This window comes from Magnolia sinica, chromosome 12 (assembly GCF_029962835.1).
Source record: "Magnolia sinica isolate HGM2019 chromosome 12, MsV1, whole genome shotgun sequence".
Taxonomy (NCBI): Eukaryota; Viridiplantae; Streptophyta; class Magnoliopsida; order Magnoliales; family Magnoliaceae; genus Magnolia; species Magnolia sinica.
This window is the reverse complement of record NC_080584.1, coordinates 74208378-74269325: the sequence shown is the minus strand read 5'-3', so window position 1 is coordinate 74269325 and position 60948 is coordinate 74208378. Positions and strand designations below refer to the sequence as shown.

Below are 60948 nucleotides of genomic sequence, written 5' to 3'. Positions count from 1 at the left end.
AAATTGTAAATTGTAAATTATATATATATATATATATATATATATATATATATATATATATATATATATATATATGTATGTATGTATGTATGTATGTATGTATGTATGTATGTATGTATGTATTAGAAAAGAAAACTAGATTTTGTATTTTGAAAAGAAAAATTAAAAAGTTATATAACAAGATTTCAATAAAAAAATGATATTTTGAAAAAGAAAATTTTAAAAATTAAATGAAATTGTGAAAAAATTGACAAATTGTAAAAGAATATATTTTTTAAAAAAAAAAGAAAACTAGATTTTGTATTTTGACAACAAAAATTTAAAAGTTATATAACAAAAGTGAGATTAAAAAATGATATTTTGAAAAAAAAAAATAAGAAATTAAACAAAATTGTGAAAAAATTGAAAAAATGTAAAAAAATATATATTTTAAAAAAGAAAACTAGATTTTGTATTTTGACAAGAAAAATCGAAAAAAAAAAAAAGAGATATATAACAAATTGAATGGATGTGGCCTACAATACACAAGGTGGGATTAAAAACATATAAACATGAAAGAAAAAAGAAAAAGAAAAAGAAGAAGTGTTAACTCAAGGTTAAAAAAAAAAATATACACGTTGAAGAAAGAGGAGTGCAAATCAAAGTTCCTCAATACCTTGGTAAAAAAGAAAATGGTTTAAATTCAACGGTAATATCAGATGGTTGAGATTATCCAATCATTGTGTATTCAAATAAGTGTTCTACCCAACAGAATAGATGTGCCCTTCAACACAAGTGCAGACCAAAGGAGAGGGTTAAGATCCAGCGACACAAGTGAAGCATATAGATGTTTAAAAAGAATAGTACAAGTCAATGTTCCTTAGGATAGTTAAAAAGAAAATGGTCCAAATGAATCCAGCGGCAATTTCAGACAGTTAAGATCATCCAATCAGTGTGACCTTTGGAGAGGGTACAGGTATGCCAGGTGTTGCCAACATTAAGAATTGGTACCAAATGCATACATTAGTATAGACCATTCTCATGTTATCATTTTTCGGCTATTAACTCGTCTCCAAAGCAATGAGATGTAAACTTGCATAGCTTAGATATAATTTAAGCTGCTTGTTAATTAAAAAGGAACTGGAATATAGTTAATTAAGCCAAATGGAATCTCAAAAAAGAAAAAAAAAAAGATGACCGACATCCATCTAATCGTACTAAGTCCACCAATCAGGTGGCAGAGATTGTTCCATGAAAGGCATTTCCAGCTCTCCACTCATCTATAGTCGGCCCCTACATATTAGCTCTAAGGACTCAAAAACAGTAAAACACAACACATAAGTCTCACTAGAAACCTTAGAACTTGCAGAAACACAAGACATTGACACAGACAGAATTTTTCCCAAATGGAATCAAATTAATATCAGAGGTTAGTTTCCAAACACCACTAGTAGAATCGAACAATCTTTAATAAGAAAACAAAATCAAGCCCTACAACCCCTAAAATTCAACATACAGCCTCATCAAAACAGCAAAATCCAAAGGTGAAAAAATCACCATAAGAGCGATTTCATGACCCACCTGAGATTATTGAGTTCTTATGATTCGAAATCACATCCTAAATATATGATGGAAAAATATATGGACGATATCGATATACATAAAATATATCAAGGTGGGCCATACACAGTTAGAGTAACACCCATGAAGGAGTTATCTAAATAGTGAAATGGTACTATAAGGTTACCTCTTGGGAACTTCCCATGTGAGGTTAATCTGTGTGCGCCCCACCATGATGTATGTAGAACATCAACACCATACATTTGATGTATCCCATTTAAGTCCAAAAATCAGTCGTATACAAAAATTAGGTGAGCCATAGCATCTAAAACTACGTGAAGACATCCCTAAAACATATAAAAGCATTCAATTGGTGGGGCCCACATGAGTTTTGGATGTGTGTGAAACTTGGGCTGACTCCTCATCCAAGTAAGACACACGTATATAATGAATGGGCTGGATCTATGAACCACATCTAGGTGGGCCCAATAAATGATTATGAATGTTTTAATGGGAGGGTAACCCTCTCAACTATAGTATGTGGTGTGGCCCACCCAAGTCATGGATTGACTTTATTTTTAAACTCGTGGCCACCATGGAATGGTGCATCTAACTGACAAGGCAAATCCAAAGTTCAAGTGGACCCACCATAGAAAAGAGTGAGATAGTGACACCCACTATTGAAACCTTCTTAGGGCCCGCCGCGGTGTTTATTTGAGATCCAACCTGTTTATAAGTTAATACAGACATGGACGCAGTTGAAAATTGGTCTGACCCCTCATCCAAGTGGGACACACATAATGAGTGGGTTGGATATGTGAATCACATTTAGGCAGGCCCAATATATGATTATAAATGTTATAAGGAAACCCCTCCATTATATTATGTGGTGTGGCCTACATTTAGACTAATGTTTGTGTTTTCCCTTCAATCATATTTTTTTTTTATATTATGAACATGTTGGATGACAAATAAACATTACTGTGGGCCAAGGAAGGTATCAACGATGGAAGTCATTATTCCACACCGTTTTGGGTGGCATGGTCCACTTGAATTATGGATTTACCGAAAATTTGGGATCAACCCACACCATTCATCTATTTTTCAATATCATTTTATAGAATTATCCAAAATATGAATCATATCCAAAGATTAAATGGACCACACCACAAATAAGGGGAACGAATTGGCTCCTCCCCTACATCATCCAATGGCTTGCGGTTGGTGCTGTGTGGGCCCAACCATGATGTATTTTTACAAATACATGGATGAAGGGAAAAACTAAAATATCAACTTGATCCAAAACTTTAGTGGCCTCCCAAAATTTTTCAATGGTAGACGTTTAGTTTATATTATTTCCTATAATGTGGTCTACTTCAGATTTTTATAGGCCTCAATTTTGAGCTTATGTAATAAAATTATATGTTAAAATGGATGGATGGAGTGGATAAAATGAATAAATCATGGTGGGCCTCACAGGATTTACTTAGTACGCTTGGAACAGATTGACTGTTCGCCCAACACCCACCAATGGCTGGTGGTCGGTGCTCTGTGGCCCCACCATGATGTATGTGTTTCATCCATGCCGTCCATATATTTTTTCCGATAATTTTACATTATGAGACCAAAAATGAGATATATCCAAATCTCAAGTGGACCACATTATAGGAAACAATGTTGAATGAGCGTCGACCATTAAAAACATTTTGGTAGCCATAAAAGTTTTGGATCAAGCTGATTTTTGTTTTTTTCTCTTCATCTGATCTTGTATGACCAAATCAACAGATTGGATGTCAAATAAACAGTACAGTGGGCCTTTGGAGGAATTTAATGGTGGATATCCAATCACTATTGTTCTCATGTGGTGTAAACCACCTGAGATTTATATCCCTCTAAATTTTGGCATAAACCTCTAAAATGATCTTTAAAAATGGATGAACGGAATGGATGAAACACATGCATCATGGTAGGGCCCACGGAGCACCGACCAGCGGCCAGCCCAAACTTGGGCGCGCGCTCAAAACAGACCGCGCGCGCCCACTTTCAGTCGGCACCCCACTTCCCTCTCTCTCTCTCTCTCTCTCTCTCTCTCTCACCGCCGCCCTCCCTCGGCGGGGCTCTCTCTCTCTCTCTCTCCCTCACCACCCTCTCTCACTCTCGCGCATCCTCTCTCTCTCTCTCTCTCTCTCTCTCTCTCTCTCGGTCCTCTCTTCACCGCGCCGTCTCTCTGTTTCTGTCTCTCTCGGTGCTCTCTCTCACGCATCCACACGAGGTATCTCTCTCTCTCTCTCACTCTCTCTCTCTCTCTCAATCTCAATACCGATTGAAACGATTTGGGGATTTGGGGATTTGGGGATTTAGGGATTTGGGAATTTAGGGATTTAGGGATTTGGGGATTTAGGGATTTAGGGATTTGGGGATTTAGGGATTTAGGGATTAAGGTGGGCCCTACTGAGTTTACTCAGTACAATAAGAGCGTACTGAGTAACTCAGTATGCAATCCGATTTCCTCTGCAGCATCACCATGATCTATGGCCCCACCATGATGTATATATTTTATCCATGCCATTCATCTATTTTTACAGATCATTTTAGGGCTTTATCTCACTCAGAAAGCCTTTTGGAGGACATGTGTGAGATGGCCATGCATGCTTATGAGAGTATCAAAGTTTCTCTTTTGCAGGCCTGTTCCACGAAAGGGGTTTGATACTCTGGCAGAGTTTAGTGAATGATACACATGTACACAAACATCTTTCAAGTAGCAGATTTTTTCTGAAATTAAAAATTCTTAGAACTCTGTTGATGTGGCCACTGGCTTTAAGATGGAATGTAAAGATCAGAGATTTGGACATCAGCAGTATTTATGCATTGAATTAGTCGTAATCTTTGATGTAATATTGACGTGTGGATTGGTATTAGTTCATAATATAGATGCCAGACAGGCAAAGCTTGTTCTACACTGACAGCTGCAAATATTTAAACTTATCTAATGTGTTTTGTGATGTGTTCTTATGCAAAACCAAAAGAAAATGTCATCTAGAAAGTTTCAGATATGTATTGATCAGGTAAAATATTTATCTTCCTTTAGAGAGATTGTGATACTTTAGCTGATTGGAAATGAAATTTCATGAAACATGATGAAGCAATTACATCATAAGAATTCCAAAGTGCTGTATTTCATTTAAAATAAAATATAATAATTCGTTGTGGTTAGGAATATATAAGGTGTGTTTAGATGCATTATTGAACTGAATTGCAGCTATTAGTCTAATAGAGTGGAAATTAGACAAGTTGTGATTTCCTCAGCAACTGTTTGGGCCCCAAATTGTGGTTATGTTGCTTCCAAGTTGGACTTGAATAAAAAATAACTACCAATTTTGTGGGTTGCTTCCTCATCATGAATTCTAGAAAATGTCGATTACTTTTGCCCATTCCTATAGATTAATAAAGTGAAATTTCACAATTAACTTTGTGCATGATTTTTGTGTTTTAACCCATCATAGAGGTAACCCATTGATTGGACAATTGGAGTCAATGGGGATGTTGATTGGATGGTATACGGGGCTTCATACCAAATCTTAGTATATTGCTGATGAACAGGATCATTTCTATTTCCTACACATTTACACTTTGATTTTCAAATAGCCGATGAGTTAGAAAGGCCCATTGCTTGGTGATCTAGACTGTTGAGATGGGTTTTCATCGTGGATGGACCATGCTTCCAAAATTTTCCCTACCAAAGATCCTACCTCTTAAAAGTTTCTACTCCTTTTCCTATTTGCTTTGAATTGTGTTGGAACTAAGAGATTCTTTAGATACATCTATTTAACCTTATTTTCATATGTTCTATTTGACTGCAGGAGATGATATCCAAGCCTGAAATTGGACAATCACAAAGGTTTTATGCATGAAACAAAGCTAATTTTTCCCTTCCTATGTTGCTTTACTATTGATTCCAAGTAGCTTTTTCTTTCTTCTTTATTTAGTTTTTATAATAATTTGTATTTTTTAAAAAGGTTTCTGGGATATCAAGCTGATAAATATGGGTGGACCAGCATGATTTTTTTGAGGTTCTATATTTTTCTTAGCTCCCTATTGATCTAGCATATACGGAAACATGGCCACTTTGATTGCAGTAATTTCAGCCTAAGGAGTATTATGTGGGTTTTTTCTATTATATGTAACAGAATCTCATTTGAGTGCTTTTGCATTTATCAGTGTGGGCTGTTTTCAATTGTTTTGGGATGAAAAACCAATGAAATTTGGGATGTTCCTAAGCAGTTTGATGCATATTGGTTGAAAAATGAAGTGTTGTGCAGATTTATTATAATTTTTTGTGGTTTAGATGATGGAATCTTGTGTGGGTGCTTTTGCATTTATCAATTCTTAAAATTTGTGGGATTACTTGATGTGAATCAATGGGAGTTTTTGATGATTAGTAGTTGCTTTTGGGTGTTCTTGGACTGAAACCAATGAAATTTGGGGCACTTTCAAGTTATTTGGACTTGGCATAATTAATGGAGTGTTGTACACATCATTTATGTTACATGTAAGCGAAGCTCATGTGGGTACTTTTGCATTTGGTAGTTTTTGAAGTTTATGTGATCATGTTATATTAATTGATGGGAATTTAGGATGATGGGTACTTGTTTCCGGAATTTTTTCTTTTTTGGGACCAAAATAAAGGGAACTTGGGATGTTCTCAAGCAATTTGATGCATATGTATTGACCCAGATGTTCTTCATACTTGGATTATCTAAAAAATGGAGTGGTCATGTAGATACTCTTTTGTTTATTAGTTTTTGAAGTTTGTGTTTATTTGATGAAAATCAATGGGAGTTGAGGATGCCGGGTACTTGTTTTCAGGTGTTTTGATTGGAACTAAGGTAATTAGAGACTTTTTCTAGTTATCTGATGCACATTGATTGATTTTAATATTTTTCAGATTTTAATGATTGTATTTATATGCATGTGGTGTCCTCAGGTCTTACATGAACTAATTTATATGCATGTGGTGTCCGCGAATCTTACATGAACTAATACGACGCCCCAACTAGATTATGTGGAGCAAGAAAGAAGTTAGTTTTCTTCCCTTTACCATTGTTCTTTGATTGTTAATCCATGCAACGATTATTTTTTTATGCAAAGTTCTTGGCACTTGCTATTTTTCTTAGAATTTATTAGTTTAATAACCTAGCTATGTAAACTATTAGACTTTGTTTCATAAGCATAAATATGAATCACCTTCTTTCTTCTTTTTGCTAGGTGGCATCAAATCTAGATGTCGTAACAGATGTGTATGATTTCCTCCATTTGCTAAGCACCATTTCTAATGAAAAAGAAGTAAGCAATGAATGTCTAGGTGCAGATGTTGATGAAAAAGAAGTAAGCAATGAAGCAGGCCGTTCAATCTGATCAATCTACTCCCTGGGGAGGTTGGAAATCAAATGATGTGTACAACAATTCAGGTATGGTTTGCACCAATTCAAGAGACTGTACATTAAAGGGTACAATTAGCCTAGCATACAAGTTGAGACATTTCCATGTATCCTGATAGTTGCTTTGTTTCTTCAGGATACATTCCGTGGAAGGGTGTGTGAGTGTCCGTTGGTTCAGGAAGTGGAGTTTAAGGGAGATGTTTATAGCAGTTGTCAAGGTAAACCTCTCTCTCGCTCTCTAGGGTATATCCTATCTCTGTATCTCACACACACTTTCTTATAAAAGAAAGTGAGTTTTTAGGTTGTAGAAGGGTGTCCTATTTCATGGGATTGCTACTTACTAGTTTTACTTCTTTTCCATTACTCTTACCACTATGTTATATGCAGGTACCTATGGTCTCCTATACATTTGTTGTATATGATTACTTGGAACTGAATGTGCAAGCCTTCATTGCTAGCTATAGTTGCTAGATCCATCTATATGATGGATGAATGGAATGGTTTATTTGAATGTAAAATTGTCATGATATGTTCGTGTGATGTCTGGACAGTCTCTGTAGGTATTTCACACCCTTTTATCATACTTATCTGCAAAATGCACTTATCCACAATGCCTTCAAATTGATTTTGATATATTCTTTGGTGACATCAAGATCTTATATATATGGCTTTTATCATTTATGCAAAACACGCTTATATATAGTGTTTTCAAATTGATTTTAAAACCCAGCATTGTTTCAAGAAGAACCTTCATTTTGTTTCATGAATAGAGGATGGACAAGTGATGAGCTTTTTTGTTGTATTAGAAAGAAAATTTGTTAGGAGATGTCTGAGTGAGGCACATGGCATAATTGTGAGTCCATCTCCCCATATGTCTCATTGGTTATATATGAAAAGATCATCAACTATCTACCCTGTTTCAATCTAGAAAAAAAGCAGTATTTGGTCTAGCTGGATGTATCTGACTAATAAATTGAACCTTACTGATAAATTGGAAATTTTTTATTTAGTAAATATTTTCTTGATTTTTTCTTATTCCTTATATTGTTTCCCAGTTATATTTGTGTTGGTTTCAGAGTACAGGTAGCAATAGAAAGTGTTGGTCGATTGTAGCTTATAGACAAAGGGATGAGTAACCAACAATACGAATATGGGAGGCCTTCTCCAGGTATCCAGATGCTTTTAGATATAATTATGTTGTTTTTAAATGTATTAGCTCGAAATTGATGGAGTAAACCCGGATGTGCGTTGGAGCTATCCGGATGTTGAGCGGGGGTCCCTAGAAGGTGGGAACCGCTGTTATGACCATGATGAAGCTGTCCATTTCCTATGGACAGCATTGGAGTGGCTTGGCCATTTGGACAGGCCATGTTTATGTATTTAATACAAATTGATCGAGCAGACCCGGATGTGCGTCGGAGCTATCCGGATGTTGAGCGGGGGTCCCTAGAAGGTGGGAACCGCTGTTATGACCATGATGAAGCTGTCCATTTCCTATGGACAGCATTGGAGTGGCCTGACCATTTGGACAGGCCATGTTTATATATTAACTCGAAATTGATGGAGCAGACCCGGATGTGCGTCGGAGCTATCCGGAAGAGCGGGGTTCCCTGGAAAGAGGGAACCGCTATTATGACCATGATGAAGCTGTCCATTTTTTATAGACAGCATTGGAAGGGCCTGGCAATTTATGTCGGATGGCCGTGTTTATATCTGTATTTGCAGGGACCATACCCTTAACCTAAACCAAAACCTATGACCTAAAACCTTAACCTATAACCTAAACCTCAACCTTAACCTAAACCTAAACTTAAACCTAAACCTATAACCTAAACTCAAATCCCTAAACCTTAACCTATAACCTAACCCGATCCCAAACCTGAACCCGATTTCCTAAACCTAAACCATGACCCATTCTCAAATCCAAAAACCTATAACCTAAACCTAAACCAAAACCAAAACTTATAACCTAAACCCGAACTCAAAACTTATAACATATAACCTATAACATAAATCAAAACCTAAACCTAAAACCTAAAACCTAAACCTATAACCTATAACCTAAATCAAAACCACATTTCCCTAAACCTTAACCTAAACCTATAACCTATAACCTAAATCAAAACCAAACCTAAACCTAAACCTAAACCTAAAACCTAATGTATTCTCAAATCCCTAAACCTAAACCTACACCTAATCCTAATCTAAACTACCTAACCTAAACCTAAACCTAAACTTGATAACCCAAACCTAAACCCGATCTTGAACCGAAACCCGATTTCCTAAACCTAAGCCTTAACCTATTCTCAATTCTCTAAACCTATAGCTTATAACCTAAACCGAAACTAGAACCTATACCTAAACCTAAACCTAAACCTAAACCTATAACCTATAACCTAAACATAAACCTAAAACCTAAATGTATTCTCAAATCCTTAAACCTAAATCTAAACCTGAACCTAAACCTTAACCTAGACCTATAACCTATAGCCTTAACCTATAGCCTGTAACCTATAGCCTTAACCTAAACCTAAAACCTAAATGTATTCTCAAATCCCTAAACCTAAACCTACACCTAATCTTAATCTCAACTCCCTCACCTAAACCTAAACCTAAACTTGAAAACCAAAACCTGAACCCGATCCCGAACCCGAACCCGATTTCCTAAACCTAAACCTTAACCTATTCTCAATTCCCTAAACCAATTGCTTATAACCTAAACCGAAAGCTAAACTTATACCTTAACCTAAACCTATAACCTATAACCTAAATCAAAATCACCTTTCCCTAAACCTTAACCTAAACCTATAACCTATAACCTAAATCAAAACCAAAACCAAACTTAAACCTAAACCTATAACCTATAGCCTAAACCTAAACCTAAAACCTAATGTATTCTCAAATCCCTAAACCTAAACCTACACCTAATCCTAATCTAAACTCCCTAACCTAAACCTAAACCTAAACTTGATAACCCAAACCTAAACCCGATCCCGAACCCGAACCCGATTTCCTAAACCTAAACCTTAACCTATTATCAATTCCCTAAACCTATTGCTTATAACCTAAACCAAAAGCTAAACTTATACCTTAACCTAAACCTATAACCTATAACCTAAATCAAAACCACCTTTACCTAAACCTTAACCTAAACCTATAATATATAACCTAAATCAAAACCAAAACCAAACCTAAACCTAAACCTATAACCTATAACCTAAACCTAAACTTAAAACCTAATGTATTCTCAAATCCCTAAACCTAAACCTACACCTAATCTCCCTAACCTAAACCTAAACCTAAACTTGATAACCCAAACCTAAACCCGATCCTGAACCCAAACCCGATTTCCTAAACCTAAACCTTAACCTATTCTCAATTCCCTAAACCTATTGCTTATAACCTAAACCGAAACCAAAACCTATACCTTAACCTAAACCTAAACCTAAACCTATAACCTATAACCTAAACATAAACCTAAAACCTAAATGTATTCTCAAATCCTTAAACCTAAATCTAAACCTTAACCTAAACCTTAACCTAAACCTATAACCTACAGCCTTAACCTAAACCTGTAACCTATAGCCTTAACCTAAACCTAAAACCTAAATGTATTCTCAAATCCCTAAACCTGAACCTACACCTAATCCTAATCTCAACTCCCTAACCTAAACCTAAACTTGAAAACCCAAACCTAAACCTAATCCTGAACCCGAACCCGATTTCTTAAACCTAAACCTCAACATATTCTCAATTCCCTAAACCTTAACCCATAACCTAACCTAAACCTAAATCTATAACCTAAACCTAAACCTATAACCTAAGTGTATTTTCAAATCCTTAAACCTAAACCTACACCTAATCTTAATCTCAACTCCTTAACCTAAACCTAAACCCGATCCCGAACGGGATACCGATTTCCTAAACCTAAACATTAACCTATTCTCAATTCCCTAAACCTATATCTTATAACCTAAACCTAAACCTAAACCATAACCATAACCTAAACCTAAACTTATAACCTATAACCTTAACCTAAACCTAAACTTAAACCTGTAACCTATAACCTAAACCTAAACCTAAAACCTAAATGTATTCTCAAATCCCTAAACCTAAACCTACACATATTCCTAATCTTAACTCCCTAACCTAAACCTAAACCTAAACTTGAAAACCCAAACCTAAACCCGATCCCGAACCTGAACCCGATTTCCTAAACCTAAACCTTAACCTATTCTCAATTCCCTAAACCTATAGCTTATAACCTAAACCGAAACCTAAACCTATACCTAAACCTAAACTTAAACCTAAACTTGAAAACTCAAACCTAAACCCGATCCCGAACCCAAACCTGACTTTCTAAACCTAAACATTAATGTATTCTCAAATCCCTAAACCTAAACCTACACCTAATCCTAATCTCAACTCCCTAACCTAAACCTAAACCTGAACTTCAAAATCCAAACCTAAACCCGATCCCAAACCCGAACCCGATTTCCTAAACCTAAACCTTAACCTATTCTCAATTCCCTAAACTAATTGCTTATAACCTATACCTTAACCTAAACCTAAACCTAAACTTATAACCTATAACCTAAACCTAAACCTAAAACCTAAATGTATTCTCAAATCCCTAAACCTAAACCTACACCTAATCCTAATCTTAACTTCCTAACCTAAACCTAAACCTAAACTTGAAAACTCAAACCTAAACCCGATCCCAAACCCGAACCCGATTTCCTAAACCTAAACCTTAACCTATTCTGAATTCCCTAAACCTATAGCTTATAACCTAAACTTAAACCTAAACCTTAACCTAAACCTATAACCTATAGCATAAACCTAAACCTAAACCTAAACCTAAACCTAAACCTAAAACCTAAATGTATTCTCAAATCCTTAAACCTTAACCTAAACCTATAACCTAAATATAAACCTAAAACCTAAATGTATTCTCAAATCCCTAAACCTAAACATACACTTAATCCTAATCTCAACTCCCTAACCTAAACCTAAACCTAAACTTCAAAACCAAAACCTAAACCCGATCCCGAACCCGAACCCGATTTCCTAAACCTAAACCTTAACTTATTCTCAATTCCCTAAACCTATAGCTTATAACCTAAACTTAAATCTTAACCTAAACCTTAACCTAAACTTATAACCTATAGCATAAACCTAAACCTAAACCTAAACCTGTAACCTATAACCTAAACCTAAACCTAAAACCTAAATGTATTCTCAAATACTTAAACCTAAACCTAAACCTTAACCTAAACCTATAGCCTATAGCCTTAACCTAAACATGTAACCTATAACCTAAACCTAAACCTAAAACCTAAATATATTCTCAAATCCCTAAACCTAAACCTATACCTAATCCTAATCTCAACTCCCTAACCTAAACCTAAACCTAAACTTGAAAATCCAAACCTAAACCCGATCCCGAACCCGAACCCTATTTCCTAAACCTAAACCTTAACCTATTCTCAATTCCCTAAACCTATTGCTTATAACCTAAACCGAAACCTAAACCTATACCTAAACCTAAACCTGTAACCTATAACCTAAACATAAACCTAAAACCTAAATATATTCTCAAATCCCTAAACTTAAACCTACACCTAATCCTAATCTAAACTCTCTAACCTAAACCTAAACCTAAACTTGATAACCCAAACCTAAACCCGATCCCGAACTCGAACCCGATTTCCTAAACCTAAACCTTAACCTATTCTCAATTCCCTAAACCTATTGCTTATAACCTAAACCGAAACCTAAACCTATACCTAAACCTAAACATATAACCTATAACCTAAATATAAACCTAAAACCTAAATGTATTCTTAAATCCCTAAACCCAAACCTACACCTAATCCTAATCTCAACTCTCTAACCTAAACCTAAACCTAAACTTGAAAACTCAAACCTAAACCCGATCCCGAACCCAAACCCAAACCCGACTTCCTAAACCTAAACATTAATGTATTCTCAAATCCTTAAACCTAAACCTATACCTAATCCTAATCTCAACTCCCTAACCTAAACCTAAACCTGAACTTCAAAATCCAAACCTAAACCCGATCCCAAACCCGAACCCGATTTCCTAAACCTAAACCTTAACCTATTCTCAATTCCCTAAACTTATTGCTTATAACCTAAACCGAAACCTAAACCTATACCTTAACCTAAACCTAAACCTAAACTTATAACCTATAACCTATAACCTAAACGTAAACCTAAAACCTAAATGTATTCTCAAATCCCTAAACCTAAACCTACACCTAATCCTAACCTTAACTTCCTAACCTAAACCTAAACCTAAACTTGAAAACTCAAACCTAAACCCGATCCCGATTTCCTAAACCTAAACCTTAACTTATTCTCAATTCCCTAAACCTATAGCTTATAACCTAAACTTAAACCTAAACCTTAACCTAAACCTATAACCTATAGCATAAACCTAAACCTAAACCTGTAACCTATAACTTAAACCTAAACCCAAAACCTAAATGTATTCTCAAATCCTTAAACCTAAATCTAAACCTTAACCTAAAACTTAACCTAAACCTATAACCTATAGCCTTAACCTAAACCTGTAACCTGTAACCTATAACCTAAATATAAACCTAAAACCTAAATGTATTCTCAAATTCCTAAACCTAAACCTACACCTAATCCTAATCTCAACTCTCTAACCTAAACCTAAACCTAAACTTCAAAACCAAAACCTAAACCCGATCCCGAACCCGAACCGGATTTCCTAAACCTAAACCTTAACCTATTCTCAATTCCCTAAACCTATAGCTTATAACCTAAACCTAAACCTAAACCTAAACCTGTAACCTATAACCTAAACATAAACTTAAAACCTAAATGTAATCTCAAATCCTTGAACCTAAACCTAAACCTATAACCTATAGCCTTAACCTAAACCTATAACCTATAACCTAAACATAAACCTAAAACCTAAATATATTCTCAAATCCCTAAACCTAAACCTACACCTAATCCTAATCTAAACTCCCTAACCTAAACCTAAACCTAAACTTGATAACCCAAACCTAAACCCGAACCCGATTTCCTAAACCTAAACTTTAACCTATTCTCAATTCCCTAAACCTTTATCTTGTAACCTAAACCTAAGCCTAAAGCTATACCTAAACCTGTAACCTATAACTTAAACCTAAACCTAAAACCTATTGCTTATAGGCTAAACCTAAACCTAAACCTAAACCTTAACCTAAACCTAAATGTATTATCAATTCCCTAAACCTAAACCTACACCTAATCCTAATCTCAACTCCCTAATCCAAACCTAAACCCGATCCCGAACCCGAACCCAATATCCTAAACCTAAGCCTTAACCTATAACCTAACATAAACCTAAACCTATTACCTGCACTTATAACCTAAACCTATAACTTAAACATAAGCCTAAAACCTAAACCTAAACCTAAAATCGAAATGTATTTTCAAATCCTTGAATCTAAACCTAACCCTAATCCTAATCTCAACTCCCTGACCTAAACTTAAACCTAAACTTGATAACCCAAACCTAAACCCGATCCCGAACTCGGACCCGATTTCCTAAACCTAAACCTTAACCTATTTTCAATTCCCTAAAGCTATAACCTATATATTATAACTTATAACTAAAACCTAAACCTTAACCTAAACTTATAACCTAAGCCTAAACCTTAACCTAAACCTAAACCAAAACCTATAACCTAAACCTTAACCTATAACCTATAACCTATAACCTAAACTTATAACCTATAACCTAAAACCTAATCCTAAACCTAAACCTAAAACCTAACACCTAAAACCTAAAACCTAAAACCTTAACCTAAACCTAAAACCTAACACCTAAAACCTAAAACCTAAACCTAAATCTATTTTAATGATCAGTTTTATTTTTAGAAAGTGCGCACTTTTTTGGAAGAAGTTTATGCAATTCTTCATGATTCTGAATTATAATGTTTTGTTGGTTTAAATTTTTTTTTCAGGTGAGACACAAAAAGAAAATTGTTGCTGATTTTTTTTCTTTTTTTATTTATGATGTTAAACTTAGATGTATTTATATGTGGATGAATTTAATGTGGATAAGATTGCTTGTGTTTGGATGGATGTAGTTTATGTTTGGATGAATGTAGTTTATGTTGGATTTACGTAGTTTGGGTTTAGTTGGATGTAGTTTATGTTGGATGAATGTAGTTTATGTTGGATTTACGTAGTTTAGGTTTAATGGATGTGAATGTGAATATGATGAAATATATTATATAACAGGTGTATATCAGGAAGAATATGATGATTTAACAGGTGTATATTGAGCCTCTTATAAGGGACGGTTCATGACAGTCCTTTTTAAGGACGGTCCATGACCGTCCTTTGAAGGCCCATAAGAGACGGTCCATGACAGTCCTTTTTAAGGACGGTCTGTGGCCGTCCTTTAAAGGCCTATAAGAGACGGACCATGACAGTCCTTTTTAAGGACGGTCCATGACCGTCCTTTTAAAGGACGGTCTATGGCCGTCCTTTGAAGGCTCATCAGAGACGGTCTACGACAGTCTTTTTTAAGGACGGTCCATAACCGTCCTTTTAAAGGACGGTCGATGGCCGTCCTTTAAAGGCTCATAAGAGACTGTCCAAGACCGTCCTTTTTAAGGACGGTTTACGACCGTCCTTTTTTAAGATGGTCCATGACCGTCTTTTTTTCCGTCAATAAAAATGACGGTTTTCGACCGTCCTTTAAGTAATACGACACGTCAAAATTTGACGGCCCTTGCGACGGTCCATGACCGTCCTTTTTGGTCATTTGAGACGGTTTTGGACCGTCCTTTTTTCACAGTTTTGGCGTAGTGAGAGAAATACCTCAACCAAGCTTCAGAGAGAGAGAGAGAGAGGAGAGAGAGTGAGAGATAGATTGTGAGAGAGAGAGAGAGTGAAAGAGCGAGAGAGAGATCGTGAGAGAGAGAGAGAGCGACCACCCGTGCTTTATCAGCCCCTCCACTCCATACATATGTTTTTAAATATACTTATTAGCTACACCAAAAGCAAAAATTACAATTCAACATCCATGATCAACCACACAAAGTGAAATAATATGTTCACCGTTCATTTTGTCCAAGCTCCTTTACCGACGATGCAATTCGTTGATAAAACTTCCTTCACCGACGATATTGTATAACGTCAGCAAAAATAGCCTCTCTGTCATCAGAAAGGACAGAAAGGGATCTTTTGCCAATGAACCAAATAGTTGATCGGGAACAAATACATTTACTGACGAAATAATTGTCGGGAAAATAGTTGGTCATGGCGGAAATCTTTTGCCGATGACATAATTTCGTCGGGGAAAGTTACTTTACCGACAATATTGTGTAACGTCGGTAAAAATAGCCTCTCTGTCATCGCAAAGGAGACCAAGGGACCTTTTGCCAACGAACTATTTGGTTTGTCAGGAAAAATTAAATATACTGACGAAATAATCGTCAGGAAATATTATACATCATTGTTTTCCCCAACGATATAGAATATCGTCGGGGAAAGTTTCCAGGCCATCGTTGTAAGTGGTGGTAGGAACAAAGTTTGTCATGGAGGGAATCTTTTGCCGACAAAATATAATTTCATCGGGGAAAGTCATATGTATCGACGAAAACAAATTCGTCAGAAATAAGTTCGTCGGTATAAGGCCAATTTCTTGTAGCACTACAACAATTCAGTCTTTTCGCGACAAGTCAACTCGTCGCTAAAAACTTTTAGTGACGAGTGTTGCTCGTCGCCACGTTTGTTGCAGATACGACGTTACTATTTCTATTTAGCGATGAAAATGATAATCCATCGCCAATAACTCAACTATTTGCGACAACTTAATAACTTGTCACAAAATGCAGTTAATTAGCAACGAGTTGACACGTTGCCATTGCATATCGTAAAACGTCGTTAAATATGAGACTCGTCGCAAATAAAGACGTGTTGCAACAAGTCCTTGTCATTGCTAACAAACCCAAATTTGATATAGTTTTTTTACGGCGAGTGTTGCTTGTCGCCAATTTTGTTGCAAATAATAATTATTTGCGACGACTTAATACATCGTCGCTAAATAAAGCTTATTTGCGATGAGTTTACACGTCGCCATTGCATATTGAAAAACGTCACTAAAAATGAGACTCGTCGCAAATAAAGACATGTTACGACGAGTCCTCGTCGTCGCTAACAAACCCAAATTTGTCACAAAAAGTTTTTTGCAGCGAGTGTTGCTTGTCGCCAATTTTGTTGCAAATAATAATTATTTGCGACGACTTAATACATCATCACTAAATAAAACTTATTTGTGACAAGTTTACACATTGCCATTTTATATCATAAAACGTCGCTAAATATGAGACTCGTCGCGAATAAAGACGCGTTGCAATGAGTCTTCGTCGTCGCTAACAAATCCAAATTTGTCACAAAAAGTTTTTTGCAGCTAGTGTTGTTTGTCTCCAATTTTGTTGCAAATAATAATTATTTGCGACGACTTAATACAGCGTCGCTAAATAAAGCTTATTTGTGATGAGTTTACACGTCGCTATTGCATATCGTAAAACGTTGCTATATATGAAAGTCGTTACGAATAAAGACGTTTTACGACAAGTTTTCATCATCGCTAATAACCCACTACCAAAAAACAAGGCAACGCCGACGGTTAAAAACCATCGGCAATGACCTTCCCCGACGGCTTATAGCCATCACAAGGTCCGTCTGTAAAGGCAGCATCAACGTTCCTCGCCGACAGCAATTCTCATTAATTTAGAAAAAAAAAAAAAAAAACTAATTGAATTTGGATGATATATTTGATTTGTTTCTTTTCTATTGTGTAAACTTACCTTCTCAAATAGGTTAGTTCGTTACGGGTTTGGAGAAATGAGTATATCTAGTTATAGATGTGTACACAATAGAAAATGAAGAAATCAAAATCAAATATATCATCCAAATTTCAAATATTTGAACTGGATATATGATTTAAATAAATAAATAAGAAACAAGAGATGCATAGAAGCTTTGGATATTATAGAAAGCCTAGGATAAATTTTAAAGTCATACCAAAGCAACAAGATCCGCCCCACTTAGATTTTCACATGCCAAAAATTCAAATGCAGAAAGAACCTCTCGAAGGGTTCTTGTAACATCCTGGTTTTCTGAACCCGAGTACACAATTCGCATTCTGAAAACCCAGGAGTTAGCTAATGATAATGATAATCAACAAATGAATCAAAGTGCAATGGCGGAAATGGAAACATAGCATAAATGTGATCCAAAGATGGAAACAATATTCTGGCCCACACAGCTAGGGGCCAATTACACAACCTCAAGTTTTCAAATTCTAAATGTACTGAAATAATAATAAAGAGCTAATCTACTGTTTTAGCCCAAAATAGGCGGCCGCCTCCTGCTGCGGCTCCTCGTCATAGGGCTTCACCTCGACCGCCACTGCCTTTAAATCTGTTGCGTACTCTTCGGCCACTGTACCTGTGTCATCTGTACGGTTGAACATCGATGAATGAGTGGCCAGCTCCGTGTGATTTTCCCCCCAAGATTACACACTGCCGCCCTAAACAAGGAATAGCATAAAAACATACAGACAATCCAAAACACAGTAGATGCAGTCTTGTTAAATGTATGAATACATGAATGCAATCATCGGCCCAGGAAAAACATCCAGACGGCCTGTGCCCTAGGTAAAACATCTAGACAGGCAAGTACGTACAATGACAATAGGTACTGGTGTGCCCTGGGTAAAAAGTCCAGACAAACAGTTACGTATGTCACGTACAACAACAACAGATGTTGGTCTGTGCTATGCATACATGGTTAACCAGCCCATTATTAGTCCAATTGCAACCAAGCAATTTAAATGAGTTCACGGCCACTACGGGGAGCACATGGCCCCGCGTAGGTCGACGGCTCGGGCATAGTATCCCATGACCACCATTCCCGGCCCATAAGACTACCGCTTTAAGGTGTGTGTAGTACCCACCGACATTTGGTTAATCAATTCAATGAAAGGGGCTACCACCAATGCTGACTAGGAATGAATGTTGAAATCATTAAAATATGGTGATTTAAAGCATGACGGCATGAATGGTTCAAAAACGAGTAAACTGCGACTTTTAAAATGTTATGAAGTTCAACCCAAGTCAGTTAAGTGAAACCACACATGGATGGTAAACCCTATAGTCAGGTGCCAACAACCCAAGCCTCCATGTTAGGGGCCTACTCATATCACAACTAATTCAATTACACCCTAAGCACGGACTCTCCTTTGCTTAGAACTTCCCATGGAGAGATTTCAATCATGTGTGTGTCATAACAACAACAACAAGGATCTTATGAGGAACAATCATATATTACAATTATATATTAACTGAGCTAACACATAACGCACATAATGAGTAACTAGTTCAATCACATATTCAAAGATCTAAGCAAGAAATAAGCAAGGGAGTCATTACTCTAAATAAAACATATCAAGTACAGTCTATTTCCTTACAATTTACCATTAATCTAACTAACCATTAAACTAATAAAGCTACTATTTCTGGTCTAGTTATGGATGGAAAGCTTAAGAGGAGGAAAATCATCACCAGAAATGTTGCAGGTTCTCCCTTGGTTCAAGTGATCCTGAGTACTCTATTGCCCAGGATCACGTGAGTAGCTTCCTGTAGTCATCCCCAATCACCACAACTCGTATTAGAAGGCATTCTCAATCATGGAATGAATAGGATTGTTGGGTTTTGATGTTTGAGGGGGCATGGGCCTGATTCGTGATGACCAGGCCCACCAATCTCATGCCCAATGAGGAGGTCCACTTGGGCCTACTTTAGCCCAGATGTCAGGCCCAAAATAGGCCCAATGGGGCTGGTCTATAGCCACAAAGTGGGTGGCCCACCTGAATCAAAGGTCATCCCAATTTCTAGGCATTTAATCATATCTGGATGTGAGATTGTGGACATTTATCACACGGTTAGAAACGGTAAATATCAGAAGGACGTCTTTCAAAGATCGAGTGTCCATGAATAAGAAATTAGTATTGTTGAACTTAAGTGTCTTCTGATGGAATCACTGGATAATGTAAAAACCAACAAATTTACATTCCAGCAACTTTTTCAAAATGGTTTTTCATTGACTGTCACCATTTGTGTGGCCTATGCAAATCACAGATGAGACATAGTATGACCACTAATGGTTGGAGTATATTTAATGTGATGAAATTAATGAATGAAATTTCCAACCGTTTCCAGACCCACCTTTACATATGGTGAGGCCCACTGTGATGTGTGGTGTGGATTTCTTGAAATGGGCGCGTCCCATCCATGCCTATAGCATCGAACTGATGGTCCGGCCCACCAGTATAACAAGGAGGCCCACTAGCTGTGGCGTGGCCCACAGGGCATGGGTTTCACGTGCAGTCCACTGAACTTGGACCCCACGTGGGGCCTACTAGAATATCTGGTGAGGCCCACTAGCATTCACCCAAGTGCAGCCCGCCAGATGAAGGAACGTGACGGGGCCCACCAGTTGTGTAGGGTGCGGCCCATCAACACGTTTTACATGGTGCAGCCCACTGAGCTGCAAGCTCAGGTGCGTCTGAAGGTTGGCTCGGGCAGAGGTGCAGCCCACTTGCAGTGTGTAAGGCCTGCACGTAGGTCTGCCTTGAATCATTTTGGAGCCCAGCTTAGGGCCTACTTTTGGCTGGGTTTCAGGACCTATTTAAGGGCCGTTTTAAGCCCAATGCAAGGCCCAGGTAAGGGGCGTCTGCAGCACCATTCAAGGGCTGGTGAATGCCAGATTCTGGGTTGCATTTACGGCCCATCTGATGCATGTTTTTCGGCACACAGCTTGGCTGCTCATAGCCCTTGGTTGAAGGCCCGGTCAGGGACCATCTTCAGGCCCAAAATGAGCACCACGGTTTTTCAGAGAGCTCTCAATTCGCCCAGTTTAGTAGCCAGCCTAAAGGCCCTGATTCAACTAAAAAACGGGGTTGCTGCCAGGCCCATTTCCGAACTACAGCATAGCTGACTTCTGCCTAGCATGTGGCCATGGTTTGGTCCATCACTCGGCTTGGTTTTTGGGCTGAAATCGAGTTACCTCACGTCCTCTGTTTTGGTTCCAATCACAGCCATTGCTTGGCTCTGTTTTAGACTGAAATGCCACAATCGTTTCAGCCTAAATGGGCCCAAAATTTGGCCATTATTTGGCCTGTTGTGAGTCCGAAAAATGTCCATTGCTTGGCCTGCTTCAGACGCCAACCATGGTTTGTTAATGGCTCTGGAAATGCCTCAGTCTGGTGGCTGGATTTCAGTGAAGTGAGGGCCAGATATGGCCCTGCTAATCAGTTGAACTTTGTTGGAATTTAAACAAATCAGATGAAGGAGGTGTTGGAAGTTACCTGGACTCCTCTTCTGCAGGAGGAGTTTCCCTGAGCCTGAACTGACCCAACTTGACCCGAGTTTGGTCAGGTTGAGCTGGTGCAGTGCGGGCGTCGAGTGCTCAAGCTTACGGCCTTTACTTCCCCTCCTACCTCTATCACTCTCTGCACTCTCCGAACCTGGCTCAACCGGACTGCACTGACTCGTCTCAACCAGCATGGGCCGGGTCGACTCAGTACGGCACCAAGTCTACCTCTCTTACTCTCTCTCGCATTCTCACCTTAGCTCCCAACTCGTGGTCCGAATCCCGAGGTCAGCGGTTGGTTTTATAGTCGTGGGATGAGAAGCTCTAGGAGAGGGAGATAGCGTCGCCCTAGGGGGGAGGGTGAGGATCGCCCCCACATGGCCGATGAAGGGCTTAGAACAAGCCAGCTAACAATTTCCCGAACAGGAATGGTCTCCCCTGCCAGCCGCTGTTACAGGCAACTGCCTGTTCATTTTTTAGAGGGATCTTTGAGCCAAGGGCTGGGATTGAGGGGGGCTTAGAACAAGCCAGCTAACAATTTCCCGAACAGGAATGGTCTCCCCTGCCAGCCGCTGTTACAGGCAACTGCCTGTTCATTTTTTAGAGGGATCTTTGAGCCAAGGGCAATGAATGGAGAGGGTAGATTTCAACCCAAGGGCTGGGATTGAGGGGAAGTTTTGAGCACGGTTCGCTGACGTGGAGGGCCTCCCAACAGTCTTATTTTTTTAGAGGGATCAGTCATCCGTCCGCAATGCGTTTTCATGCACGAGCGAAAGGAATGATTTGAATGTCTTGGCCCTGGCCGTTCAGACCTCTTCTGTTTGATAGGCGGTTCAGATCAGTTGGAGAATGGCTCTACGTGGCCCACGACATAGATCTCAGCCTCATACACCTTTGGACGGTCCTATCCTAAAATCTCTCGCCCCTTTACATGAGCATAAAGGACTATACAGTTTTAATGGGGCAGGGCCCAAGAGCCTAATGGACGGTTTGGATTACTTGGAAAGTGCCCAGGGTGGGCCACTTTAGGGATCAAAGATCACCAGATTTAAACTGTCTATGGCGGGAGAGACCCTCATTTTTCCATTTTCTTTGTAAGGAGCTCGGTCAAAAAGTTCATTTGACCGAGCCCATCGTTCCAGCGTATATCGTATACTAGTGCCTAGGATGCACATGCACACGGTGTGTGGGGTCCACAGTGACGGTTGTGATAAATCCAGTCCGTCCATCCCTCTAAGGATTCTTACTTAAGGGTTCCCACCCACTTTGGGGGGGACCAAGGCTTAGGTGGACCGTATCATGTTCCTTAGGCCTTCTCACGGTCTGTGTTGTCAATCCGGTGGCCAGATCGACTTGTTTTTCGATTTTGACGGCCCAAAGTAGTGTCCAAGCGCAGTGGTGATTTGGTTTGTCACCTTCTATTTCGCGAAGCCTAGCTAGTAGGTCATTTGTTTATTACTTCCCTACTAATTGATTTAAGATTATTGTAATCTAAAGAAATTAGTTGATTGTCACCTTTTTGATCGTCATCCGATTCTGCCTCGGCTATTAGGGTCCTTAGATGGATGGCTTTGATGATGGCTGGAGTTCACATCCTGCACGTACAATGTTCGACTAACTTAGTTACCCTGTTTCATTCCCTTACTGTGGACTTGAGTAGGTAACGCCCGTGTACCAGAGGTACGGGGTGTTACAGTTCTCTTCGCTTCTAGGAGGAGTTTCTAAAAGAATTAAAACAAAAGCGTTAGCTCATACTCAGAAACTAGCACACGTGAGAAAACACACTAAAAAAATGTACATGAGGGTTGTTTATCATTATCTGTGCTAGATTCCATGACTAATTTTCAATAACACATGGATGCAGCATGTATTTATCTTGGATAGCTGGATAGAAATTCAATTTATTACCCTCAAAGTCAAAATCAGTCTCCTTCGTCCTTCAAAAAAAAAAATTTAGGTTGTATTGTTTTCTGAATTTCACTAAAGAGTACCAACCTCAGTAACAAATATGTAATTGACCTATTTTGTAATAGCAGCATCATAGCATCAAAACAAATAACCCTCGGTGTATCATTTAGTACAAAATGATACAAAATGGTCAGTTAAGGCTACGTAATTGAAGTTTGCTAATCCCACACATCATGTAGCCAAACTCCAAGACCCAACTCCAAATGTGCCACTTTTTTTGTTTTTGTTTTTTTTACAGTAACTCCGAATGTGCTAATGTGGAAAACTTATGAAACATACAAGCCATCCCTTAGGTGGCCCCCATCATTTATATGCCCTGGTCCAAAAATCAGGCTAGTCAACACCTCACGTGTGCTGCACATGTATGAAACAATATGACAGCTAAACCAAAGTGTTTCTCACATTTGTTTCATACACTGGTCCACTTGATTAGTGGACCTAGAACAACCCAACTTTTCAACCAGGGCATATACAAGGTGAAGGCCCATCAGGGAACCTCTAAGTAATACATAACTGAATACAGAAATCTTACAGAAAGAGAGCAGATCAAACCTGAGAGCTGAAATAATCTTCACAGGCAAGAAGTGCAAGATTGACTGATGGCAGCTTGGGAGGAGTGAGTATAGAAACCTTGGTGATAATTCCAAGTGATCCTTAGCTTCCTAAATGAATTAGAGATAAAAGTTGCATCATCTACTACAAGAGTTACAATTATTCACACTTAATCAGCACCTGACCATCAAGAAGTTCCATCATACCTATGAAAAGATGTTTCAAATCATATCCTGTATTGTCTTTGCGTAAAGTGCCAAGAATATCAAGCACAGTGCCATTTGCCAGTACAGCTTCAAGACCTGAAAGTGAAAAGTAAAAGATAATATCAGCAGAATAAATTTATCCAATACTCCCGTTTAGAATCTAAAAGAGGAGATCATTGTGGAAGCCATCAAGGAGATGGACAGGGGCATTTTAGGAGGAAAAATCAGGGCCTCTCTACAGATATGTACCTTGCATTATCAAATAGTTTCATCTAACAAAACTACCCTCTCTATTAGATATGACAGTCAACAACATACTACCACAAGCTAAGGAATATCCGTCTATTGTGTCCAGATTTTGGAAATTTTTCTGAAGTAGCCAATCACTTCCAGCGAACTTGGTGTACTTGTCATCAAGCTGATCAGCAAATTTCATATATGGTGTTCAAGGTAGTGTTACCGCCTTCTTTTCAGTCTTTGCTGTTGTGGCATCTGCCATTTTGACATAACCATCCTGCAGGGCAACATAAACAGTTTGCACGAGGAAAGAGACATTGCATGTGCAGCACTTCATCATTATGATGCCATCTTTGCAAATACATAAGATACCATTCTGAAGTTAGTATAATGAAGATGATGAATTGCAACAAACTTGCAAATACCATCAAAGATACTAGCACAAAAAGCAAAATGAATGGAACTTTTTCCCAAAAGAAACTTGTTAAATTAGATTTCCACGGTTACAAAGAGAATATTGTCACTATTTGACCTTTGATCTTCTTTTCCACGCATTTCCTCTCAGATGCGTGTTTGGTTTTTCATATCCATGTTTGGCTTCAACCAATCCAAACAAGCCCAAACTGAATGGGTTAGTGCCCTCTCCATCTACACACAAGCAGTGCACCAATGGGTTAAGAGGAGGTTTGCTAAGCCGTTGCATGTATTTGCCAAGAATCTATTGCGCAATAATCAAAAAACAGATTGAATGGAAAAGAAATAAAAAATTTCTCACCTCATAAAGATGGAAAGGGTGGTTACAACAGTCTTAATCGAAGAAGAAGCTCGAGAATGGAAGCATAGCTGTGAAGAACTTTGCCTTGCGCCACAAACTGATCAAACCTAACCTGTTTTCATTTATTTTTTTTATACCATAAACAAATTAGTTAAACTTGCATGTATCAGTGCTGTTTATTGTTAGATTTAATTAGAAGAAAATATAGTAGTGGTTTCATGATGTTTGTCACAAGAGAACTGTGATGGTTGATCATGAAAGAAGAATTCCATAGCCTAATCTCCCAACATTGTCGGGATGGAAACATAAACCAAAAAGTTAGAGAGGAACTAGTTGAAAATTATATTCCATATGAAGTTTTTAATGCAAAATCACCTTAGATTTCTTGAAGAGGGCATCATAGAAATCACGCTCAGCTTCAGATTGTTCACATTCCACAAGTTGGATGTCAACAGGAGGGAGCACAATTATAGGCCTGAAATTCATACATTTAAAACATCAAAACAGAAAACAGAGGGAAAAGGGCATTTATCTTGTGAAGAAGACAAGCTTTTAGTGTATTTTTCTCATTTGCAGGTAAGAGTGAAGAGTCTTCCCTTCAATTTAGCAAGATGCAAGAAGAAGGAATTAGGCCTAGAAAGGTATGTGCATTTCTAAAAAGGTATTTTTAACCATAACATGTAAACATGTCATTACTGCAAACTAAAATAATTAACATGCAAATGGTTGTCTCAGACTCCACAACTTGTTGTGTCAGACACCTGATCATCCAACTAGAGTTGTTTCCAAGCCATACTCCATCCATGAAGTAGCCCACACTTCATATAGCATACATGTAATGAGGACCAATGGCTACTATTTAACAAATAATGGTAAATGCACACATGAGCACAACACCAATCTTATCTTCAGAATTGCTCAATTTGGACACATTTCCCAATAATCAACAACCTGGACCATTCATCCCATCCCCAAATCCCATTTGAATCCGTGACTGCCCACAAATCATGTGTATTACATAATTCTACCCATCTAATCACTGGATATTTCCTCAATCAAATGACAAGTGTCACAAATATCCTGTCCTACTTCACCAGTCAAATGGCCAGCATCACGGAATGAACGGCCTGGATCGTGGACCATTGTGGGACAAATGTCCCAACTAAGTGAAGCTCACCAAATGAAGGAAACCGATGGGGTCCACTCAGGTAAGTACCCCAATAAATAAAGAAATAAAACATACCGCTGTTGAGAAGACAATAAATGAAATTGATAAGCACTTCATCCTCGAATCTGAGCAATTCTGTGGCCCAGTTCAAGATCCACAGCCTGATTAGATCCATCTTGGGTAGAAACCACATCTTCGCGCTTGGGCAGTCCAGACACGATGGAATTCCAATCACAACATTTCTCACAGGCATTTCGTCGAACACTTGGCGTGCGGATCCCGCATCTCCGTGCTTCGAGGAGGAATCCACATTCCTTCAACAGATCCCTAGCTACTACTAAAATCCTCGAAATCTCACAAGAAAAATCCAACTATTGATCTAAGACTCTAAACAATCCATAAAATCGCATCGGAAACCCAAAAATCCAACAAAAAATTATTTAAACCCCTTCATGAATTCGATCCTGCTCAACACAGCTCAAGATCTCATCTGGAAAATGAGATCTGAAATCCGGGAAAGGCATCTCGATTCTCTCCTCCAAATAGATGAAGATCAGTTTAAATCCATCAATAAATCACTTTTAGAAACCCTAAAAAAGGGGCATTCATGAAATGGAGTGACACAATGTCCGAAGAGATTTGAGGAACAAGAAAGGGAAAGGAAAGGGATAGGGAGGAAACAAGAATGGGAAAGGATGAACGAGAAAATGAGTATTTAGGGTCTTGACGGAAAGAAAGATGGCTAGTGGTCGGTGCTCTGCGGGCCCCACTATGAGGTATGTATTTTATCCATGCCGTTCATCCATTTGTACAGATCATTTTAAGGCTTTATTTAAAAAATGAGAGGGAGATAAATCTCAGGTGGACCACACCACAGGAAAACAATAGTGACTGGATATCCACTATTAAGATCCTCATAAGGCCCACTGTACTGTTTATTAGACATCCAATCTTTTGATTAGGTCATACAGACCTAGATGAAGTGAAAAAACAAAGATCAGCTTGATCCAAAACTTTTTTGTCCGTCAAAAAGTTTTTAATGATCTACGTTCAGTCAACACTGTTTCCTGTAATGTGGTCCACTTTAGATTTGGATATACTTCATTTTTAGGCTCTTACCATAAAATTATCTAAAACAATATATGCACGGCATGGATAAAACACATACATCATGGTGAGTCCCACATAGCACCGACCACCCTAGTAGTGGGGGGAGGCGGGGGGAGTAGCCCATCCGTTTCCGTCGTGGGAAGACTAGCGCCGACGTTCGTCGAGCTCCGAGTAATATGAACGATTCAAGAGAGATAAAAGTTACATGGCCCCACAATATTGTATTTATCATATCTACACCGTTCACATACTCTGAGAGATCATTTTAGATCTTGATCCAAAAAATGAGTAATTTTCAAGTGTACCACACCACAAATAGGAGTGTGACAATAATTCTTACCATTAAAAACATTTGTAGGGCCCACGGTAACGTTTACTTTCTATCTAATCTGTTCATAAGGTCAAAAAGACCTGGATGAAGAGAAAAAACAAATATCATATTTATCCAAAATTTTTATGACCCCGTAAGGGTTTCAATGGCAGGCATTCAATCCCCCACTACTTTTTACAGTGCGGTCCCCTCCCCCTCACACCATCTTCATGGTTGGTGGTCGGTGCTCTGTGGACCCCACCATGATGTATGTGTTTCATCCATTCTGTTCATCCATTTTTACAGATCTTTTTATATCTTGATCCCAAAAATGAGAGTTATATAAATCTCAGGTGGACCACACCACATGAAAACAATAGTGATTGGATATCCTCCATTAAAACCCTCCTAAGGCCCACTATACTGTTTATTTGACATCCAATCTGTTGATTAGGTCATACAAGCCCAAATGAAGTGAAAAAACAAAGATTAGCTTGGTCCAAAACTTTTATGGCCCCCAAAATGTTTTTAATGGTTGACCCTCATTCAACACTTTTTCGAGTAATGTGGTCCACTTGAGATTTGGATATACTTCATTTCTGGACTCATACCGTACAATGATCTCTAAAAATAGATGGATAGCATCGATGAAACACATACATCGTGGTGGGGCCCACATAGCACCAACCACCAATTATTGGCTAGTTTCAGGGGGAGTAGCCAATCTGTTCCCCCCCGCCACCATGGTCTATGCTCTATGGGCCCCATCATGGTGTATGTATTTCATCCATTTTTACAAATCATTTTAGGTCTTTACACTAAAAATGGATAGGATATAAATATAACCTGGACCACACCACAGGAAAACAATAGAGATTGGATATCCAGCATTAAAATCCTCCTAAGGCACACTGTACTGTTTATTTGACATCCAATCTGTTGACCCAGATGAAAGGGAAAAAACAAAGATCAACTTGATCTAAAACTTTTATGGCCCCTAAAAAAAATTTAATGGTCGACGTTCATTCAACACTATTTCCTGTAATGTGGTCTACTTTAGATTGGGATATACCTCATTTTTTCGTCTCATATCATAAAATGATATATATATATATATATATATATATATATATATATATATATATATATATATATATATATATATATATATATATATATGGACAGCGTTAATAAAACACAGACATCAAGGCGGCGCCCAGAAAGAACCGTCCGGTAGCTACTGGCTACCGAGAGCGTCAGTAGCCAATCTGTTTCTACAAGACTATTGCTGAAGTGACGTCACTAGTTATATGTGTTCCACCATAATGTGTGTTTTGTATCCACACTGTCCATCAATTCGAAGAGATGTATGAATTGTATCCACACTGTCCATCCATTTTTTCATATCATTTTAGATTATAGTAGATTAAAAAAAAATGCATATTTACGTATTAAGTGGACCACACCACAGGAAATGGTGCTAAGGATGGCCACCATTGAAACCTTTTTAGGGTCCACCATATTGTTTATTTGTCATCCAACCTGTTGATATGGTCATATACACCTGGATGAAGTGAAAAAGTAAATATCATCTTAATCAAAAACTTTTGTGGCCCCTAAGAAGTTTTCAATGGTAGGAATTTATAATCCCCACTTTGTGGTCCATTTGAGCATTGGATCTTCGTTATTTTTGGGGTCATACTCTAAAATGATATGTATAAATGGATGGGCGGTGTGGATAGAATTAATACATCTTGATGGCCCCTTAGTGGCCCATCGGAGCCTCATTCATCTCATCCCTCATCCAACCATTGCATCTCCCATCCAACCATCCATTCATCTTATACAATCATCCAAATATCCATCAATCCATCTATCCAACCATTCCATCCATCTATATATCCAGTCATCCAAACGTCCATCCATCCAACCATATTATCCATCCATCTAACATCCAACCATCTCGTTCATACATCTGATCATCCCATCAATCATCAAAACATCCATCCATCCATGCCATCTATCCATATAACCACCCCATCCATCCATCAATACATCCATCCAACCATCCCATCCATCCATTTATTCATCTATCCCAGCTATCCATCTAACCATCCCTCGAACCAACCCATCCATCCGTTCATTCTATCCAATCATCAAAACATCCATCCATCCATATCATCTATCCATCCAAACAACCACCCATCCATTCCCATCCCAACCATCCAATCATCTATCATCCCATCCAAACATCCATCCATTCCATCCAACCATCCATCCCATCGATCAATCTATTAATATCCGTCCATCTAACCATCCCATCGATCAATCTATCCATCCGTCCATCCAATCATCAGATTCATCCATTTAACCATCCAACCATCCCATCCAAACATCCATCCATCTAATCTAAACATCTCAAATATCTCATTCATCGGTCCATCTATCTTATCTATTCACATATTGATCCATCCATCCCATCTATTCATATATTGATCCATTCAACCATCCTATTCAACCATCCATCCAACCAACCATCCAACCATCCCATCTATCCATCCAACTATTCCATCCAACCGTCCAAACATTCATCCATCCATCCCATCCATCCACCATTCAATCGATGATTGGAGGTTGATTTAATGGTCAAAAGCATTTTGTATTGTACGATCATTGATTGGGAGGTTGATCTTATGATTGTCGGTGATGCGCAACATTCGATTATTGATTAGCGACGTAATGAAGTGATGTACGATGATTTCTACCATCTAATAAAGGATTGGAGGTTGATCGGATGGTCAACAACACTTTCTATTGTTGGTTTGTACCATTCAATCATTAATTGGAGGTTCATCAAATATTTAACAATACTTCATGTCGTCCGATTGTTGATTAGGAAGTCAATTGAGCGATCATCAATAATGTGCACTGTTCGATCATCGATCAGAAACTTAATGAAGCAATGTACATTAGTTTCCACTATTTAATGGACGAGCACATAGATAGATGAAGGAAAATTATTCATAAGAGTACATAGGCAGATAATTTATGATGTTATTACAAATACTCTACCCTTTCGCAATGAAACTACATTTGTCGCAAAAAGCTTCAGTTAGTATTTGTTACAACAAGTTAACCTAGTCGTCTTTAAAACAAACTATTTGTAGCGACTTTGTGTCGTTGCAAAAAATGATGTTTTGCGATGACACTCAATTCGTCGCATAAAGTGAACATTAGCGATGACAATTGAAATACACGGCGAAACGTCTTTCCTGCCATGTAATTTTTTCGAAAAAAATTAGTGGGAAACGTTTTAACGACAATAATTATAGCTCATCGCAAAAACGTTTACTATTTGCGATGATTTACAATATTGTTACAAATACTTTAACATTTTGCAATGAAACTACATTCGTCGCAAAAAACTTCAGTTGGTATTTATCGCAACGGTTAACCTAGTTGTCGTTAAAATAATTTATTTGCAGCGACTTTTGTCTTGTTGCAAAAACTAATGTTTTGCGACGACACTCAAATCATCTCATAAAATAGATATTAGCGATGACGATTGAAACGCATGGCGAAACGTCTTTTTCGCCATGTAATTTTTCTAGGAAAAATTGGTGGGAAACATTTTAGCGATGATAATTGTAATAATTATAGCTCGTCGTAAAAACGTCGACTATTTGCGATGATTTACAATGTTGTTGCAAATACTCTACCATTTCGGAATGAAACTACATTCGTTGTAAAAAGTTTCAATTATTATTGGTCGCAATGAATTAACTTATTCGTCGTTAAAACAAACTATTTGCAGCGACTTTTGTGTCGTTGTAAAAAATGATGTTTTGCAACGACACTCAATTCATTGTATAAAGTGGACATTAGCGATGACGATTGAAACACTTGGCGAAACGTCTTTCCTGCCATGTAATTTTCTCGAAAAAAGTTAGTGAAAAATATTTTAGCGACGATAATTATAGCTCGTAGCAAAAACGTCGATTATTTGTGATGATTTACAATGTTGTTGCAAATACTCTAGTATTTCGCAATGAAACTACAGTCGTTGCAAAAAGCTTCGGTTGGTATTTGTCGCAACAAGTTAACCTAGCTAGTCATCCCTAAAACAAACTATTTGAAGCGACTTTTGTGTCGTTGCAAAAACTAATGTTTTGTGATGACATTCAATTCATCGCATAAAGTAGACATTAGCGATAATTTTTTCGAAAAAAATTGGCGGGAAACTTTTTAGCAATGATAATTATAGCTCATCGCAAAAACGTCAACTATTTGCGATGATTTACAATGTTGTTACAAATACTTTAATATTTCACAATGAAACTACATTCGTTACAAAAAGTTTCAGTTGGTATTTGTCGCAACGAGTTAACCTAGTCGTTGTTAAAATAAATTATTTGCAGCGGCTTTTGTATCGTTGTAAAAAATGATGTTTTGCGACGACACTCAATTCGTCGCATAAAGTAAACATTAGCGATGACGATTGAAACGCATGGCAAAACATATTTCCTGCCATGTAATTTTTTCTGGAAAAATTGGTGGGAAACGTTTTAGCGACGCTAATTATAGCTCGTCGCAAAAACGTCGACTATTTGCGATGATTTACAATATTGTTACAAATACTCTAACCATTCGTAATGAAAACATTCATCATAAAAAGTATAATTCAGTATTTTTTTGCAATGAGTTGAACTAGTTGTTGCAAAAAGAGTTGTGGAAAAAAGTCTAATGTTGTATTTTCGTAACGAGCTTAACCAGTTGTCATAAAAGCTACTATTTGCGATAACTTTTGTGTTGTCGTAAAAAAGATTTTTTTACGACACCTAATTTGTCATAAAAAGTGGCTATTAGCAACGACTGGTTAAGCTCGTTGTGAGAAATTCATGCGACAACTTTTTTCGACAAGTTTTGCGACGACAATTAAAGTTCGTCGCAAAAAAGTTAACTATTAGCGACAATTTAAACTGTCATTGTAAATAATTTATTTTTTACAACGACTTGAAATGTCATTGTCAAAAATTGACTTTTTACAATGAAATTAGACTCGTCGCTAAAAAATTTGTTGCAAAAAGTCTAATTTGTTATAGTGTAGTGGAAAACCTTTGGCAATTCTATCGCTGCTAGAGTATGGATTAGGATACTGTTAAGGACATGTTTTATGAGAATGACTCTTCCTACCATACTCAGAAAACGACATCACCATCCTTTAATTCTCCCTACGATTTTGTCAAGCATAGGCTGGAAGAGTATTTTCAAGACTCTACCTTTGCCCAACGGGACTCCAAAATAGACGAAAGGAGTCCCTTTTGTAATACCTGTCAGTCTTTCTATTGCCCTGCTGCACCCTTCTAGCATATTGTTCGGCAGCAGTAGACTACTCTTTCTGATTGAAAGTGCCCTGGTTTGTCAATTAGCGTGAGCATTGAGTCAGCAAGACAAATAAATCCCATTGGAAGATTGTTCAAACATCTGCCTCAACAGAATGTGTGCCCAAACTCGCCAAAGGTAAACCTTAGCCTTACATCCCATGTCCCAAAACACAAGGTATATAAAACCCTTAAAATTGAATAGAATATCCTAGGGTTTTAGGTAAGAAAACTATTTTACAAAATCTGGAAAATCTTAAATTTTCTACCTTTATCGATTTATCAACAGCTGGTTCGATAAAATCAAACCCTGTTATCGATGTCCTCGAAACTCACTCGATATTATCGAATTGATGACTTTATATGTCCAGCAACCACAAAGAACTTTGGACTGAATTATCGATGAATAGATGGACTGTTCGATATCATCAAATTTTGAATCTTAAGTCCATCGAGTCGACTCGATAAAATCGACATCTGGTCAGTTGTGTCCATTATACTACTAAGGCAAAACATGCGATTCTCGATATATCGAAGGGACCCTCGACATCCTTTAAATTCAAATCTCGATGATATCGGTAGACCCTTAATGATATCGGATTAGGACATAAATATATCCAATAAGTTTCAGGTTAAAACTTTCATGTATCAAGGATCACTCAATAAAATTGATATTCAAATATCGATCATATCGAGGCGTGGTCGATGTCATCGAAATAGCACATAAACTATCCAGCAAGCTTATAAGAAAATTTATTGAAATTATCGATGAATTGACACCGGCATCGATATCATCGATATTCAAATTTCGATGATATCGAGTGATGCTCGATCATATCTTATACCTGTTAAGTTTCTAAGGCAAGTGCTCTCACATTTTCAAATGTCGAGGAATCGAACTCTGTTTTGATGAAATCGGAGTTCGAAATTCGATAACATTGATGAGTCTTCGATTTCCTCGACCAGTTGGCAAAAAGTTTCAAAAATATTTAACTGTTGAGTTCGTATCATCGAGCGGTCATTCGATGCTATCGAGAGTATACGCTCGATGATATCAAACCCTGTTAAAAATTTGACTGTTTTATATTCGTTGGAACCTTTTGCCTATTTAATGAGAGCTTGCCCTTGGTTGTTGGTAGAGAAAATAGAGAGTGCTTTTGAGTGTTTAAACCCAGATCATATGCCCTAAGCCTTTTCTCTCATGGGAGTTCATCCTTCAATCCACCCTCATCATTGACATTCAATAGAGTGGATTGGGGAATGAACTTCCGCATTCAAGGATCCTGCAGCTACCATCTTAATGACAAATCTTTAAGATAGAATGCCTTGAATGCATAGATGATTGGAATCTCTCTTTCTCCTTTATAGGAAAACATTGAATAGAGTAGGATTTCATCATAACCTTGACACAATCCGTAGCCTTATCTTGGTACATATCTGAGTTGCAGTTCAAGAGAGTTAAAGATTCTTCATCATCAAAGGAGGAGAACTTCATTAACATGCTTAATGGGGCTCATCTACTTATCTGTAAGTCATTAGAGTCCAGACAACCCTTGTGATCATTCCTTCTGTAGGATTGGGTCAAAGGTGATTCTCACCCCTTTTAAGTCCTCGTAGGAGGCCTCCGACGAGAGTGTATGTGAGGGTGCTTTGTGTTGACCCTTGCTCTATAGAGAGCATAAACTGTTAGGTCCTTATGTAGGTCCTTGATCTGTGTGGTCTAAAACCTAGGTGCTATGTGTTGACCCTTGCTTATGGGAGCATAAACTAGTAGGTTCCCTGTGTGGATCCTTAGCCTGTGTGGCCTAAAACTTAGGTGTTGTGTGTTGACCATTGCTCCTGTGTGGAGCATAAACTTGTGTCGTGAAGACACGTTAGAGTCAGCCTAGAGTAGGTTGTACTGGTTTGAGGTGAACCTGATTTGAAACCTCCGTTAGTGAGATCCGGTACACTCAAGGGTTGAGTGCGTCCGCCGGAGGTGGAGTAGACAAGTAGTCGAACCACTATAAAAACAACTGTGTTTAAGATTGCCATTTACTTCTACTACTTGTGTGATTTCTCTGAATGTTCTCATATCCCTTGCATACATGATTATTTGGAACTGAGTAGAATCACATCTCACACACAGTCACATCTATCATAATCTATATTGTGCATCTTGTTTATCTTTTGAATAAGTTTTGTGATTGGATTCTCTAATTGGCTTGGAAGCCATTAGAGTTATTTTAATGAAATCATAATACTTGTATATTTATTCAGGATAGGGTTGATAAGTTTAAAATGTCCATAAAATATTAAAAAGTCCTATTCACCCCCCTCTACGACATCTTGGCGTATTTCTACTTCAACTAAAGCGGTCATTACCGCAATTTTAGACTACTCTTCTAATTGTTGATCTTCAAGCCTGAAATTGCATATAACTTATTGAGGAAGGACATGAGAATAGAGAGGGACTTGCTGCTGCCATTTGCGAAAATGATTGTGTCATCTGCAAAGAGAATGTAGGAGATTGGGAGACTCCCTCTATCGGTCTTGAATGGCCCTAGGTCTCCTTTGATCAGAAGCGATGAGATTCCTCTGCTCAATGCCTCCATAACTAGGAGGAAAAGGATGGGAGAGAGGGGATCTCCCAGAAGGTGCCCCCTCTCTGACTTGAAGAACCCACAGGCCTCGCCATTGAATAGGACCAAGAACCACACTCTAGCCCAACATTTTTCCACCATGGCAATCCAGAACCCGAATTTGTGGAGAATCTCTTTTAGAAAGGTCCAATTCACTCTGTCATACACTTTTTTTAGGTCTATTTTCAAAATGATATTACTACCTCTCACTTTCCTGTTCAAGTCTCGAAGAAGTTCTTGGGCCAGAGTTATGTTTTCTGTAATGAATCTGCCTTTGATGAAGGCCGATTGCTCTTTGGAAACTAGCTTTGGCAGCAAGGTGTTTAACCTGCTTGCAATGATCTTAGAAAACACTTTATAAATGTAATTGCACAAACTAATGGGATGGAAATCATTAAAAGTTTTAGGAGGAAAACTTTTTGGGATGAGATAGAGAAGGGAAGAATAGAAGGCCCAAGGGATGCAACCTCCTTGGAATAGAAAAATCACTGCATGTAGAATATTTGTCCAAACAATATCCCAGTAGGACGTGGAGAAGCTGCCAGATAGGCCATTCGGACCCGGAGCCCCATCTCTTGGCAAATCCAGGACAGCACTGTGAACTTCTTCCAGCATAGGAACAACCATGAGGCCCTCGTTATCTTCCTTTGTGAGAGAGGAGTTAACAAGGGAGAGGAAATCACCTATTGATTGAACTGGGTCTGCCTTGAAATGGTCCGTGAAGAAACTGACAATTTCAGTTTTCAGTTTAACCTGGTTATCGGTCTTAGATCTGTTAGGCAACGTGATCTGAAGAATTAAAGACTTCCTAAACTGCTTATTTGCCGATGCATAGAAAATTTTGTTGTTCTTATCTCCCTCTTCCAGCCACTTATTGCGAGATTTCTGTTTCTAGAATACTTCCTCCATTTTTTTTAGCCGAAGTAATTCCTCCTTCTCTTCTTTGAGACTTTGAAGGAGCTGACTAACTGGGCTAAGCTGGACATTTCTTCTAGGTGTTTAATGGTTTCTTCAACTGACTGGATCTTTGTGAAAATATTCCCAAAGGCATCTTTGTACCATGTTTTCAGTGCTGCTTTGGTGCTCTTCAGTTTAGCTAGAAGAGATGTCATTGGATTGCTGCAAGGATTTATAGTCTAGAATGCCTTAATAATTGATTGGAAGTCTTCATGCAGGGTCCACATCCATTCGAAACGAAAAGGGCAAGGCATTGGGGATGTCTGCTTCGGAAATGAAAGTAGGAGAAGAGATTGGTCAGAGTTCACTTTAAGCAGATGTTGGACCTAAAATAAAGGGAAGCATTGGATCCAACTTCCAAAGTAAAGGGTTCTGTCAAGCCTAGCCCCTTTTCTACTCCTAACTGCTTGATTGTTGCACCATATAAAATGCACTGCCACTGAAACTTGCATCGATCAACCCCGAACAATTAATAGCTTCCAGAAATTTGTTAGAGCTCTAGTTGGTCAGATTGTTACCGCCAATACTTTGTTCTTGGAAAATAAACACATTGAAATCCCCAATAATCAACCATGGGTCAAGGTTTAAGGAAACTAAATCCTATCTATATGGAAAATGGTTCTATGCGGTCTGTTGAGGGTCAAATATTACATATTAGACCCTAATTATCACATGATTTTATGTATATGATAATGCGTAACACCCTATTTTAATCATATTTGTGTTGTAAGGTGAATTTAGAAGCCTGGACTGAAAAAAGGTACTAAAAGCATGGATTTAACGCTCAAAAATACCAAGGCAAGGGACGGATCCTAGGAGACCGGGATCAAAGAAATTACATGCCAAAGATCCAAGAAAATCAAGTGATTGAAGTTAAAAGGGCATGAAAGTCATCCTGAATGTAAGATTACAGGGTTCCCACCATCCGTTTGGCTCAAAACTTTATATCTGGCTTGAGGACACTAAATTAACTGTACACGTCAAAATTCAGCCCTTGACTCTTTATGGAAGTAGCCCAACGGACAGATCAGCCCATAATTCACTGATCTGGGGCCCACCTGATATCTGGATATGCTTTAATTTTGGTCTCAACCCTTTAAATTAGAAGACAAAACGGATAGACGAAGCGAATTTCTCATAAACATCACGGTGGACCTGACATGGGGACTGGCGTGTGCACAGCACGCACACATGAGTTGTACCGGACTAGAGAGTCTGGCCAACACACCAAGACCCGACCCCCTCCCGACTCTCTACAGCGTCCGCAACAAGCCGATGCTGTGGCACGTTATGGATAACCATTGGGGCCCACATGGCCAATCGGGACCGTCCATTCGACTCAAGGGGTGGGGCCGGCCGTACTCATACCCTCCTTTTGGTCCCATGCACGTGTACACATGCAAATCGCCGTCAAATGCAGGATGAATAGTGGGGTGATTTGATACAGTGGGCCACACCAAAACTCGACCACAACCACCCCTTTCCGACCAAAATTTCGCATGGAATCTAGTGGATGAGATGGATCTCTCCGAAAACACCACTGTGGGGTCCACCGAGCATCTCAGCACAAGATTCCTCTAATTATACATGTCCAGATGCCATTTCCTCCGTGGGCCATTCTGTAATCTTGATCACCATCAGATCTATCATCCAGACCGTTCAGAGGAGAGAGAGGGTGGCCACGACCCCAACCAATGTGCCGAAGCTAAATTGTGGGATGGTCAGTCATCCCAAACGCCATTCAAACCGGCTATTTCCGCGTATCACTGCGCATGCTGCGTAAAGAGCTGCGTAAGGAGCTCTCCACCGACTTCCAGCACTGCACCTGCTGTCTATAAAAAGGAGAGAAGAGAGAGAGCACAAAAATCATTATCTTGAACGTGGAGTACAAGAAAGAGAGAGCGAGACGTGGAGACGGCTAGGCTTTCTTTTAAAATGGCCAAGCTTTATGTCCTAGAGGGAGGGGGGGTGAATAGGACTATGCCAAATTTAAAATAAATACAACGAAAATAAAGAAAGAGAGATAGCCAAATAAATAAATCAATACACAATGCGGAATGCAACCTCAAAATATTGATTGTTCTAAAGACAACCATGCACCATAAAAATGGCAGGACAACCTTACTAGAACAAATAGAGAAACTAAAGCTCAAACTGATAAAGAGATAGCAAGGAATAAATTGCAGAAATATAAATCTAAACTATTACAACATTCCCCACTGAGCTTGAAATAAAATGATTACAACATTCACATCTATATATACATTCCACAAATGAATAATTAAAGATATGAAATATAAATCACACAACCACAAAACACAAGGGATTATAGTGGTTCGCCTATGTGTACACCAACTGTTAATAAACAGCCACACAGCTACTCCACTCCTAATATCCTCACACAGGGGATATCAGCGTTCACTATCAAAGATAGGTTTTCCAGGTTCACCCAAAACCTTCACAATTGTGTCTTTCTCTGTGGGCTTACACAATTAAAAAAAACCCCTCTTCTGAGTTTTCCTAGCTCTCCTCAGATAACCAATACAATGAGATTTTTCTAGCAAATCCCAAAAGAAAACCAAATGAAAGTAAATTATATAAACGTAAAATACCTGAATTTCTCCTTCATTATAGTAGCTCAGAAGAACCAAGTCAGAGTAGAGATTTGAATGTCAAAGTTCAATGTCCAATACTCACTTTATAATGGTTCTAGGTTCTAATAGATTTTAAATTAAACCAAATGGGGCTAGCTCTAATTGATTTTGATTCCAGAAAAAGGAAAAATGAAACTTCCTCTTTTTCAGATCAGATTGGAATACAAGAAACAAAATCAATTTGAAAAGCTAAAGAAAGAGAATATTAAATACGCACACTTAGCTTAAATAGAGCACAGACTTATCTCTCAGAAGGCCGAATTAAATTAGCTTGAATTTTCTATTTTATTCTGAGATTCGTGCTCTATTTATAGGTGAGCAAATCACGTCTTCGACTGGTCTAAAGATCTCTACGACTAGTCGTAGAACCAACAGATATTTGAAAATTCAGGCGTGATAAGATTTGGCAGTTTCACGACTGGTCGTAGGTGGTCTACGACTGGTCATAGGTCTCCTTCGACTGGTCATTGGTTGTTCACGACTAGTCGAAGCTAGCCGAATTTTAACACTGTACTTTGAGTCGAAGGTCTACGACTGGTCGAAGCAACAGTCGACATTGTTCATACGACTAGTCGAATAGTCCCTACGATTAGTTGAAGCCTAACCAAAAAAATTTGAATTTTGCGACAAACTTATGGCTGATCCAGGAAATTCTTAGACAGGTCGAAGTAGTGCTAAGACTAGTCGAACAAAGTCCAGGACTAGTCTTAGAACCGACGAAACTCACTTATATAAAACATATGAATTATGTATCCTAAATGGCCTACTTTAAAGGTCAACCTAAGGTCAGTCATACCTCAATAGTGAAGTAAGGACATTGAAACTTAGAAACGAGTGACCTTTGAAAGTAATAAAGCTTGAAGTCTTGATGTAACTCAAACTTGAAAGCTTCTTGAGATCTTGTATTATCCTTGTCTTGAATTAAGCCGAACAATCTCACTTTCTCGAGTCTTGACTTGTGAACAGTGCTTGTAAATCAAAGCTGATCTTGAGTAGAGCTTTGTTCTTCACATATGCAAGCTTCATAATAGTGTCTTTGGCACCACAAATTTGACAACAAAAAAGGGCTATTAACTATAGCACTTACAATCTCCCCCTTTGTCAAATTAGTGACAAAACAAACTTCCAAGATATGTTACATAACGCAGAATATCTGATTAAAGAATCATGCACCAGTTGTTATCAACCGGCATACTAACATGATCCTGCAAACCTGTAAATCAATATTCAATATAACATACAGTCCACTTCTGCACATACTCCCCCTAAGTAACATACATAAAAAACGCAATGCTACTCCCTCCTCATAACATAATCATTAGACACATCCATATCCATTCTCTCCCTTTTTGGCACAATAGGACAAAGGAAGTACAGAACAGATGGCTAAGGAGAAATAAGTAAAGAGATATATGAGAGGTAATAAGACAAGATATGAGTAACCAGCATAAACAAACCACATAATTCATAAACTGAGCTAAGTCAAAGATAACTACAATCTCAAAACCAGTTAAGCTAGCGTAAGAGTAATAAAGTTATAACATACTAGCAAACTTAAAAGAACTAATCTGAACCAGATGAAGGAGCAAGGATGAAATGATCAAGTTGATGCATGCCCTTATTTAAGCGCCTAAGATATTTGCGCATATACTTGAATTGCGAATCATGGGCAACAGACATGTTTTCCATCTTAACATTCATATTCTCAACCTTATCTTCTAATGCACACAGACGTGCATCAAACTCAAAAGGCTCACAATCTGGATCAATTACAGAATCAGATTCAAGTTCATCAAAAATATCATCCATGTTAATATCAGCAGGAGAATGATCACTAGCTTCTTCTTCATGTTCAGTTTCAGCATTGCCAACACCAGTACCTTAGCTAAGAAGGAAATCAATTTTTATCTTATTGATATTGAAATTGTTAAATATCAGATGATGGATAGAGGCCTCTCCAATCGGCATATCGACTAGCATATGCGTAGCCAACACAGTCATCAAATAACCAAAAGGAATGTCACTGTGACCTAGATGGAGTCGAAACTGAATAATGGAGTAACAAATCAAGGATGGTAGACAAACATGAGTACCGCTGGCAACAGCATGAAGAACATGAACCATGAAGGAAGTCAATTTAGATTTATTACCCGATCGAGGATACAAGTTAGACACAAAGATTTTGTGAAGAACTCTGTATTTGGGTGACAGATACTTTGAGAGAAGCGCATTCCCTTTATGTGTTCATTGAACATCCAAATTGCATAAATCTTTAGTGAGCATATATTTTTCAGATACTAAGGGTTTTTCAGATAAGGTATGGATAGGAATGCCCTCATCATTTACAGGAATTTCCATAAGAGCTGAAATCAAATGACGATCAACGTCAAATGGTCCTTCTCTTGTGGCTATCTTAAAAGATAAATTTTTCAATGAAAAATCACATATGCATGCGAACATACACTAGGCAATGGACCGTTATGCTGGCCCACCCCAATGTAATAAGTTATCCCAACCTACAGCTTGGAGCATAGGAAGGATATCAAATGGAGTAACATGATTAGTATCAATAGGATGTTCAACAATAACGTTACGCAATCTGATGTCCCGAACATAAGATGGATCATCCTTGAGATCCCAAAGATAATGCTTAGTGATAGGGCCTGATCTAGAGGAAGAAGATGGACCATGGGATGTTGTCTTTCTCCTTCTAAATGCCATTTGCAACAAGGATTTCAAGAAAATAAAGAGTTGCAAAGGATTAAGAAGAGGGTTTTCTCAAATCAGATTTTACAAAAGAAATACCTTAAATCTCAATGAAATTTGAAATAGATAACTTCAAGAGTAAAATAGAAGTAATCTAGACACAAATCTACAAGAAAAATATAAATGGAGCACTAACCTTGAAGATTTTGAAGGAAGGGTTCGACTAATCGTGCGTCGGTCTGTTGAAGAGTGAAGAGGAAATGAAGAAGATGAAGCATTTCCCCCAATTTTAAGTGATTCATGCGATTCACGACTGGTCGTGGATGTACACGACCGGTCGTAACACGACTGGTCGTGTATACTCACGACTGGTCGAGTACCGGACAAAAATCTGATTTCTAGCATTATATACAAAAATTGAAATCTAATCAAGCAATTATATACAATATGATACAAATAGGCATAAATACTCATTTAAAAATGCACATGCCAAGATCAAATTTCATTTTGTTAAACCTGCTTTTGTCGAGCGATTTAGTGAAGATATCAGCGCGTTGATTCTCGATAGGGATATATTCCAAAGATATAACCTTTTCTTCTACTATTTCTCGAATATAATGAAATCTAATGTCAATGTGTTTAATACGAGAATGCTGAATTGAATTTTTCAAAATATTTATGGCACTGGAATTATCACAATATAAAAACATAGAATCCTGTTTAATTCCATAATCACTTAACATACGTTTCATCCAAACAAGCTGTGTACACGCATTACCAGCTGCGATATATTCAGCTTCAGCTGTTAAAAGTGATATAGAACTTTGTTTCTTGCTAAACCAAGAAACTAAACAGTTTCCAATATAAAAGCAACCACCACTGGTTGATTTTCTATCATCAAGATTACCAGCCCAGTCAGCATCCGAGTACCCAGCTAATTGAACACTAGTCTCATGTGGATACCAGAGACCGAGATTAACAGTACTTGCGACATATCTCATAATTCGCTTGACAGCAATCAAGTGCGATTCTTTAGGATCAGACTAATATTTAGCATAAATACCAACACTTAGAGCGATATCAGGTCTACTAGCAGTTAAATACAGTAAACTACCAATCATACATCGATATAATTTCGGATCCACATTTTTACCAGTATAATCTTTTGAGAGTTTCAAAGTTGTACTCATAGAAGTATCAAAATTCTTGTCATTTTCAAATCCAAATCTCTTAATCAAATTCATAGCATATTTAGATTGAGAAATGAACATTCCATTAAGTTTTTGTTTTACTTGCAACCCAAGGAAAGAATTCAATTCCCCAACCATGCTCATTTCAAACTGAGATTTCATCAAATCTGCAAACTCAATAGTCATGTCAGTACAAGTAGATCCATAAATGATATCATCAACATAAATCTGTACTATTAAAATGTGATCATTATGTTTTTTTAATAAACAGAGTCTTATCAACACATCCCATTTGAAAATTATGGCTTAATAGAAACTTTGTTAGTTTCTCGTACCATGCTCTAGGAGCTTGTTTTAAACCATAAAGTGCCTTTTTAAGACGATACACATGATTAGCATTTTTGGGGTCTTCAAAACTCATCGGTTGCTCAACATAGACTTCCTCATGCAAATCGCCATTTAAAAATGCACTTTTTATATCCATTTGGTAAATCTTAAACTTTCTAAAACACGCAATAGATATAAAAAGTCTAATTGATTCAAGACGTGCTACTAGTGTGAAGGTTTCATCATAATCAATACCTTCAATTTGACTGTAACCTTGTACCACTAGCCTAGCCTTGTTTCTAATTATATTGCCAAGCTCATCAGACTTATTTTTGAAAATCTATTTGGTTCCAATGATGTGTTTATCTTTAGGTGTAGGTACGAGATACCAAACATCATTTCTCACCAATTGGTTAAGTTCTTCTTGCATCGCAACAATCCAGTTTTCATCAGCAAGAGCTCCTTTTACGTTAGATGGTTCTATCTGGGATTTAAAACATACATAATTACATATATCCTCAAGTTGTCTACGGGTACGAACACCAGTGAGAGGGTTTCCAAGAATCTGTGTGGTTGGATGATCTTTAACAGTCCTCAGTTCAGAATCAGTCTGATTAGATGAGGTATCAGATTTATCAATTACTAGAACTTCATCATTATCTGAACTTGAGACCGGTGTGTTTAAGTGATCATCAATGACTACATTGATAGACTCTTGAATCACACCGGTCCTTTTGTTCAGAACCCTATATGCTCAACTATTTAAAGAGTATCCTAAAAAGATCCCTTCATCACTCATCGTATCAAACTTTTTTAGATTTTCACGATCTCATAAAATACAACACTTACTGCCAAAAACTCGAAAGTATTTGACAGTAGGCTTTTTATCGAACCACATTTTGTAAGCCATTTTATTATTACCTTTACTAGTGTAAACCCGGTTAATGATATAGCAAGCTGTATTGACTGCTTCAGCCCAAAGATTCTTAGAGAGCTTCATACTATTCAACATGACATTAGTCATTTCTTGAAGCACTCTATTTTTCCTTTCAACTATACCATTTTGTTGTGGAGTTTTAGGCGCTGAGAATTCATGTAATATTCCCTGGTCGCTACGGAACTTCTCAAAATCACTATTCTCAAATTCAGATCCATGATCACTACGAATCTTACTGACTTGAGAACCTTTTTTAGTTTGAATCCTTTTGAGAACCTTTTTCACTTCTTCAAGGGTTTCTGATTTGTCCCTTAAGAAGACAACCCATGTATATCTGGTAAAGTCATCTACTATTACCAAGATATATCGTTTACCACCTTGACTTTTCGTCCTAGTAGGTCCTACAAGATCCATATGGAGAAGCTCGAGTGGTCTTGATGTGATATCAAAATTTATCTTTTTGTATGAGTTCCTTGTTTGTTTGCCAATCTGGCATTCACCAGATATTTTATCTAATTTTTGTAGATTGGGTAGACCTCTTATAAGTTTCTATTTGCTTAATCTATATAGATTTCGGTAGTGTACATGTCCAAGACGTTTATGCCATAAATCAGTCTCATCTGTATGGACCATGTAACACGATTAATTAGATGAGTTGGATTCGCTAACAATATAGTAGTTTTCAAACGTTCTACGTCTAGTTAATATTACTGAACCCTTGTTGTTTAGAATCTCACAACTTTAATTATAAAACCGTACACTATGGTTATTATCACAAATTTGAGATATGCTTAAAAGATTATGTTTCAGTCCTTCAACATACAAAACATTTTTAAATAAAGGAAGGTTATAAAGTTGAACCGTACCTTGGCCAATTATCTTGCAATTGCTTTCATCACTAAAAGTAATTGACCCATCAGTCATATCTTTAAGATCGGTGAATAAAGCCTTATCGCCTGTAATATGCCTTGAGCATCCACTATCTAGGTACCACTTTGAATGGCTTGTAGCTTTGAAAGCGGTGTGGGCAACCAAGCAGGCAACCTTAAGAACCCATTTCAAAACTATTTTGGGTTTGGAAATATAGTTGGTCTTCTTCTGTCTATTATTATAAGAATGACCTACTAAGTTAGATTTTAAGAGCTCCTTGAGTAAATCAATTATCTTTTCAGCTAGTGGGTTTCTATTTTGAATTTTGAAGTTGACATAGCTGCTTTTAGGTTTTTGAAAAAGCTTTTATATTTTTAGAAAAACCTTGACTAGTATTTTTCCCTTTTGAGTTAGAGGACTCTCATTTCACAAACTTAGGAGGAGTATACTTTTGTTTAGAAGGAACATTTTTATTGTAACCCAACCCAGATCCGTCGCCACATTTTCTAGATCCGAATAAAAGTTTTTCTAACTTTAGATCTCCTTGGGCATACCTCCATGTATCCTTTAAACTCAGAAGAAAATATACTTCATTTTTAAGTTTCTCATTTTCAGATTTCAGATTTTCAATCAGGGAGGTTTTGAATTCTAAATCGCATTTTAATTTTTCAAAACAATCTGAAATTTGGAATTTTTCTAAAATAAGAGATTCAAAACATTCTTTGAGTTTAAAAAACTTTTCTTTTTGAAGTTTAAGTTTGACAGCAATTTTAGAACTTTCCTTGTATAAGGCATTGTAAGCGTCTTAAAGATCATCTTCATTTTCATAATCACTATTCAGATTTTCTTCGCTAGTTGAATCACCATGATCTGAAAAAGTGAATTTGGCTAGAGTCATAAGGGCTTTAACTTCACTACCCAACTCAGTTTCAGAATCTTCTGATTCAGAAGAAGCTTCAGAATCTGACGATTCATCCCAAGTAGCCAACATACCCTTCCTTTTTGGTTTGTCCTTTTTAGGACATTTGTTTGTTAAATGCCCATATTCTTGGTAGTTGTAACATTGACTATCTTTCAAAGACTGCCAAGTTTTAGATTTAGGTTTTGATCTTTTTTTATTATTTGATTTTTCAAAATCAACCCTCTTTTTACTCTTGAAAATCTTGTAAAACTTTTTCGATAAAAGAGCCATATCATCTTCAGAATCAGAGTTTTCTTGAGAAATACATTTAGAAGATTTAAGAGTGATAGATTTACTTTTAGGAGCTTTAAAGTTTAATTCATAAGTTTGTAAAGAACCAACTAGTTCTTCTACCCTCATATTGTCTGCATCACGAAGTTCCTGGATCGCGGTTATCTTAGAGTTGAACTGTTCAGGAAATGAGCGTAGTATCTTTGCACACACTTTACTTTCTGGGATTTTATCGCTAAGACCCCACATTGAGTTTACAATGTCATTTAATCTTGTGTAAAAGTCCATAAACATTTCATTTTCCCCCATATGAATCTCTTCAAATTTGGTTGTGAGGAGTTGGACTTTAGATTTTTTTGACAATTGTAGTACCCTCATGTGTCATTTCTGATATATCATAAGCTTGCTTTGCAGTATCACAAGATATGATTCTTTTAAACTCATCCGGTGATAGTGCGCAAGTGATTGCATTTAGTGCTTTTACATTGGCATTACTCTCATTTTTTTGAAGGGCGATCCAAGAGAAATAAGTAGTTACTCTTATTGATTTTGAACCATTAATACCAGTCACTTCAGCGGTAGGTGAGTTCCATTCAGTCATTGTGGTTTGCCACACACTCTCATCCATTGATTTGAGGGAGATCCTCATCCTGGCTTTCCAATAGGCATAGTTGGAGCCATCAAAGGGTGGAGGCCTAGTGACTGAAAGGCTATCAAAATTTGACATCTTATATAAAGCTTAGATCGTTAGCCCAAGAATTAAATCCAAATAAAAAGCAATAAGAGCGAGCTATTAAGCTTTGATACCACTTGAAATGGCCAAGCTTTATGTCCTAGAGGGGGGGAGGGTGAATAGGACTATGCCAAATTTAAAATAAATATAGCAGAAATAAAGAAAGAGAGATAGCCAAATAAATAAATCAATACACAAAGCGGAATGCAACCTCAAAATATTGATTGTTCTAAGGACAACCATGCACCATAAAAATGGCAGGGCAACCTTACTAGAACAAATAGAGAAACTAAAGCTCAAACTGATAAAGAAATAGCAAGAAATAAATTATAGAAATATAAATCTAAACTATTACAACATTCCCCACTGAGCTGGAAATAAAATGATTACAACATTCACATCCACATATACATACCACAAATGAATAATTAAAGATATGAAATATAAATCACACAACCACAAAACACAAGGGATTATAGTGGTTCGCCTGTGTGTACACCAACTGTTAATAAATAGCCACATAGCTACTCCACTCCTAATATCCTCACACAGGGGATATCAGCGTTCACTATCAAAGATAAGTTTTCCAAGTTCACCCAAAATCTTCACAATTGTGTCTTTCTCTGTGGGCTTACACAATTAAAAAAAACCCTCTTCTGAGTTTTCCTGGCTCTCCTCAGATAACTAATATAATGAGATTTTTCTGACAAATCCCAAAAGAAAACCAAATGAAAGTAAATTACATAAACGTAAAATATCTAAATTTCTCCTTCGTTGTAGCAGCCCAGAAGAACCAAGTCGAAGTAGAGATTTGAATATCAAAGTTTAATGTCTAATACTCACTTTATAATGGTTCTAGGTTCTAATCGATTTTAAATTAAACTAAATGGGGCTAGCTGTAATTGATTTTGATTCCAGAAAAAGGAAAAATGAAACTTTCTCTTTTTCAGATCAGATTGGAATACAAGAAACAAAATTAATTTGAAAAGCTAAAGAAAGAGAATACTAAATATGCACACTTAGCTTAAATAGAGCACAGACTTATTTCTCAGAAGGCCGAATTAAATTAGCTTGAATTTTCTATTTTATTCTGAGATTCATTCTCTATTTATAGGTGAGCAAATCACGTCTTCGACTGGTCTAAAGATCTCTACGACTGGTTGTAGAACTAACAGATATTTAAAAATTCAGGTGCAATAAGATCTTCAGTTTCACGACTGGTCGTAGGTGGTCTACGACTGGTCATAAGTCTCCTTCGACTGGTCGTAGGTTGCTCACGACTAGTCGAAGCTAGCCGAATTTTAACACTGTACTTTGAGTCGAAGGTCTACAACTGGTCGAAGCAACAGTCGACACTGTTCATACGACTAGTCAAACAGTCCCTAAGACTAGTCGAAGCCTAAAAGAAAATTTCTAAATTTTACAGCAAACTTACGACTGATCCAGGAAATTCTTAGACGGGTCGAAGCAGTGCTAGGACTAGTCGAACAAAGTCCAGGACTAGTCTTAGAACTGACTAAACTCACTTATATAAAACATATGAATTTGTATCCTAAATGGCCTACTTTGAAGGTCAACCTAAGGTCAGTCAAACCTCAATAGTAAAGTAAGGACATTGAAACTTAGAAACGAGTGACCTTTGAAAGTAATGAAGCTTGAAGTCTTGATGTAGCTCAAACTTGAAAGCCTCTTAAGATCTTGCATTATCCTTGTCTTGAATTAAGCCGAACAATCTCACTTTCTCGAGGCTTAACTTGTGAATAGTGCTTGTCAATCAAAGCTGATCTTAAGTAGAGCTTTGTTCTTCATATATGCAAGCTTCATAATAGTGTCTTTGGCACCACAAATTTGACAATAAAAAGGGGCTATTAACTATAGCACTTACAATCAGATGTAACTTCATAACAGTCTTAATGTAGCTCAATCATGTATCCTTTCTAGAAATCAGATGCATGGCAATGTGGTCCATCATCCAGACCATTCATCAGGTGGGTCCCACTGTGGATTGGGCACAGTGGTAGCATCTCACTGCTCGGGCGATCATAATCGCACAGTGGTAAAATTGAAGCCCCCTTTTTTGGAGGGAAGATCCCCTATGTTCATTCATTCTCAGAATCCCACCAAAATCCTATTCGAGACTGCCTTCCAAGTGTTCGAGCAAATGCCCCTACCAGATGTCGCCTCTTATATAGTTGAGATGATGATACATGGTGCCTTCCTTTTTGATTTTTTCTCAATTTAGTTATTTGTTTGGAGCAGGTACTTTGATTTGCAGTTTGCATTATTTGAAGACAGAGGAAGGGTTTTAACTTTCAATCAGGTGAGCTTCTCTCCCTTTTCTCCAATTTTTATTTTATTTTTGGTGGTTACATTGTTCTTTGGTCATTTTTATTTCATGTTTCTGACCAATTAAGAACTGTAATCTGGAGAATGGTTCTTGCCCCTACTGGATTTTTCTAATGCATACATATAGTGTTGTTTTATCAAGGTAAGCCTTTGAAAATATGATGCAAGTTTATGGAAGACAATGCTCAAAAGAACATTAGTGTGACAAAAATGTTTTGTTGCAGAAAGATAATGATGCTGTCAAAGAGACATTTAATCAGCTAAGCCAAGTTCGTTGGGCTAAAAAATGGAGTTCTCAACCATATGTATCACATCATATGGTCAGTCTTGCATTATGGTGTGAAGTTTTGGGCAAGTGCTACTCAAACAGTAACTACATTCACAAACTCACACATACATAAACAAATTACATTTATCTGTTTAGTATTCAAAACTCGTTTCTTCAGTTTAATATCTGGCTGGAATAAATATTTAATGTTATTTGGAATCAAGGTTCAAGTATCACTATCAGATCACTTATCATCTGGCTTCCAAACCGTTACATATCGGCCAACAAGAGCTACATGTAACCTGTCTCGGTGTGAATTTTGATTGATTTAATTGTGGATTGGAGATCCATTTAAAAATATGCATCATGAATTTTGACTGATTTAATCATGGAATGGATCTGTTATATAAAAAAATAAAGTGCATCATGCTAGTTTTAAAATATGATATGTTAGCTTATATTTTGAACCATGATTTGGACATACCGTGCATTGTTTTAGAATATTTACTTCTTCCAGTTACATTCCTGCTCACAACATATATGCCTTGCTGTGATAATTGAAGTTGTAGCGTCATAGCATCAATTGTATGTCTAAGTCTTCATTAGATGAGGTACCTGGTCTGTGTGCTTCACTCCTCCACAGGGGTTGTTTTTAAACTACCATCCATAAATTTGATATCTTTCAGTGATGCAGGCAGCTTTTCTTTTCACAGTCGTGGGCACCACCGGTTTTCTTGGTGTGTTGGCTGGCTAGCTTCCTGGGGTAACCATCATGATATTCTTTCATTCATTATACAACTTTCATCTATTATTACTTTGTAAGAAGTGTGTTGGACTGCAAATTTGTTCTGTATGTTAATAGAATATTGCATTTTCTTTCCTGTATAGAGCTGCTGATTTTCCATTACTCATGCAGTGTTCTTCTTTAGTTCATCTCACTTAATCATTGTATTGTGTTGTGGGTAATGCTATAGGGTTTGCCCCATTTTGATTGCTTATGGCTGCGTAAAATGAAAGCCGTCCCATTTTGCTGACTCCATGAACTGGTGTTATTTTTTCTCGCCATTTCTCTTTTATAATGGCTTTGATGTGTTTGGATGCACAATCAAATTGAATTTTTAATTTGTTATTGCCAATCTGATAGAATGAAAGCAACTAATCGCCTTCTTTGGAATTGGACTTGGAAGAACACAACAGTGGTGCTTCCTTGCTATGGATGGTGGGACCACATCATTATATTCTGTCATTTGCGCCTTTGATTGAACCGTGAGTCCTTTCCTCTCTGATTGGATTCGGATTTAGATGCGCAAGTGAAATGCCAATTCCTCAAACGTTGTGGTCAAATGGGGTGATGTTCTCTACAGCTAATAGCAGTTGCATTTCTTCCTACTCCCAACTTGGAAGCAATGCATCAGGCTTAATAGGAATGCGACCGGAGGTGAATGGGTTTGCTTTTTAATCTGCAAACCCGAACACGTTACACGCTCTACATGCTTCTAATTCAATTTTCTAAGCCTCCCTCAGCTCCTAAAAAAAGAAGAAGTTTCTAAGTGCATGAACGCTTGAATAAAGTGAAAGAAAAAAGACCACAAAATGATCTATTAGGAATGTTTTTTATAATCACTGGTTACCATCGATTTGCTTCTTCTTTTTTTTTTTTGTAGAGTATCTCCAGATTCCATTTGGCAAAGAATGATAAGAATATGCGATATGGGTTTTCACAGAATTTGATCCATTAGTCAATGTCTCTTAGCCCTTCATTTATTTTATATAGAAGTGCTTGCCTGGTGACTATATCTAGGCCTGGTTTTCAAATCATCAACAATTTTCTTGAAGGGAGACCCAATCTTGCACGCATGCACGTTGTTTTCACATGTGAGGTGAGCAGACTTGCAAAGTTCAATTAGCATTTCTCTAAGATCTTGCTGTTTCAACATTTTCTAGATGAAAGGTAAGGAATTATATGATCCTCAATCCATGATGTATGGTATCCTTGAATCTTTAGTTGTAAAAATTAGACCGCTAGATGTTAATCTTAACCATTGATCACATACCATATGCAAAGACTTAATCCTTTTATAGAGCAATCTCTGCACCTTGTATAATGTCTTTTCTCTATGTTCAATATAGTTGATTCATTTAATTATCAAAATAAATAAATAAATAACCCCCCGATCCTTTGATTTATCTAGCATTTAAAGTAGTTGTTGATTATTTTAATATCTAGAATTTTGTTTGTCACGAGCCACAACTGCAATAGAGTTGTTTGTTTATTTATTTATTATTTTAAGATGTTTAACTCGGAGGTCATGAGATTGATTTCCCATGTGGTGTGGGAGATGAACAAATATCTTTCATGTTAAAATCATCCTTGCAAGTTGTTGGCTTTGACTCGGGTTCTCTTCTAGAAAGATGAGTGCAAAATAAGCTTCACTAACTCCTTTGCCTATGGACTTTTGGCGGTGGACACAATTTCATGCCCATGTATAAATATGTTGGAATATATCTACATCCTACATGAAAGGAAGAACCTCTCTCTACATATATTTAATCTCTTCTAAAATCTACCTCTCATTTGTAGGGATATGAAGATATTAAGTGAAGAAGAATGCCAGAGCTGCAAACATTTATCCCAACGCCCAATTAAAGTTGGTTTCTCAATTTTATTTTATTTTTTTGTTTTTGTTTTTGTTTCAGGCAAGCATTCGACATTCCATGCTAGGCGTCACTTTAGGTGGTCCCCACATTGTAAGGATTTTATTAGACTTTTGGCATGCAAATGGATGATTAATAGCATGACTTGGCTATAACTTGGAACCAAATCTTTTGGTAGATTTGGGATGCGAGTCTTACATACGTAACAAAACGCATCAAGGAAATATGGTGGAATTACAAGAAAAGGTTGACTGCAAAATATATTAAAGATAAGGATCCTACAGTTGTGAGAGATAGTCTTGCCCCCCCCCCCCCCAAGTATCCCTATGGAGGATTGGTTGGTCTTCGCTTGTTTTTTCCTTAATTTTGAACTAATTTGACACTTTATAGTTTAACATATTGATGGTCTACATGTTTTTTCTAGTTACTCTATATGTTGTTTGGTTTGGTTTTTTGTAATTTTGAATGAATTTTGTACTCTATATTTAAACATATTAGACTCCATTTGGTCGTCACAAACCAAATGGAGTCTAATAACCTCATTTAAGTTTAGTACCACAATGTCCTGAACTTAAATGAGGTTCACAATTTTCTGGTTATTGCTTCTGTGTTGCAAATTGCCATTCAGCTTTTACATCCAAGTAAATTTCTATTTTATTGGTGTTGTTTATTAATCTGTCCTGCTAGTGCAGATAAAACCTTTAGTGGAGCCAACCAAAGACATAATAAAAGTTCGTCGCATTAAATATGCTTCGCATGAGTTTTTTCTTGAGGGTACTCATCTTCCTCTTGGTCCATGATATCCTGGCTTTTTGTCATTTCATTCGTATATTTTTTTTATTCTGTCAATGCAGCTAGGTGCAACATTAGTGTAGTTATCTTACTCTGGGCACCCATAGTCTTGGTATGTCTCATTGTCCTTCAATAATTTAATATATCGAGATTTCTTTCCCATCATCATTTACATTTTTCTTCTTAATCGATACTTGGAAGTTAATATAATCATTTACTCTGTTTTACAATCTTTAAAATCTTTATTTATAAATCTGTGCCCATATGCATTGTCGGAGAAACTAAAAAACTTACTCATTCTCAGATTGCATTGTGAAATATGCATCCATTATTCAAAGAAAGGGCGACATTCCAAGCACTCACACTTTCTCTCTTTGCAAGCTACATTGGTGAGTCTTCTTTCCTTCATACTATATGATTCATTGATGAAGTGGCCTGGCCATTTGGATAGGCCCATGTTTATATATTATCTCGAAATTGATGAAGTAGATCCGGATGTGCGTCGGAGTTATCCGGATGTTGAGCGAGGGTCCCTGGAAGGTGAGAACCGCTGTTATGACCATGATAAAGCTGTCCATTTCCTATGGACAACAATATGGGTGGCCTGGCCATTTGGATAAGCCCATGTTTATATATTATCTCGAAATTGATGAAGCAGATCCGGATGTGCGTCAGAGCTATCCGGATGTTGAGCGGGGATCCCTGGAAGTTGGGAACTACTATTATGACTATGATAAAGCTGTCCATTTCCTATGGACAGCAATATGGGTGGCCTGGCTATTTGGACAGGCCCGTGTTTATGTATTATCTTAAAATTGATGAAGCAGATCCGGATGTGCGTTGAAGCTATCCGTATGTTGAGCGGGGGTCCCTGGAAGGTGGGAACCACTATTATGATTATGATAAGGCTGTCTATTTCCTATGGACAGCATTGGAGGGTCCTGGCCATTTGGACAGGCCGTGTTTATATCTGTATTTGCAGGGACCACACCCTAAACCTATAACCTTAACTTATAACCTAAACTTTAACCTATAACCTATAACCTAAACCTAAACCTATAACATATAACCTAACCTAAACCTAAACCTATAACCTGTAACCTAAACCTATAACCTATAACCTATAACCTAAACCTAAACCTACAACCTAAGCCTGATCCAAAACCCGATCCCGAACCTGAACCCGATTTCCTAAACTTATAACCTATTCTCAATTCCCTAAAGCTATAACCTACCAATAACCTATAACCTAAACCTAAACCTAACCTAAACCTATGACCTAGACCTAAACCTAAAACCTAAACCTAAACCAAAACCAAAACCTATAACCTTAACCTAAACCAAAACCTATAACCTAAACCTTAACCTATAACATATAACCTATAACCTAAACTTATAACCTATAACCTAAACTTATAACCTATAACCTAACCTTAACATAAACCTAAAACCTAAACCTAAACCTATAACCTAAACCTATAAATTAAAATCTAAACTTAAACCTAAAACCTAAATATATTCTCAAATCCCTAAACCTACACCTAATCCTAATCTCAACTCCCTAACCTAAACATAAACCTAAACTTGAAAACCCAAACCTAAACCTGATCCCGAACCCGAACCCGATTTCCTAAACCTAAACCTTAACCTATTCTTAATTCCTCAAAGCTATAACCTATAACCTATAACCTATAACATATAACCTAAACCTAAACCTTAACCTAAACCTATAACCTAAACCTAAACCTTAACCTAAACCTAAACCTATAACCTTAACCTAACCCAAAACCTATAAACTAAACCTTAACCTATAACCTATAACCTATAACGTAAACTTATAACCGATAACTTAACCTTAACCTAAACCTAAAACCTAAACCTAAACCTATTACCTAAAACCTAAACCTAAACCAAAAACCTAAATGTATTCTCAAATCCTTAAACCTAAACCTATACCTAATCCTAATCTCAACTCCCTAACCTAAACCTAAACTTGAAAACCCAAACCTAAACTCGATCGCGAACCCAAACCTGATTTCCTAAACCTAAACCTTAACCTATTCTTAATTCCCTAAATCTAGAACCTATAACCTATAACCTATAACCTAGCCTAAACCTATAACCTTAACATAAACCTATAACCTAAATCTAAACCTATAACCTAAATGTATTCTCAGATCCTTAAACATAACCCTACACCTAATCCTAATCTCAACTCCTTAAACTAAACCAAAACTTGAAAACCCAAAGTAAACCCAATCTCAAACCTGAACCCGATTTCCTAAACCTAAGCCTTAAGCTATTCTCAATTCCATAAAGCTTTAACCTATAACCTATAACCTATAACCTAAACCTAAACTGATAACCTAAACCTAAACCTTAACCTAAACCTAAACCTATAACCTAAACCTAAACCAAAACCTATAACCTATAACCTATAACCTATAACCTAAACTTATAACCTATAACCTAACCTTAACCTGAACCTAAAACCTAAACCTAAACCTATAACCTAAACCTAAATGTATTCTCAAATCCCTAAACCTAAACCTACACCTAATCCTAATCTCAACTCCCTAACCTAAACCTAAACCTAAACTTGAAAACCCAAACTAGATTTCCTAAACCTAAACCTTAGCCTATTCTCAATTCCTTAAAGCTATAACCTATAACATATAACATATAACCAAAACCTAAACCTTAACCTAAACCTATAACCTAAACCAAAACATTAACCTAAACCTAAACCTATAACCTTAACCTAAACCAAAACCTATAAACTAAACCTTAACCTATAACCTATTACCTATAACCTAAACTTATAACCGATGACCTAACCTTAACCTAAACCTAAAACCTAAACCTAAACCTATAACCTAAAACCTAAACTTAAACATAAAACCTAAATTTATTCTCAAATCCCTAAACCTAAACCTACACCTAATCCTAATCTCAACTCTCTAACCTAAACCTAAACCTAAACTTGAAAACCCAAACCTAAACCCGATCCCGAACCCGAACCTGATTTCCTAAACCTAAACCTTCCCCGATTCTCAATTCCCTAAAGTTATAACCTATAACCTATAACGTATAACTTAAACCTAAACCTAAACCTAAAACCTAAATGTATTCTCAAATCCTTAAACCTAAACTTACACGTAATCTAATCTCAACTCCTTAACCTAAGCCTAAACTCGAAAACCCAAACTAAACCCTATCTCAAACCCGAACCCGATATCCTAAACCTAAACCTTAACCTATTCTCAATTCCCTAAAGCTTTAACATATAACCTATAACCTATAACCTATAACCTAAACCTTAACCTAAACCTATAATCTAAACCTAAACTTAAACCTATAACCTTAACCTAAACCAAAACCTATAACCTAAACCTTAACCTAAAAACTATAACCTATAACCCTAAACTTATAACCTATAACCTAAACCTAAACCTATAACCTAAACATATAACCTAAAACCTAAACCTAAATGTATTCTCAAATCCTTAAACCTAAACCTACACCTAATCCTAATCTCAACTCCTTAAACTAAACCAAAACTTGAAAACCCAAACTAAACCCCATCTCAAACCCGAACCCGATTTCCTAAACCTAAGCCTTAACCTATTCTCAATTCCCTAAAGCTTTAACCTATAACCTATAACCTATAGCCTAAACTTAAACTTTAACCTAAACCTATAACCTAAACCTAAACCTGTAATCTTAACCTAAACCAAAACCTATAACCTAAACCTTAACCTATAACCTAAATTTATAACCTATAACCTAACTTTAACCTAAACCTATAACCTAAAACCTAAATGTATTCTCAAATCTCTAAACCTAAACCTACACCTAATCCTAATCTCAACTCCCTAACCTAAACCTAAACCTACACCTAATCCTAATCTCAACTCCCTAACCTAAACCTAAACCTAAACTTGAAAACCCAAACCTAAACCCGAACCTGATTTCTTAAACCTTAACCTATTCTCAATTCCTTAAAGCTATAACCTATAACCTATAACATATAACCAACACCTAAACCTTAACCTAAACCTAAACCAAAACCTATAAACTAAACCTTAACCTATAACCTATAACCTATAACCTAAACTTATAACCGATAACCTAACCTTAACCTAAACCTAAAACCTAAACCTAAACCTATAACCTAAAACCTAAACCTAAACCTATAACCTAAATGTATTCTCAAATCCCTAAACCTAAACCTACACCTAATCCTAATCTCAACTCCCTAACCTAAACCTAAAACTAAACTTGAAAACCCAAACCTAAACCTGATCCCAAACCTGAACCTGATTTCCTAAACTTAAACCTTAACCTATTCACAATTCCTTAAAGCTATAACATATAACCTACACCTAAACCTAACCTAAACCCATAACCTTAACCTAAACCTAAAACTTAAATGTATTCTCAAATCCTTAAACCTAAACCTACACATAATCCTAATCTCAACTCCTTAACCTAAACCTAAACTTGAAAACCCAAACTAAACCCGATCTCAAACTCGTACCCGATTTCCTAAACTTGAACCTTAACCTATTCTCAATTCCCTAAAGCTTTAACCTATAACCTATAACCTATAACTTAAGCCTAAACCTTAACCCAAACCTAAACCTATAACCTAAACCTAAACCAAAACCTATAACCTAAACCTTAACCTATAACCTATAACCTAACCTTAACCTAAACCTAAAACCTAAACCTAAACCTATAACCTAAAACCTAAACCTAAACCTAAAACCTAAATGTATTCTCAAATCCCTAAACCTAAACCTACACCTAATCCTAATCTCAACTCCCTAACTTAAACCTAAACTTACACCTAATCCTAATCTCAACTCCCTAACCTAAACCTAAACCTAAACTTGAAAACCCAAATCTAAACCGGATCCCGAACTCGATTTCCTAAACCTAAACCTTAACCTATTCTCAATTCCCTAAAGCTATAACTTATAACATATAACCTAAACCTAACCTAAACCTATAACCTTAACCTAAACCTAAAACCTAAACCTAAACCTAAACCTAAACCTATAACCTTAACCTAAACGTAGGTTTTGAGTTTAAAAGTCCATCCTAGGTTTGAACACATTACTCATGTTGGATTTTGCCATAGTTTAGAATATTTGTAGGTACATTTTTTATTTCTTCATATATAAGTGTTTTTTTTTTTTTGTCTTTCTTCCTTTTGAGATGTGTACAAAGGCATGCTTGTTTGATTGTGTCTAGAAATGCTGTTTTATACGGGCTGACAAGCTAAAGAAGTCAGTGGATGATGAAATTCATTTTCTTAAGGGAAGGGTTTCAGAACTTGAAAGTGATCTTATGTCGAAGTCCACACAAGTTACATCTGCAGTTTCAAAGAAAGTAGAAGCTCTATCTTCTGCATTTGTTGAAATTGACCGTCTGAAGGAAGAAAATTCTGTAAAAACGTGAGCATTATTGAATGCATATGGAGGGTATTTACTGTGTTGGAGTGTATTTGTTTCTTGCACATGAGGGCACACCTTAGTTGTAATTCTTATGATAGGTTGAGCAAAGTGAAGTATTGTTTATTTAGAAATGTGAATATAGGATACATTGTATGATTTGATTGCTATTTGTAATAAATGCATCGTATTTTTTTCTGATTGCATTTTATTTACTATTTCTATCAACATTAAGCTTAGATGAGTTATCAATCATAGCAGGTTCTTGCAATGAAAACATGTTGTATTATTACAATTTTAAAAAAAAATAGCTACAAATATAATCTTTAGCTATAGCTACGGCTTTCGTCCGTAGTTATTGGTATCTATTGCTACAGCTATAATAGCTATTGCTAAAGATATAATCTATAGATATTGATATCTATTGCTACGGATATAATCTGTAGATGTTGGTATCTATTGCTACGGATATAATCCGTACTATTAGTATTTATTGCTACGGATATAATTTATAGCTATACCTTTAGCTACCCCACCAATAGCGATGGACGTGCTACGGATATATCCATAGCAAAAGGGCTTTTGCGACGGTTTTTGACCATAGCCTTTGCTCGTTTTTCTTGTAGTGATAGTTTTTAATAGTTTATTATAACTTAAATTGTAACGAATCTGTGATAGCTTTGAGTATGTTCTTTTCATTATTATGATTGTGAAGTTAGGAAGCCCTGTTGTTTATCATCGTCTCACGGACATGGTTGGATGATGGAATCCTTCCTAACGTTCAAAACTCTTTCAGATTGGTTGTGGATTGGTTAAATTTTGTTATTTGCTTTGTCTCATAGACATGGTTTTATAATGGAATCAATTCTAATTCTCATACCTCTCATCTCTTGAAAACTAGATCAAAGGAAGTTCAGATTTGGTTTTTAATGATATATCTTCCAACTGTATGAAGATAGGACTCTAAATCCAATTGTGTTCGTGAATCAAGCATAGATCTCCCTGATCTCTACAAGTGGATTCTTGGAAACCCTAGTTTTCCACCTTTGAATTTCACAAGTTTTAGTTTAATATTTCACCATTATTCTCTTATATTTTCCTAAGTTAAATTACATCTACTCCTAGTTCTAATTCGAGTTACTTTCAGATTACGTACAAGGTTCAGTCCTTGTGGATTCAACCTCAGTCTTACCAAGATTATTACTATATCGCAACCCTATACTTGGGGTGGTTAACAAGTTTTTAGCGCCGTTGTCGGGGATTGACAGTTGTGTTTTTCTGAGATTAATTAGTTTTAGAATTAGGTTAACATTAGGGTTTTCTAATTTTAGGTTTTTCTATTTGATTTTTAGAAACTAACCTAACTTTCCTATTTTGTAGGATTCTGAGATAAACTTTTTAAATTGGTAATCTCTTTCTAATCTTGCTATTTCTTTCTATTTTTAGGATTAGGTTTTATTTTTTATTTTTAGAAATTTTCTAATTCTAGGATCTCTTTTATTTTTAGAAACTAACGTACTTTCTAATTTAGGTTTAAAACTTTCTAATTTGTTTTTTAGAAAATTTCTATTTTCTTTTTTTAAAAAAAAGAAAATTTTCCTTTTTAGAAAGTAGTTTACTTTCTATTTTTTAGGAATTTTCTAATTTTAGACTTTCTATTTTTTAGAAACTGACTTGTTTTATTTTATTTTGTAGGAACTTAATTTAGGAACTTCTAATTTGGTAACCTCTTTCCAACTCTTCTTTCTCTTTATTTCTATATTTCTATTTCTTTTCTTCTTTAGGTTAAGGTTAGAATATGAGATTGAGGGCTGCAAGTGTTTTATGCTCAAATGGGTCCGTGATAACACTCGACATCTCTTGACTGAAGGAGGATTGGTTGAGGGGTTAACTATTCATCATGGGACTAAACACCACTCGAGATCCCCAGAGTTAATCGAGGTTATGACTAGAAATCAACTGACTAATCAACCAGAAGGACTACCTCAACCTAGGGTTGGAGAAGTCTAAGATGAGAATGAGATGCATCAAGCACCCCCACATCATACTTTATAAGATTATTTACAACCGGCGGAGGTGAGTATGCTCTCATGCATGGTTTTTCCAAAGAATACGGGACAC

General features: G+C 37.0%; 1 long non-coding RNA gene across 2 annotated transcripts; it reads right to left on the bottom strand.

The window, feature by feature from the left end:
* Nucleotides 1-23108: 23108 nt before the first annotated feature.
* On the bottom strand, nucleotides 23109-27008 carry LOC131221723 (uncharacterized). Of its 2 annotated transcripts, none has more exons than XR_009159547.1 (6): nucleotides 26395-27008; nucleotides 25527-25626; nucleotides 24389-25263; nucleotides 24140-24235; nucleotides 23934-24043; nucleotides 23109-23134 (listed from the first exon to the last, which is right to left on the bottom strand). It is a non-coding gene; the product is annotated as an uncharacterized LOC131221723 (long non-coding RNA). The 2 variants fall into 2 exon arrangements; XR_009159546.1 differs by having other exon boundaries at nucleotides 23119-24043; nucleotides 24389-24653; nucleotides 25152-25263.
* Between the last annotated feature and the right edge of the window lie 33940 nt (nucleotides 27009-60948).